Genomic DNA, 72,089 nt, shown 5'->3' on the forward strand with positions numbered 1-72,089 from the left:
TTATCCATTCATCTGTTGAAGGGCATCTCGGCTCTTTCCACAGTTTGGCTATTGCGGACTTTTCCATTCAGTAGATCACAAGCTCCATGAAGGCAAAAAGTGTTTGGTCTGCTTTGTTCATTGCTATATCCCACTGCCTGTAAGAGTGCCTGGAATACAAAAATTTCTGGAAAATGCTGAAATATTGGCCACATTTGCCTGTGAGATTTTGAGAAATTACTAATGGTGCAAAACCTTGAGTTTCTTCATCTGTAAAGTAACAATTATCATAGTAAACATTTCAAACAATTATTGTGAAGATTTAGTGATTTAAAGTCAACTAAAGCTTTTAGCAGAGTGCCTGGCACACAGTAAATGCCAGTAAATATTATTTAACATTTTATTTTAATTAGAACCTGCACATAGGAGTGCTAAGAAAGCAACAGCTTGGGATAGCAGAAAGAACTTGAGAATTTGAGTCCCAAAGGGGCATAACTACCTCTGGGGTTTTGAGGAACATCCTTTGATTTTCTGAGCCTCAGTTTAATGTATCTGCACAATGGGAATAATGAGAATAATGTTGCCATAAAGTTATGATGGGGATGAAATGAGATCTTAAAAAAAAAAAAAACCTGTGCAGTCCTAAAAATACCATTATTAGGACAGATATTTAGAGTAGGAGGACTTTCTCTGGGCCCCTCATAGGCAGGCAGAGTGCCTGCTACTACTTACACAGTATAGAGAGGACACTGAGTATCCTCAGTGAAATGCGCTATGGAAGCAAAGGGTATCATTGTTTTAACTGTAAACTCAAAACTGTTTTTACAGAATGACATCTATGATTAACACTTCTAATTTTGGAGATAAAAAGAAATCTGAAGATAATTATTTGAACTAATTTTACCAGACAGGAATTAAACTTTAATTTTGTTTTATTCCTAGCCAACTTTGCTCCTGGTATAATCCAAGGAGATCTTTTTTCCCTTCTCACCTACTTGTTTTTAAGGGGTGGGTAGAGAGCCTGTTTTCCTCTCTGGGAAGGACACATGCCAGTGCCAGAGGATGAATGAAGCCAGATTGACTAGAGGTTTCAGAGCCTTTGAAACGTGGCCAAGGCCAGATTTGAACTGGAATAGGAATTTCTCCAAGCTGTAATAAACAATAAAAATCCAAAATAGAAACTACCATTGTGATGCAAAGAGGAAAGCAAACACGATTAGCACAAAGCCTTTCTGGAGGGAGAAACCTGAAGTATTGAAATGATCTCAGTGGGTGCTACATTGATTCCATGGGTAGGCATCATGCTTAGTCATGTAGCAGCCAATAGTTATGACCAGACCCCATGAAGAGGAGCTGGCCTCAAATCCCAGCCAAAACCTTTCACTTTTGGTGATTGTGGTCTAGGGGTCATTGTGGTGGAGAAAAAAATCCTGTTATCACTGGTAAGGTATGACATCTCTGCCATTAGGACAAAACGCAAATTGTCTTCAGATAATAGGGGAAGAGAATCACAACATTTACTAGGAGATTTAGCATAACGATTATGGGCATGGGCTCTGGAGGTGAGCAATTTGGAATGAATCCTGGCACCACTCTGTAGGACCCATGTGATGTTGACCAAGTTATTTAACCTCCAAGCCTCCTTGTTTCTTCCGAAAGCATGAGGACAATAATTGCAATACCTCTCAGGGCTGTTGTGAAGATGAAATGAATTGATCATGGAAGGCGCTTAGAAACACAAGTCATTATGTAAGTTCTTTACCTGAACTACCTCCTTCAATCCTTGCAACAATTCTCTGAGGCCAGTTTTGCTATCCCCATCCTATGGATGAGGAAACTGAGGTTCCTAATTCAATTGCTAACAAGACAAGTCTTCAAGAGGTTGCCATAATGAGAGATATCTCTGTCATTTTAGAGTGGGGATGAGGACCCTCAAAAGGGAGAAAAGGGACATTCAAAGCAGAATCAGTTCTCTAAGACCACCTCACTGAACCATTGATTCTGGGTCTTCCCTTCTCTGAAGAAAATTTAGGAGTTCCTTCCCATTGGACTCCTATTTCCCACCTTCCCCTCACCCTCCACCAGCCCTCTATCACAACTGTGGCTCAAGACAGTTCTAGAACAACAAGAAACATTGTAAGAGTTCTTCCAAAAGGAAAGCTCACTCTATAAATGAAGCAAGCGGAACTAATGAATCTGATTATTGAACAATTGTGTTAAGAGCATCACTTGAGTTACTGGCTTATAGGCTTTCTGGTTTGTTTAGAGGCTAACTGTATTTCAGGAAGTTCTTTCATTGTTCCTAAGAGAATTCATAAGACTACAGGAGCTGGAAAGGAAGTGAGGGTTCATCTAAACAAGCCTCCATGGTTGACAGATGAAGATGCTGGGGCCCGGGTAAGGAAGGAAATTTCCTAAAGTTCACACAGTTACTTCAGTGGCAGAGTACAAGTCGAGTGCTCTCCACATTATTCACCACCTCCATCCCTTTCACCAGACTGAACTCTTTGCAAATCCCCAAATAAATTTTCTCAAGACTCTTTGCTTTGTCATATAACACATACTAATCCTGGAATCCCAAATATATTACTACTTTTTGTGTTTTTTGTTTTGTTCTGTTTGTCTTTGCTTATCACCTCCTGATCCGTAGTACTCAGATGAAACATCATCTCCTCCAGGGAAACTTAACATCTTATATGCTCCTACAGTAGTCTCTGTTTATCAAACCCATAATCTGATTTAATTATGTCTGTGTGTATGGCAGTCTTTACCGGAGGCAAAAGATCATGTCTACTTTGTTTATCACTCGATTACTTGTGTCAGGCGCCATGACTGGCATCTAGGTGGAGGGTCAAATACTGGATGGATGGATAGTTGGGTGGATGTGTGGATGGATAGATAGAAGCATGGATGCATGGACAAATATGGAGATTCTCTCTTGAAAATGTATGGAATTACCTGCAACCCTCTACAAGGCTCAGAAAACATGAATCCTTTCATCCTGTTATTGGCCCACCATATGGTTCTGTGCTATTTCTAAAAGCAGGGGAAAAAAGGCATGATCTGATCTAGTAGGAGGTAGAAATCAAATGCCTCTTCACTGTGAGCTTTGGCTGAAAGCTTTCACTCTCTATAAGTATTTCCTCTGAATACTTTTTCAGTATGTGTGTGTGTGTGTGTGTGTCTATACTCATTGATTTATCCCCTTCAACCAAGAAATAGAAAGAGAAATGTATATTCAGGAATCATAAACAGCCCCTTGGATAGTCAGAAAGGTAAAGTACCTTCATGTGAACCTGTCCTATTTTATGGGGAGTCAATGAGATCTGGACAAGCCCTAGTGGCTGCTTTGGTTAAATACCACCTTGATTTAAAATCTCTGCTATTGGGAATTCCATGTTATATATGCAGCATCTCAGCCTCGCCTACATTTCAATTCTGAGGGAAGAAAGAAAGAACGCTTCTGGGTTCTTTGAATGACAGAATAGTAATAGACCGTTGCATTTTGACTTTTAAATTTACCATAATTTTGATTTTCTTTATTCTGTGCATCTTCTATTTTTTAGTCTCATTAGCTCAGAAGGTCAAAGTTGAGATACCTGTCTTGACAGTCAAAATGTGGAACAATAAATCCATGACAAAAGCAAGGCATGATATTAATTGTATATTAAGTTTATAGGTCTTTGAGGCATTCATTCCTCTGACAGTGGTAATGGGAATCTTGAGTGCTATTATATTTCCTTCATGGCAAAGATTATAAAAGGCGAGAGGAATTACACATGCTTCTACCCCATCTTACCAGCACTCAGACAAGGTCTACAAATGTGCATAATCGCAATGAGTTTCAAAAGATGTCACCTTGGTATTTTTGCTAATTTAATTCAATGTAACACATTTCTTGAGCATCTATTAAGTACTAGGCACTGTGCCTGGTGCTGGGGATAGAGAAATGACTAAGTAGATGTGGTCGTTGCCAATAGAAATAGGAAGTAGAGACATGCAGTTGGTTTATGTATTAAGTGAAATTTGTGTTCTTTGTACCAAGTAGATTCAGATATAGTTGCAGTTCATATTTGGTACTAATTATTTATGTAACTTTTTTTTATTTATGTAAACAAGTCAGTTTACCCCCGGAGGCTTCAGTTTCCTCACCTATAAACAGAGCCCATTTGAGCCTTTCTGTTGGGAAAGTATCTGCTAAGGGTGACACTGGAACTGGAAGTCTGGGTTGAGAGTCTGAAGTAATAGTCATAAATCCCCAATCTTGAATCAGTGTGTATGTAGCAGGTTGTTTCTTTGGAGTATCGTGGGCAGCATCCTTCCAGTTATCACCATTTCATGGGAGACTCTAAAAAGATATTCTTACCATAAGTCTATGTCAAAGACTTTTACCCCATTCTTTGAAAACATTCAGTGGGGAGGAGAGAAAAATCAGTTGCAACACATGAGGAGCTCGTGAAACCATCTCTCCTCTCTCGAGGGATGCTTTCCACAGTAAATTAGGACAATGTGGTCAACTTTAGGGAAGTTAAAATACTAGATATTTCCTTAGTATGCACTAAGTGAATCATTATAATGAATGGGTCTATTTTTCAATTGTTTTAGACCATCGCACTGAATACTCCTAACTATTCATTAATGATAATGAGGGTCTATAAATGAGAGATTGCAGGATAGCACTTGCAGCTTACTTTTTTTTTTTGATATGACCTTTTCATTTTTTTAAATCTTTTTATTAACATATAATGTATTATTTGTTTCTGGGGTACAGGTCTGTGATTCGTCAGTCTTACACAATTCACAGTGCTCACCATAGTACCTACCCTCCCCAATGTCCATCACCCAGCCACCCCATCCCTCCCACCCTCCTCCACTACAGCAACATTCAATTTGTTTCCTATGAATAAGAGTCTCTTTTTTAAAAAAATTTTTTAAAGGTTTTATTTATTTATTTGAGAGAGAGAATGAGAGAGAGAGAGAGAGAGAGCACATGAGAGGGGGGAGGGGCAGAGGGAGAAGCAGACTCCCTGCTGAGCAGGGAGCCCGATGCGGGACTCTATCCTGGGACTCCAGGATCATGACCTGAGCCGAAGGCAGTCACTTAACCAACTGAGCCACCCAGGCGCCCCTGAATAAGAGTCTCTTATGGTTTGTCTCCCTCTCTGGTTTTGTTTCATTTTTCCCTCCCTTCCCCTATGATCCTCTGTCTTATTTCTCAAATTCCTCATATCAGTGAGATCATAGGATACCTGTCTTTCTCTGATTGACTTATTTCGCTTCACATAATACCCTCTAGTTCCATCCACGTCATTGCAAATGACAAGATTTCATTTTTGATGGCAGCATAATATTCCATTATATGTATACCACATATTCTTTATCCATTCATCTGTTGATGGACATCTAGGCTCTTTCCATAGTTTATCTATTGTGGACATTGCTGCTATAAACATTGGGGTGCACGTATCCCTTCGGATCCCTACATTTGTATCTTTGGGGTAAATACCCAGTAGTGCAATTGCTGGGTCATAGGGTAGCTCTATTTTCAACTTTTTGAGGAACCTCCATACTGTTTTCCAGAGTGGCTGCATCAGCTTGCATTCTCACCAACAGTATAGGAGGGTTCCCCTTTCTCCACATCCTCGCCAACATCTGTCCTTTCCTGACTTGTTAATTTTAGCCATTCTGACTGGTGTAAGGTGGTATCTCATTGAGGTTTTGATTTGGATTTCCCTGATGCCGAGCGATATTGAGCACTTTTTCATGTGTCTGTTGGCCACTTGGATGTCTTCTTTGGAAAAATGTCTGTTCATGTCTTCTGCCCATTTCTTGATTGGATTCTTTGTTCTTTGGGTGTTGAGTTTGATAAGTTCTTTATATATTTGGATGCTAGCCCTTTATCTGATATGTCATTTGCAAATATCTTCTCCCATTCTGTCAGTTGTCTTTTGGTTTTGTTGACTGTTTCTTTTGCTGTGCAAAAGCTTTTTATCTTGATGAAGTCCCAATAGTTCATTTTTGCCCTTGCTTCCCTTGCCTTTGGCGATGTTTCTAGGAAGAAGTTGCTGCAGCTGATGTCAGAGAGGTTGCTGCCTGTGTTCTCCTTTAGGATGTTGATGGATTCCTGTCTCGCATTGAGGTCTTTCATCCATTTTTAGTCTATTTTTGAGTGTGGTGTAAGGAAATGGTCCAGTTTCATTCTTCTGCATGTGGCTATCCAATTTCCCCAACACCATTTGTTGAAGAGACCGTCATTTTTCTATTGGACATTCTTTCCTGCTTTGTCAAAGATGAGTTGACCATAGAGTTGAGGGTCCATTTCTGGGCTCTCTATTCTGTTCCATTGATCTTTGTGTCTGTTTTTGTGCCAGTACCATACTGTCTTGATGATGACAGCTTTGTAATAGAGCTGGAAGTCCGGAATTGTGATGCCACCAGCTTTGCTTTGCTTTTTCAACATTCTTTCGCCTATTCAGGGTCTTTTCTGGTTCCATACAAATTTTAGGATTATTTGTTCCATTTCTTTGAAAAAAGTGGATGGTATTTTGATAGGGATTGCATTAAATGTGTAGATTGCTTTAGGTAGCATAGACATCTTCACAATATTTGTTCTTCCAATCCATGAGCGTGGAACGTTTTTCCATTTCTTTGTGTCTTCCTCAATTTCTTTCATGAGTATTCTATAGTTTTCTGAGTACAGATCCTTTGCCTCTTTGGTTAGATTTATTCCTAGGTATCTTATGGTTTTGGGTGCAATTGTAAATGGGATCGACTCCTTAATTTCTCTTTCTTCTGTCTTGTTGTTGGTGTATAGAAATGCAACTGATTTCTGTGCATTGATTTTTATATCTGCAGCTTACTTACTAAGAATCTACCTATGACACTAATATATCTGATTATATTCTATGGTGGTAAAAGTTATAAGATAAATACAGTGCCTATAATTCTTATCCCAGGGCTTTACAGGAAGATATTTTCTTCCGGCTTGTTGAAAAAAAAAAATCCCTATAGTTCCTTGTATACCTAGATTTCCTAAGTATTATAAGAGAAGATTAACTAGAGAAACAGTGGATCTGGTGGACAGAGAATGGGCTTCAGAGTCAGACCTGGCATGAATTCGAGTTCAACAGATTAGTAACTGAGTGACTGGGTAAGTCATTTAACATTTCTGAGCCAGTTTTCTCACCTGCAGAATAAGAACAATGCTAGTACCTACCTCACTGAGTTTTGGGGAGGATTAAATAAATGTTTTTGTGAAAGTGCCTTGAAGGGTAAAAACAGAATACAAACAATTTAGTAACAGTGGAAGGTTTACAAATGAGCTGGTAGTATTAAATTTATTAAAACTTCATAAATAGATATTAAATTTCTTTTCTTTATTTAAGAATATGGAACCAACATTGACTGTTGCACTTGCCCCACCAAGATTTGGGTTTAATGGGAAGTGATTTTGATCCCATTTTCTTCAGCTGGAGAATAAAGCATAAAGACAAAGTCCCTTGACTTTTCTTGGTCTTCCTTTTCAAAAACCAGAGAGAGGCTGAAGACATACATTTTTGGCCCCTAGTGGTTTTCTTCTTCATCTAATGCCTGAAATTTTCACCCAGGTGATACAACATAGCCCCTATTAGGCTTCTTGAATTTCTGTGTAAATGGTAAAGCAGATAGTGCTCTTCCAAGTGTGGTCCAAGGACGGTAACTCTAAATAGCCATTTGTTGCCAGTCCATGAGATAAGCACAGAAATTGAGAATATGTGTTCAGAATCTTTATAGCAGTTTGACAGAGTAGTTTTGTTTCTGTTGAATCTAATAATACAGATTTTGAATTTGTATTTTGATATCTTTTAAATTTAATTTTTCTAGTAATTCATTTTTTATACTTTACAAAAGCAATCAGACCATGACAGATTATAAAATAAGATGGAATCCTTCAGCCCAGACAAGAAGAGCCCTACTGTAAAACATCATAGACGTGTTGTTATTGAAACTTTGCACTATCTAACTTCTCAGGTTATTTCTTTTCCTGTTCAAAATATTGCTTATGGAACCCAAGTTTTAATTAGATAAAGATCTTATGATACTTCGGATTTCTATTTCAACACAAATAGACAGAGAGTATCAATAGTGTACTGCGGGGATGACACTGGTCTTGGTGTCCTGGGGAATACCAGACCTTGTGAGGAAGTGGAGGAAATTCATAGAGCTTACAAGGTTGTAGGAGAGATAAGATATGCCCACCATTAACCACCATAGGAAACAGAGGGTGGCAAGTGCCAAAAGCAAGATATGGATAAAGTTATGGGAGAAATCAGATATGAGAATTTACTTCCTGTTAGTAGAAGGAGAATGAAAAAAGAACAGTGAAAATGGGATAAATGTAGCCAGAGGCCATGGTCAGGAGGACTCCAGCCCCCTTAACAGTGAATGATGTCAACACTAAACCTAGTATGTATGAATATATGAAACATGTCACTGGACTGGCTACTTTCCATTTTAGAATATGAGGGTTGAGAGGAATCACTTAGTTTAAATTTCATCTTTCACAGAAGTAGAAAAAGTACAGACCAGGCAAGTGATTTGTCTAAAGTCCAATGAGAAATGCATGTGAAGCCATCCAGTGATAAAAATGTGCTATGTCTGCCTTACCAGTATTAAGTTCATGCCCACTGGACTGGAATAGGTTTTGTGAGGTTGATTGTAAGGTGACCATTTGTATTTAAAGGATGATGTTTAAAAACAAGTAAATATTGCAGGATATTTGCAAGGCAGCATGATATGGTAGAAGGAACATGAAACTGTTCAAAGTCTGATCCACCAAGCTGTGATTTTAGACACATTAGTCCACCACTCTCAGCCCATTTCCTCATGTATAGAATAGGTATTATAATTAGCATTGGCAAGAAAGATTAAAATACAAGATATATATTTAAGGAGATAGCATAGGACCCAGAGTGAAGTAAACCCTGAATGTACATTATTCCCTCTACTAAGCTCACCACCAAGATAGCAGAGCAGTCAGGCACAAAAAGCATCCAAGTCTCCACCTTCCCAATCGAACATTCTTTCCATGGTACTGTGCTGCTTCTCTTCTCTGCTGAATCCCCCACTTAGCTGTTTGTGTTTGTGGTAGCACTGGAGCAGCATATTCTGAAGTTGTGATAATAGCCATAGCCAGGCTAGGAGTTTAGGGAGCAGGACCACATACCTTCAGGAACTGGCTTATTTCTTACAAGCAAGATGTTTATGTGTCCAGTTTTTTATCACCAGAAAATGAGGGTAGGGCTTTGTTAGCATGAATTCAGTGTTTCACCTGGTTGACCATCTGCCAATGAGTCCAGTCACCCACGAGGCATAAAAGTAGGACTTTTCCTAAAGCAAGAGAGCTGAAATGTCAAACCACTGTTTGGAAGTATAAGGTGGGCTTTCAGCAGCCCCAAAAGCATTGCATTCATTGCATCCCTCATTTTGGTGCTAATTATAAAATTTGTCTGGGGAAGTTTTGTTCGCTACTTACCGTGTAGTTAACAACATGCGGACATTTTTCACAGGTTCTATGGCAGGAGTGACCTGATAGAAACCTGGAGGCCTTAAAATGCCCATGGGGGGAAACAGAACACAGCTCACAATACTGTGGAGAAAGCTTACACCCTCTTCACAGTCCCTATCCCAGGCAAGGGGTAGAGTAGGAAGAAGGAGGACCCAATGTTGTCACTGGCACATGATTTGCATTCCATGCATCAGAATTAACCTTTCACTCAGTGCTGACCCCAGGGCTCCTTGCCTTTCAGCGAGCCACCTTGCTTTTAGGAATGTGTGTTGATAAGTGCCACAGCTGGGAACAGTGTTGGGTTTTTCATGATGCTGTTTAATGTTCAAAGCCATCCTTTGAACCTTACATTGAACCCTTGAGGGTGAAACCTTGAGAAGGTTCGTTTATGTGACAGCTTCCTCTCATTCTCCTCACTATTGTTGGCAACACCATCTATTACCCTGGGAAGCCATTCCTACTCATGTAGGATATCCTGTTATGTGCCCAAATGCTGTCTTTATAATTTTGCACTGGCCGCAAATAGAAGGGGAAGGAAATGGATATTTATTAACAGCTTACTTAGCATCAGATCCTCAACATACATTATCTCATTTAGTCTTCACAACAATAGGTTGAAGCAGAGATTTTTATTCTCATTTTACTTATAAAGGAATTAAGATACAACACATTGATGCAATTTGCCTAAGGTCACACATCCAATAAATGACTGAGTCAGGAATAGAATCCATGTTTCAAACTCCAAAATTGATCTTTCTACTCCATCATGCTGTTCCCTAAGGATAATTCCTTTTGGGTAGTAGCAAACATGAACAAATTGGGCTTCTCCTCATTTGACATATATTACATAAATGTAAATAAGCATATACTTATATTATGTACTTATTACTGGTTAGGATCTGAAGATAAAGCAGTGAAATAAACAGATAGAGTTCCTGCCCATAAAGATTTGACAAATAAATATACATATATTCAGATATACAAATAGTTATACTCCAGGGTGAAAAGTAATATAATGGGGGAAATTTGAGGTCACAGGAGAGCACACAGAAGAGGCACTTAATTTAAGGTTAGGGAAAGCTTCAGGAAGAACTCCTGTCTTGGAAATTCTTAGGAATGTAGGAGATAAATGGAGATGGGTTTGCACCAAGGGATCAGTAAGTACAAAGATCTAAAGACAAGAGAGAATACTGTGGATTGGGAGAAGTGAAAGTTGTTCTACATAAATCGTATGGGAAGAATTGTTTACCAGGGGGCGCCTGGGTGGCTCAGTTGGTTAAGCGACTGCCTTCGGCTCAGGTCATGATCCTGGAGTCCCGGGATCGAGTCCCGCATCGGGCTCCCTGCTCGGCGGGGAGCCTGCTTCTCCCTCTGACCCTCCTCCCTCTCATACTCTCTGTCTCTTATCCTCTCTGTCTCAAATAAATAAATAAAATCTTTAAAAAAAAAAAAAAGAATTGTTTACCAGCACCTCATGCCTCAAGCCACTCCTGGCCCTTAACATACCAGGTGCTGGAGATACAAAAATGAATAAGCCATGGTGTTTCTCTGTGGGGAATGTACAGTTAGAAATATTCAAGAGGCAGGGGATGCTAGAGTGAAAAGAGAAGCTACTTTATAAAGTTGGTGGGAGCTGGAGATGAAATAAGAGAAGACTTCAGAAAGGCTCTGAAGACTGAACAGAGTTTTAAAGATCAGGGTCAAGTTCAAGCAGGGATCCAGTAGGTAGGGAAGGCAGAAAAGTGCATTCCAGAGGACATGACATTTTCAGTGGGGGGTTGGATAGGATGCTTTTCTTAGAGATTTACAAAGAGCTCATTAGTCATCTCCCTTTCTAGATTTATTTGAATACATTCTTCACCAAGCCACAGGAGGATACAAGATGATATCAGGGTATTCTTACTAGAAGTTATAACTCCAGTCCATTGAATGTTTCTTGTGGACTGGAAATGTGTGCAAGAAGAGGCTTGAGGAAAATAAGCTTTTAAAGGAACTAAGTTGTCTGGCTCACCAGCACTGGACTTGCAGTCAATTATCACAAGATTCTAGACTTTGTAAAAATCAAGGATTTTGTCTACTTATCTTTTTTTTCCTGTGTTCCCAAACCTAGCATGGCGTCTGGTTCATAGGACATGTTCAAAATACTGATTGAACAAGTGGAAGAGTAAGAGGTATTTTAACCATGCCGAGGTTGAGTTTTCTCATCTGGAAAACGTGGGCCAACACTGTATGGCTAAACACATATCTGAACTCAGCTGGAATTTGAATTATGTGCCACCACATACTCCGTGTTTCACTTTGGATACATGACCTCACTTCTAGTGAGCTTTGGGTGCTCATCTGGAAAGTGGAGTTGACATTAGCTCCTCACATGGATGGTGAAGGTGAAATGAAATAAGGCATATTAAGTGACTTAGAATAAGGTAAGGCACACAGAAATTTCTTAGTAAATATCAACTAACATGACAATTGTTAAAAGGTGATTTTCAAAAAATGTGTAAAATCATGAGTCTCATACATATATAAAAATAAATCAATTTTAGAGATTTCATTTAATTTGTTAATTAGGGAACTAGTGAGATGTTAAAACCCAGTTCAATGGAGATTCCAAACTGCAGACATGTTTCTCCATCAGGAATGTTAAAATGGATGTGCAAATGGAGGAAATATTAGTCTCCTCTGGAGTGGGGGAGGAAAATCAGTTGAACTTCCACAGGATATAACTGACAAAGTTTACATGTGTATGAACAAGAATCACTTTGCATTGCGATCAGTTATCTATAAGGTACAGAGTTGTAAAATACCTCCTATGGAAGCAGAATTAGGTAACTTGCAATAATGTGTTTTAGATATTGCATAATTTTCCACTGAGGTAGAAATTGTTTTTTAAAGATTTTACTTGTTTATTTAGAGAGGAAGAGAGCACGTTTGTGTACACGCACACAAGTGGGGGAAGGGACAGAGGGAAAGGGAGAGAGAGACTCTCAAGCAGACTCCATAATGAGCATGGAGCCTGATGCAGGGCTTGACCTCATGACACTAAGATCATGACCTGAGCTGAAATCAAGAGTCAGACACTTAACCAAGTGAGTCACCCAGCACCCTGAATTTTTTTAATATTATTACTACTTATCTGAGACTATTTTTTAAAAGATTTTACTTATTTATTTGTCAGAGAGAAAGAGAGAGCACAAGCAGGGGGAGAGGTAGAGGGAGAAGCAGGTTCCCCATTGAGCAAGGAGCCTGATGTGGGACCCTGGGATCATGACCTGAGTTGAAGGCAGACGCTTAACTGACTGAGCCACCCAGGCATCCCTTACCTGAGACTATTAACAGCAGTTATATGAAATCATATTACATATAATTTATGTAATGAGAAATGATTCTTCCTCATCTCTTCCTGCTTTTCAAACTGGTCCTTTTAGTATTTTTATACCATTATTCCTTTTTTCAGCATATTTTTAGAAGTTATTAATATATTTTATTTTCATAAAAACAAAATAAAATCATCAGTAATCTACCATGCTAAGATAACCAATGTTAATATAAAAACATCTAGATATAGACAGATAGATAGATAGATAGATGATATATGAAAAGCTGACAGATATAGGGTGCCACTTGATGTTATGGAAGCCAAGAAATATCTTAGTGCCTGATGTCCCTTCAACCAATCCCAACAGGCATTGCATCTCCTCTGAGAATCTGAGAGGAGATGTTAACTTAGAGGATGGGCTGGATAAACAGTAAGGGACAAACTGTGAGCACAATCATATTCAATCCAGTGAGAGTTGTCCCTAAAATTGGATTGGTCCCCTTTGCACTAAATGTCTGTCTCCTTCTTAGATATGTCCTTCTTCGGGTAGCTCAAAAGCTCATCGAGGAAGAGGACAACATCTGATCCATCAGTCTCCATAATGAGCCTGATCAAAAGCTCCATAACTGCCTAATTGAAGGATCTTTCCTTTCTGTACCTGCAGCTCTTGGAAGGATACCCACCACCAACTGAATCCCTCAGACTAGGGGAAAAAATTCAACTTGGACTTTCCTATCTTCTGTACCACCTCAATCTTCCACTTCCATTCATTGGTGAAGTTTGATGGATTTGACTACTCCACACCATCAATCCTTTCTCACCCTCCCACCCTCCTTCTTCCACTCCTGCTCCTCAGAGCAGTCTTATTTCTCTCTGATTATAGCAACAACCCCAGGGGTCTCCAGGTTTACAATCTTCAATTCATTCTTTACCAGTGGCAAGAGTGATCATTTGAAAACTCAAATGTGACCATGTTTTTCTGAATAATCCTTTGCCTATAGATATAGTTCTCAAAGTTACATCAGAATCTCCTGAATAACTTGTCAAAACATGGATTGCTGTGAGTCTCATAGTTTTTGATTCATTAGGTCTAGGGTAGGGTCCAATAATTTGCATTGCTAAGTTCCTAGGTGATGTTGATCCTGCTGGTCTCGGGATACACTTTGAGACCACTGGCTTGGGGTAATAAATCAAATTCCTCAATGAAAATTTTACTGAGGATATTCTAAGATTTATGCTATACTGAATATTATACTCTACTTTGCTAGATTCATCTTCTATTACTTCTGCACTCTTTGCTCTCACCTCAGGCACATAGAACTTTCCTTTCAGCCACATCAAACCGTATATCTCCATGTATGCCCTGTCCTTTACCAGTTCTGCTTGAAATGTAATGTTCTTCCTCATTCACTTTAATCTGTCAAAATTCTACTTATACTTAAAGGCCCAATATAAACAACCAAAACTTCCTCTTGAAAGAATCACAGCCCATTTCTGAATTACCCCTCTTCCTGAACACCCAGGTAGACTCAGAATCACAGGCAATTTTCCCTGTTTACATTTTATTCTGCCTCTTCCATAAAACCCTAAATTAGAGATATTTATTTGTGTGTCAGTGTACTTAGATTAATTACAAGTTTGTGGAAGCTTTCTTTTCTTTCCTTCCTCCCTCCCTCCCTCCCTCCCTCCCTCCCTCCCTTCCTTCCTTCTTCATTCCTTCCTTCCTTCTTTCATTCCCTCCCTCCATCTCTTTTCCCTTTCTTTCATTTTCTTTTAAAATCAGGAGAGCCTAGCAAATAACTGAATGAATGATTTCCATTAAATATTTATGGAATTTAGTTGAATTTATGGTTCACCTTAGTTTAAGGAATGAGCTATCAGATCAGCTCTTAATACTGTTCATTGCTGGACACATGTGCACTTGGGAAAAAATTAGGTAAATAGTTGGGTGATCATTCATCTGCAAAAATAGATTTACAAGGGAACATTTTTTATTCTGGGCAGGCAGTCATAACCAGTGCTGGTTTTATAGGAACAATACATATAAAAAAGAAATCTTGAGAGCAAATTGGCTCCTTCATATCTACATTTAGGTAGAGGGCAAAGGTAAATACAAGTACTACTACTAATAGTAATATGTTCATATATGAACACATTTCATTGTCCAGCTTTTGATATATGCCAAGCACTGTTATAAAAATAAAGTAGAAGCCATTTTATATAAAACAATCATGATTTTTCCAGCATAATCAAGAAAGAGTCATTTTTGCAAAAACATTCCACAGTCATCAATTTTCTTAAGGGTTTCTCTGAATTCCTTGAGATTAAAATCAATCACTTTTAAATTTCCTATGGTGTCATGATCATATTAATTTTTCTCTTCTTCAGTTGTTAACATATCTCATCCAGATCTTTGTTTGCAAATGTCTTTGGATTCAAGCAAGTCACTTTCCTGAACCTTTTGTAATATTCATAATTTCACTTGAAAATTGATTTGTACCATTCAGTTGAAGCCTTCTTAGACAATGCATAAAAATAAAAATGTATTTTTTCCCCTTTTGTAGCATTTTATTTTATTTTTTTAATAAATATTTTTATTTAAATGCAATTAATTAACATATAATGTAATATTGGTTTCAGAGGTACAGGTCTGTGATTCATCAGTTTTATATAATACACAGTGCTAATTACATCACCTGCCCTCCTTAATGTCCATCATCCAGTTACCCCATCCCTCCACCCCTCTCCCCTCGAGCAACCCTCAGTTTATTTCCTATGAATAAGAGTCTCTTATGGTTTGTCTCCCTCTCTGGTTTTGTCTTGTTTCATTCTTTCCTCTCTTCCCCTATGATCCTGTTTTGTTTCTTAAATTCCACATATCAGTGAGATCATATGATAATTGTCTTTCTCTGATTGAATTATTTCACTCAGCATAATACCCTCTAGTTCCATCCATGTCATTGCAAATGGCCAGATTTCATTTTTTGATGGCAGTGTAATATTCCATTGTGTGTGTGTGTGTGTGTGTCTCTGTGTGTGTGTGTGTGTATACACCACATCTTCTTTATCCATTCATCTGTCAATGGATATCTGGGCTCATTCCATAGTTTGGCTATTGTGGACATTGCTACTATAAACACTGGGGTGCAGGTGCCCCTTCGGATCCCTACATTTGCATCTTTGGGGTAAATACCCAGTAGTGCAATTGCTGGGTCATAGGGTAGCTCTATTTTCAACTTTTTGAGGAACCTCTATACTGTTTTCTGGAATGCCTGCACCAGCTTTTATTGTCACCAATAGTGTAGGAGGGTTCCCCTTTCTCCACATCCTCGCCAACTTCTGTCATTTCCTGACTTGTAATTTTAGCCATTCTGACTGGTGTGAGGTGGTATCTCATTGAGGTTTTGATTTGGATTTCCCTGATGCCGAGTGATGTGAAACATTTTCTTATGTGTCTGTTGGCCTTTTGGGTGTCTTCTTTAGAAAAATGTCTGTTCATGTCTTTGTCCCATTCCTTGATTGGATTATTTGTTCTTTGGGTGTTGAGTTTGATAAGTTCTTTATAGATTTTGGATACTAGCCCTTTATCAGATATGTCATTTGCAAATATCTTCTCCCATTCTGTTGGTTGTCTTTTGGTTTTGTTGACTGTTTCTTTTGCTGGGCAAAAGCTTTTTATCTTGATGAAGTCCCAGTAGTTCATTTTTGCCCTAGCTTCTCTTGCCTTTGGCGATGTTTCTAGGAAGAAGTTGCTGCAGCTGATGTCAAAGAGGTTGCTGCCTGTATTCTCCTCTATGATTTTGAGGGATTCCTCTCTCACATTTAGGCCTTTCATCCATTTGGAGTCTATTTTTGTGTGTGGTGTAAGGAAATGGTCCAGTTTCATTCTTTGGCATGTGACCGTCCAATTTTCAAAATAAAAATATATCTCAATAATTAACTTCAAACATATGGATTAACCTTTCTTTTCTAAGTTTTTTGATGAAGAGCTAAGGCCTTGCATTCAGATATGAGGAATATGAATTGCAATCTGAAGGTAAAACCCCCCTAGATTTTTGTTTTCCCCATTCTTTTACTCTGGTACTTATGGCACATACCACTTTGTTGAGGCTTGCCTTTGCCACTCTTCCAAAACATTAACTTAATTATAAAGACATAATACCCTTTTTCTTTACAAAATCATGTTTGATATGTTTATGTAACACTTTATGAATCATTAATTCCATTAAAATAAAAAGGTTTGGGAGTCAATACAGCTGATTCTTGGCACATATACAATTTAACTGCTAAGAAAGAAGCGTCCAGGATTACCTGAAATTGGCCTCCTAGAAGCTAACATCAGAGTATCATGGAACTCAATCAGAATCATTTGGAGAGAGAAGTGATACTGGAGGTCAATTAAGAAGTCAGTGGGGCCTCCTGGATGGCTCAGTTGATTTAAGTATCCAACTCTTTTTTTTTTTAATATTTTATTTTTTGACAGAGAGAGAGGGAACACAAACAGGGGGAGTGGGAGAGGGAGAAGCAGGCCCCTCCGCGGAGCAGGGAGCCCTATGTGGGGCTCGATCCCAGGACCCTACCCAAAGGCAGACGCCTAACAACTGAGACACCCAGGCGCCCCAGTATCCAACTCTTGATCTCAGCTCAGGTCTCAATTTCAGTGTCTTGAGTTCAAGCCCTGGGTTGGGCTCCATGCTGAGTGTGGAGCCTACTTTAATAATAATAATAATAATAATAATAATAATAATATGAAAATAACTGCTATTGTAATTTACACGTAAACCTCACAAGAATCCTAGGAAACTGGTACTACCCTTTGTAAGGGATTCCATTTTCTCTTTTCTAGTGTTTCTGAGCAGGCCCATTAAATAAGGACATCTCTCTTCTTGGAAATATTAGAAGCACTCTAAATCCTGGTATTTCTCTTCCCCACCCATGCTTCTCCAAGGGATATAGAATGCATAGTTGGATTGGCTTGCAGTGATTGGCAAAGGAGTCCTGAAAACATGGCACCCACCTTTCTTCTCCATTCTCTCCTAGATTCAGCCAGCTCCGAGGATGCACACATTCTCCTAGACTGGGCAGTGTGAGTTTCTTCCCAAGGTAAGAGAGGCCAGCTGTTGACTCATGGCTTTGCCAGTCTTGAGTTCATTCACATCTGAGTGAAGTAGATGGGGACCTCTTTGGCTTGGAGCCTAAGCAGGGGTATCTTCATCCTGGACTCGCAACAAGTCAATGTTTCATACAGTTGGTCTGGAGAACTTGGAGGGAAGAGAGTGTGTAAAATATCAAACTTGTTATTCTTATTTTACCCACCATTTTATCATAGCTTAGGTATATGACTTCATTCTGAAAAATCCCAAAGAGGTAGGTGTTGCTATTATCCTATTTTTATAGATGAATTTGAAAATGGCAGAGGTGAGAAGCCTAGTTGAGTTTCTTATAACTAGTAGGAGGGAGGGCTGATTTTTAATCTATTATTCATTTATTCAACACTGGTATTAGACATTATGCATGCAGGTGATATGTGAACAAAATAGTTATAGTGCCTACTTACATGGAGTTTATAGCTTAGAGAGTAAGATAAATGTTAAGTAATCACATATATGATTATATAATTACAAGCTGTAATAATGTCTTTAATGTCCATTCTCTTAACTATTATACTGTCTTGCTTTGACCTAGAGATTTGCTAGAGCTGGGATTCACATTATTCTTTTGTCTTTTATTCTTTTATTGAAGCATTCTGTCATTCCTTATTTGATTGCTTTATTTTGACCAACTAATACAGAAACTCCTAAAAACCACCAACTTGGCAAGATCATGAGGGTACTGGAAGCCTCTTTGCCACCACTAGTCCCTATTCTACTACCTGTACTGACCTTCAACAGGGACAGAATAGTTCTTAACATCTAGGTCAAGAAGACAACCCCCCAACGGAAAATGTTAATTGTAGAAAGAATTTAGAGACCATCTAGCTAAGCCCCTTTGTATTACAGAAGAGGAAGCCCTGAGGGCTCAAGTAGATTAAGACATCTATTGGAAGGTTACCGAGGTTATGTTTACAGGCTCCCATTCCAGAGAACTGCTTGCTGTACCTTTTAAAATGTTAGCTCAGGGTGCCTGGGTGGCTCAGTTGGTTAAGCGACTGCCTTCGGCTCAGGTCATGATCCTGGAGTCCCGGGATCGAGTCCCGGGATCGAGTCCCACATCGGGCTCCCTGCTCAGCAGGGGGTCTGCTTCTCCCTCTGCCCTCTTCCCTCTCGTGCTCTCTGTCTCTCATTCTCTCTCTCTCAAATAAATAAATAAAATCTTTAAAAAATAATAAATAAATAAATAAAAAAAAATAAAATGTTAGCTCAAGTTGTCTACATATTGAAATTAGCTGAAATCAGATCTATATTCAAGAAGAGGTCATGGTAAAGCAGACTTCTGTGCTCTTTCATTGACAGAAGAAGATAAGGTGTGGGATTAAGGAGGGGGGGGTGGACATTGGAATAATTTCCCTGGTATGGAACTCTCAGATGAAGACTATGATTATTTCACCATCTCCTCTCCAGTTTCTGAAATATACAGAGTGACTCTGTGTAACTGGGGTTGTTACTTGAATACACTTCTTCATGTGCTTAGCCTCTTCATTTGTGATACAGGGGTGAGGATAGCCCAGAGCCCACACTGTTATGAGATTTTAATTGTGTGATGTACATAAAGGATTTAGCATAGTGCCAGGCACATATAACACACTCAATAGATGTTAAATTTTGTGATTGTGTTGTTGTTGTTGCTCTTGTTCTCTTGTTACATTAGCATATAATGTTTCAAATAAATTATTTAAAATTTTAATGCTAGAATAGGAGGGTAATGAAGGAGGAAACGGGGCATATATTTAAGCAAAAAGCTTCTGACATAATTCAATTTTATTCTACTTCCAACCTGGTTGAAAACCAATGGTGTATAAGTTTGTTGTCTTTTCCTATTTTAGCACCTCACCTGTGCTTTACTCAGAGTACATGTTTAAGAGTCGCTTTACACAACAGTTTCCATAATTTGGCAAAGGAGTCAAGATTAATTAGTGGAAGAGTGTTGTCTAGACTTCAAGTCTCTTCAGCTCTAATCTGCTTCTTCTTGCTTGACAGTGGAACCAACCAAAACACTGTCTTCATTTCAGCCCCCAGCTAAAGCTTTTCAGTTTAGAGCAAACTTTCCTTCCAGCCCCATTCAGATGATCAGCCCACCCTCCCCAACCCTACCTCATTTCCATTTCCATGTTTCTGACTTCAGGCCCTGCTACTACATGAAGGCAAAATGTTTTCCCTTCCAATTACTTCGGTGGAAGTCTCACATGTTTGATATTGTAGCAGACAATGTTTCATTATGCTCTCGATTTGAACAGAGAAATCGCTGTTCCTGAAGGCGGCCAAGGCACACTCTGAGAGGTAGAGTTACTGAGTTAGAGCCCAGAAAGGGAGACCACGAGGGAGGCTAGATTCCATTGAGAAAATGCACAGGCAAGTGTGGCTACACAGGAATGCTTCAGAAAGGATTTTATGATCAGCATCAATAGATGTGTGTGTTTTATGAATAAGAATAAGTGTATTCATGTTCCTAAAATACTTCAAAATCTCTGGCTGAAAGGTACTCCTAATATTTACTCTCATGGCTCCCCCGACTTAATATGCCATTTTACACGCAGGAAAATGGTGCATCAGAGTTTCCCCAGGCTCTCAGACACCAGTGGGAAGTTGTATCTTAATTGTTTAAGGCTCTGAAACTGTTTTGTACTATTTCTGCAGCAACGAGCCTAAAACCAACGGTCAAAAAGTATTTCCAGATCCTCCCCGTCTAAAATATACAGACAGTTGTCAATTACAAAATAAATGAAATACACACCGTTTCTTTTGGTGGGTAGGGAGTTCAAAGAGATAAACAGGCAAAAGGGTAGAAGAACATTCCAGGTGGAGGGGTCCAATGATGGAATGGGCTAAGACAAAAGTTACAGTTGTTAGAACGTCAACTGCAGGCAGCAGATGGCTGAAAACAAAGTTGGAGACATAGGGATTTATTCAAAGTGCCTTTCTTATATGTTGGGTTAAATCCCAGTGGATCCAAGAGTGGCTTGATGTACATTTTGCACTTGTATTATGTACATTTACAATTTAAATTTTCTTCCAGGTTTTTCTTTTATGAAACTGGGACATCTATTTCTATCTTCATCCTTCCAGTACTCTACAAATAGTTCCAGTATATCTCAGAGCTTGAATTCGTTATTGTTACCATTAAAAATGGCACAAATGAACAGCATGACCCTAACTGCATTATGTCATTTAATCCTCATGATAGCACTGGCAACAAGGCATTATTGGCTTTATTATTTCTACTGTATGGATGGAGACCCTGAGGCATGTGGATTTTAAATGACACAGGTAGTGGTATGATAGCATTTTTTCTTGTGATATTCCTAATTATGACCATTACATTTCTTTATCCCCTAGTATCTCTTTCCAGAGCACGCCCTCCTCTACTCTTGTCTGTGTTTACTAATTTATATTACATTCTAGTCTCAGCTTCAACTTACACTTATAATACCCACCTTACTTTGCCTCCTTCTAGATTTTTTAAAACATAAATGGCAAACCAACCCGATCTTCTACAATGAGTTCAAATTATGAATTTTTTAAGTCAAAATTGTGGGGCATTATCATTCATTTCATGTGATATGTTTCAACCTGGCTTGTCCAGGTAATTTTGTTAGCCTGATGCTGTCCTCTAGCATGCTAATGATTTCCTCCAGCTTTGTGATCCTCTTGAATTTAAAACCATGAGTTAGCAAGGGCCTAAAGGAATGAGAAGCAGAGTTTTTCCAGGAGACAGTGAGGTAATGTACTTCCTAGTCCCTGAGCTGTAGGAGGATATTATGCCAAAGCTAGGTACTTGGGGGCATAGTTGTTCTAGAAAATGTAGGCAAAAGGAACACCACATCTCACACTTTCGCCAAAGTTCAGTTTTGCCAACTTCTGGAAAACCCTGCCTGCCTTCATTCTGGAGAGAGCCAGACTGCATTTCTGAGCAAAAAGCAGAATCCTTTGACTTCATACTCAGTGCTACCCACTTACCCTGTACACCAACCATTTTGCTTTTGGAGTAAGTAATTACCTCTTCGTGGTCTCCAGCAGGTATGAATTTAAGACTTCCTTTATTCACATGCAGGGCATTGTACTGGGTGCTGGGAATATAGCAAGGACAAGGACAGACCTTTTGCCTGCCTTCAAAGAAGTTACTATCTGATGGAAATGTAACAGAAAACCAGAATAATAGAAGTTCTAAGAGGAATTGTTTGGTCAATGTTGTTAGAAGTTCTTCTCTTACCCCTTTCTCTGACTGCTTCTATTTATCTCTTTTTAAGTTATCTTGGCAAATAGATTTTCTGAGTTGTCTTTGCATGCAAAAGTATACTGTGAGCCTAAAAGGTAATTTTATTATCTTGTTTTAGATTCTGTTTATACTAAAGTAAATGATGAGCTTGCTATATTTGAAGTTTGGAAAGTTTAGGGGTGAGAGGTAATTAACTAATTCTTTCAACCCTTGTCTCCCCTTAAATAGGGCAGATTTACCCATCTCGAAAGCAATTTCAGTTGTCAAAACATTGGCCTTCTTCATGGTTTTTGGATCTTGACAACCATCAAAATTTGGCAAGCAGCCCCTACCTGCCTGGCAGGAAGTTATATTTAGTACTGTGTGAAACTTTATTTTCCAGTTTCAGACATACTCAACCCCTGCTGAGTTCCAACACTCACACTTCCAAATAAAGAGAGTTTCTGGAATTCTTCTATGGCTGGTAGATGCTTTGACCAAGGTTCTCACCAAATCCAGAATAACCTGACACCAGCTAGGCCCTCACTGTAGTCTATTGTTGCATGGCCAAATTAAACAGGGCAGTTCTTTGTCATTACTTTGCTTGTTTGTCAGCCTAGCTGATGTGCAAAGGGAGCCTTCTGGCATTGCAAATTGTACAATCAAATAAAAAAAAAAGACTTTAATTTTGAAATGAGACTCAGCCTGTGTTTACTCACTTGTATCCCTATAACATGCAAAATGGTGCCTCAAAATTATATTTGAAAATCTGAGGTGATCCTGGCATTCAGTCACATTCAATTCAATCATATTGCTAGATTTGGATAAGAATCCATAATTTGTCCCCAGTCTTTCTTTCCTTGTAGATGTGCTTTGTTGCTAAACATTCTTGAGTAGCAGTATGATGTAGTCTGGGATACAGCAGTGCACTAGCTAAGCCCCAGTTCCTTTTTCTCCTCTCCCAATCCATCCCCTTCTCTTAACAGCTGTGTAACCTTGGAAAAAGTAATCAATGTTTTTGATCCTTCGATTCCTCATTTGCAGTTTTAGGATAACAAATTATCAGCCACATCTGTCTCTAAAGGATGATGTGAGGAATGAATAAGATTGTGGATAATTTTTCTAATAGATGCACTTAATGCATACCTGGAGTAGAGAAGGTATTCAATAGTTGAGTCGTTGCATGGATAAATAAATGAACGAATGATAGGGACATATAAAGGGAAACTTTTTATACACGATAAAGTAGGCCACAGCAGTAGTGTTCACTTAAAGAAAGCTAAAGGCCTTGGCAAAGTTTTTTTATATTCATAGTGATTTTACATGAAGAGGATTCTGTGAGCCTAAGAGGTAATTTTATTATCTTGGCTTAGATTTTATTTATACTAAAGTAAATGGCTTTACTGAGTGAAGCATTTCCTGGGATTGAACTTCTTGTTAGAATACACTTCATCTAACCATGATCAAGCCAGCCAATGATAGTATAACCCACTATTGAGTGGGATTTTGCCTGTTGCTCCAAAATTATGATTAGAATGCAAAGCTGTAAAAAAACCATTAGGTGCCCAAAATATCTATATATAGGCACAAATAATCACAGAAAGAAAACTTCCTTGGGGGCTCATTAAGAGGCACTTGTGCAGTTCTGCTTTTTCCCACTACCACCCCAGGCCCCCATGTACCTGCCAATATCAATTTTTACACTAATATCAATTAAAGTAAAAAAGCCACTTAGAGTGAGGGGTAGATAGAGGAGAAATTTATCAGTCATGAGTTGTTGGACTAGTAGAATGTAGGGTAAAGCCTTCTTATACTTTTCTAAAGCCAAGAGAAGGGAGTAACTCCATGAGAACCCCTCACAGATGTTCAATTTCTGCTTAGGCAGCTTGTTCTGCACTGGAGTCTACCATACATACAGGTTAGAAGTGGGAGAGGGACAAGGGGATAGAGAAAGCATCCTCTGCCCTCACCAGTTAGTGAGGATGTATGAATTCCCACAGGTCAAATAGGAACCAAGGAGAGAGTCCTCTGAGAACAAAGAAGCAGCTAGGATGGTGGGCTGGGGCCAGAGGCCCACAGCATCAGAAGCTGTGAGATGTATAGCCATTGGGGGAACCTGAGAGATTTAAGGGATCAACTGGTGTATCTCACTTTAGGCAACTGTCAAAGGCCTCACAAGGCCTACAGAAGAGCTCACATAGGCCTGCAGAAAAGCCAGCTTTGGATCTTGCAAAGAGGCAGAGGCACCAACAGTTAAGGAATATTTACATCCTTCTCCCTGTCCTCCAAGACCCAGTAAGGGCCCTCCAGGCCAAACTGAAAAAAGGAAAGAGATAAAGCTGAAGATAGCTTTTAATCCTTTCAAATGAGAATTTAAATCTGTTGGAACTTCCCAATAAAAGGTAAATTCTTTGGTATTTATTTATTTATTTATTTTATTTTTTTTTTTTTAAAGATTTTATTTATTTGACAGAGACACAGCGAGAGAGGGAACATAAGCAGGGGGAATGGGAGAGGGAGAAGCAGGCTTCCCGCTGAGCAGGGAGCCTGATGCGGGGCTCGAACCCAGGACCCTGGGATCATGACCCGAGCCGAAGGCAGTCGCTTAACCGACTGAGCCACCCAGGTGCCCCTCTTTGGTATTTATAAACAAGGGGAAGCTATAGCAAGGGACTGCCTCAGAAAGAATTCCTAGTCCCTGGGAGCCTGTAAATCGATGATGCAGAATCAGGTTGTGGGGTGTTGCAAATGTAAATGACTCAGGTATCCCAGATGGTCAGTGATGGATCCTTCTCTCCCCCAGTGCCATGTTTTCAGTCACTCTGCCTAGACTATAAGGTGGTAGGAGCTTAGTCCTTACCCAGTCCACTGCCCATTTCTCCACAATACACTCGCTATATGTTCATCCAGTTTCAGATTTAATATAATTCAAGGAGAATCAGGATACCTGAGCAAGACCATCCCATACTGGGATAATTAAAGTTCTAGGAATCATCCTTATCTTTCCACGAAAACTGTCTCCCTTGTTGTTCGCACTCTTACACACTTCTTTTGAATTCTCCATATTGCCGGGCTAAACTGACTAAAAACAACTATTGTCAGAGGCCTGTCTTAAATGGAGAAATCTAGAGGTATCCATGTAGAAGTTATAAATTGGAAAAGAGTGTCAATAACCTTAAAATCATCAGACATTGGACTGACACTTTCTACAGGAATTTTTTTTTTTTTTAAGATTTTATTTATCTATTTGCCAGAGAGAGAGAGAGAGGGAGAGTACAAGCAGGGGGAGCTGCAGGCAGAGGGAGAAGCAGGCTCCCTGCTAAGCAAGGAGCCCGATGCGGGACTCGATCCCAGGACCCTGAGATCGTGACCTGAGCCGAAGGCAGACTCTTAACCATCTGAACCACCCAGGCACCCCTCTACAGGAATGTTAAAGTGTTGTTTCTCCAGGTTGGAGGATAGTGACTTTGAAGCTGTTGAGCTATGTCAAATCTTCTGGGTGCAATTTTTTAAAATCAGAAGTTGGCACGTTTTCTCTGTAAAGAGTCAGATTATAAATAGTTTGGGCTTTGTGGGCCATAGAGTTTCTATTACAACTACTCAACTCTGCCATGTTAGTGAAAAAGTAGCCATAAATAGTATGTAAATGAATTAGTAGAGCTGTGTTCTAATAAAACTTTATTTGCAAAAGCAGGTGGGAGGTTGGGTTTGACCCATAGGCTATAGTTTGCTGACCCTCATACTAGAGAATCTTGCTGCTGGAATGATTAAAGGAAATGTCTTTGGATTTTATCACTTTATAAAAAAATCATGCTTGTTCTAGGAAAACATTGCAATACAGAAAAACATAAAGAAAAATTACTAGCATCCTCAGATAATCACTACTAAATCAGTATGATTTCTTTCAGCCTTTAATAAGTTGTTTTATATACTGTGAACCTACTATTTAAATAATTTTTTACCCTGCTTCTTTTTTTAATTTAATTTAATTTTATTATGTTATGTTAGTCACCATACAATAAATCATTAGTTTTTGATGCAGTGATCCACAATTTCGTATAACTGCTTCTATCCTTAACATGCCATTGTAAGCTTTTAATATGTTATTTTATACTCTTTATTGGCATCATTTTTAATAGCTATATAATATTTCATTGAGTAAATGTGCCAATGTAGAAGCTCCATAAGCAACCATTCTTTCTCTGTTAACTCTTTAAGTTGTTTCTCATTGCTCGCTGTTTGGAAAAAAATTCTACAGGGAAGCATATTTATATATATTTCCCTTTGTATTTTAAGTTATTTCCATAGGTTAGACTTTAAGAAATGGAATTACTGGATGGAGTTTTTGAATGCTTCAAGGCTCCTATTACACACTGCTAAATGACTTTCTAAGGGGTCATTGCCATCTACATTCCCAGAAGTAATGTATGACCACTTATTTTAATGAATCCTTAGCATGCTAGGGCTTAGCATTAAAAAGAAAAAGAAATCTATGTTGTCTTATATAAAAAGTGGTACCATTGTTTTAATTTATATTTTTTGTTGAGCATTTTTCTATGTTTATTATCCATTTATTATTTTCCTTTTTGTGACTTGTATATTCATGGCAAGACCATTTTCTAGCACGATGATTAATCTTAGGTACAAACCTAATGCGCGAGAAGTTTTCTTAATAAGAGCCATGAATTACTGAATGCTTACCATGTGCCAGACAATTATATATAATTGTGTGTGTAAGTGTAATATTATTTAAGCCACACAGTGACATTATACAGCTGCTATTTGAGCCTTTTAACATAGGCTGATAGCCCATATGAGTGGACCATAAAACACACTTCAGAGAATGGATTTAGTTTGTATTCGTCTTGCACACATCTCTGTTCACTCCTTAATAACTGCATTTACTAAGCATTTAGATCTTGGAATTTAAGCACTCAGATCCTGCAAAATATTTTACATGTATTATCTCAATTTCATCTTATAATAACTCCATACTGTGGGTATTATTCTTCCATTTACTAATAAGGAGCCAAGGTTCCGGGAAATGGAATACTTTTTCTCTGTCAATGTGACTTGTAAGTTGTATAGGTAGGAACCCAGGTGTGCCTATCTGCAAAGCCCATTATTAAATTATGTGCTGCTGTGAGCGCCCTTCCTTTTCCCCCAGTTCCTTGGGTTTTCATTACCCTTCCTAATCTATTTCTCATAACTTTGGGGATTCTGGTGGATCCCTCTATGGGCTTCTTGGGCTTCTGCTTCTTAATGGTTCCTTTTTGCTCTCCCCTCTAGTTTTGCCACAAATATGCATCTCACACACACACACACACACACACACAAGTTCAGATGACAGACACTTTGTTCCAGAACGCATTCCAGGATAGGAGAACCAGGATCTCAAATGACAAGTCCTTTCTATGTGGAATTTAGTTTTTAATGTTCTAATGTTTGAGTTTGTTCACAGAGGGAGTTCTAGATGTTTTTAAACTTCTTCATTAAACACCACCTTCCTATAGGTATGCAATATTCTTTCTTCCAATTTACATAAGTAAAGTGGACCTAGATTTTAACTTAAGCATCACAAGGGCTTTTTGTTAAAAGAAAAAAAAATCTGTGTTGAATTATGTTAAAAAATGGTATCATTGTTTTAATTCATAGATCACATTACACAATTTTAATAAGGTTGGCTTTCTATTTTACATGTGTGAGGAACTTCATAGTCAAATCTCTTTTTTCTCTATGCAAATTAGCTTCAAACAAATGCATTGCAAATCCCCACCCTTCTTATCCCCTTTCACGCTTTTATTTCCCTTTTGGCCCCAGAAAGGAACCACATATTTGAATATGACTTATTATGTAGTTTTTAAATTTGACTGTGGTTTGTACTTAGAAAAACTGCCTGATACTGGAAAGGTACCCTTGTGCAGTTTGTGTCTACCTACAAGTTCAAAGAGGCTATTTCTTGCTTCAACCTAGTCTCCTTTCAGAGTCTGGGTAATGTTGGACTCGTGCCTATTTTCCATCTTAAATGGGGTGTTATGAAGGTAAATAATTTGGGTAACCCAGATGGTCAGTTATAGGTCCTGAATCTGATTCTCATCTCTCTCCAGATGCCACATTTTCAATCACTTTGCCTAGACAACAGGTTGAAAAAAGCTCAGTACTTACCAAGCCCATTGCCCAGTTTCTCCACAATATGCCCTCTATATGTTCATCCAGTCTCAGGTTTTGTACTATCCATGGGGAATGGAGATTCCTGAGCAAGACCATTGCATACCTGGATAATTCGAGTTCTAAGGATCATCCTTATATTTCAATGAAAGTTGTCTTCCTTGTAGTTTTTACTCTTAACTGCTTCTTTTGAACTCTACATACTGCTGGGCTAAATTGACTAATGGCAACGATTGTCAATGGCTTGTCTTAAATGGAGAAATCTAGAGCAATCTGGGTAGAGGTAGTAAGATTGGAATAGAATAACAAACACCTTAAAAATCACTATTTCATCATGTGACAAACACTCTCTAGTGGAGTGTTGAAATGTTTCTCCCTGTTGAATGCCATCAATTGTCAAACTGTTAGGTTACCTCATGGCCCCATTCAAATAGAATGAGGACACCATAAGCTTTTGCACGGGTAGATCTGTGACCCCATATCCACCTTCTCAGGCCAATCCTGGGCTTTCTAAGAAGCCCTGTACTGAGGGATGTTTTCTAGGATCAGGAATACTATCCCCAAGGCGTCTGCAACATAATTGCTTTTGCCAACAATAGAGAGAGCCTCTCAGGCAGTGAGATTAACAGATACAAAGGCAGGGAGATTATCTAGTGCTCCCTCATTTTTGTAACAGCACTGTAAAAGGTACCCAGGATTTACCTCCAGTTCAGCGAGCCAGGAACAAGGACGATAGACCATATCATGATTGTAAATACTAGAATCAGTTGAACCTTTGAGGCAGTCGTTGTCTCACCCATATGACTTTGCTTCTTGATTACAAATCATTTACTATCCCTCCATATAGACACACTTTTCCTGAGAAGCTTTGGAAAAGAGTAGAAATTTCACTGGACTTGGAATTGAACACCTCTGGGTGTGGTTCCTGCCTGTGACTCTTACAAACCTTGTCTACTTGGGTAAGTTTTATAATCTGTGTAAGCCTCGCTTTTCTCATGAGGATAATAACACATGTCTCACAGAACATCTGTGAGATGTCAACAATGCCTGCACATTCAAAGCATAGAACATGGAACATAATACTCATAAAGTGAAGTCCTGCCTGCCTCCCTCTCCTCTTCTTCTTTTTCTCCTTTCCTCTCTCCTTCTTTCTCCCTTTTCTTCCCTTTCAGTCCTCCTGTCTTTTCAAAGTCTAGTTATTAGTGAGATCCACCCTGTACTTCCAAGCACAGCCTTGTTTTGGAAGGATAGTCTAAATCCTGGGAGATGTGAAGTTGTCATGTGCATTCTGGGCTTGGGATGGGTCAAATGCAGAAGGGGAGGTAAATAGAAATGTCCTTTGAGACTATGAATCTGCAGTGACATCTCCATAGACCAAGGACAAGAGGCCAGTCTTGAGTTTGGGTCCCGAACTCTCAGCAAGGCACTCAGTGACATCCACCCCCTACCATATCTTACTTATTCTTACGACTCTGGCTTCTTCTAAACTATTAGTTCTCAACACGTGGTCCCTGAATCAGCAACATCAGCATCACCTAGGAAACTTTGAGAGATACAGATTCTTGGGCCCCACTCCAGACCTACTAAATCAGAAACTCTGGGGGTGAGGTCCAACTATCTGTATTTTGAAATGTCCTCTGACTGATTTTGATGAACACCCACGTGTGAGCACCACTGTCCTTCACCAATCTCAGCTCAGGATGTCCCTTGTGCACAAGGATGGGAAAGGTAGCTGGAAACTTGACACCAGATTGCCAAAGCTTCTCAAATAGGTCTCATACCATCTGAGCCACAAGTTAGTTAACTAAATTCACTCCCCCAGGCTATGACTCTGATAAGGGTAAAGGATGTTGATTCATCTGACATGAATCTGCAAATATTTCTCCAATAAATGCTTTTGAAGTGTCTGAGTTAAATAAACATTTGCAATGGACCCAAGCTTTTCTACTTGGCCTCTTTCATCGAGTTCCTATCAAAATCTCCTCTTGGATCATGCTCAAAGGAGATGAAGAAGACAAGACAGGCTTATAACTCCTGCTTCCTAGGTCATAGGATTCATGTACTACAAGAACCATGCTGCTGCATTTTTTCATATCTATCACCCTTTCCCCAAAGCATTTGGGGCAAACATTTCTTCTTAATAAAAATGGATATAGAAAATTTTAATGCTCACAACTCTCCTGTAATATATAAGGCATTTTTATTTATAAACCAGGAAGTCAAAACTGGGATTGGTTATTGTAACAGATGCTGTTGATTTCCTACTCCACATCCCCAGAGCCCACCACTGAGTTCACCTGAAGCTGACAACTTCCCACTTCAAGCACTTTTCCATTCATGGGCACAGCAGCTCTGAAGTGCCAGGGGGAACTCTCAAACAGTGAGAGAAAAGTATCAGTGAATAACTATCCCAGCTGTGCTGTCCCTTGGCCAGATAATTCTGAGGTATACTTTACAGTATTACTGAGATGATCTCCAGAAGGATTGGATGACAGAGGCCCAGAGTGGTAATGGCTCATTCAGACACTGTAGAGCTTTGTCTCTCCTTTCTGTGTCACTTTTCCCATATTTGGGATAAAATTCCAACTACACTCTCTGCACCCAAGTTTTTGTTTCAAGATCTATTTCAGGAACTCCTAGGAAGAGAGTTGGGTAATGTGATCAAGGTCATACGCATAGGTAAGGCAGATGAGGATTCATCCTTTTTTCTACCGTCTTGCAAGAAGTTGCATGATCCTGGTGTTGAGTTTAGTACCTAATTCTATTCTTGTCAACATGCCCCTAGAGGTGAATATGGCACAAATACAGATGAGGTGATTGAGACTTATTTCGTAAATCAATAGCTGTTGAATTCTCACACTCCCCAAACCCATCAGATTTTATATAGCAAGTTACCTTTCATGGTGTGCTTTCCAGAAATCCTATTACTGTTGATTTTCTCAATAACTATGTACCTATATAACATGGGCAGAAGCATAATGCCTGACATGTAACAATTCTTAATTTGTTGAATGAATGAGTAAATCATGGAGTACATTTCAGATTAGGAAATAGGGGCCTAAAATTTTGAATCCCATCAAAGGTCACATCTGTTTAATAGCCCAGGCAGGACTAAAAGTCCAGCCCCTTCAGGTTTTACCTAGTACATTTCCTATTCCATCTCTTAATGCCCTTTAAGGTCAAATATTTTTCCAATATTTTTTAATCAGTAGAAGAAAAATTATATCGTTTAGAGCTACCTATTATTGTGGTACTATTCAAAGAAAGTAATTGTCTGGAACAAATTTATACTGAAAAAGTCTAGTTTGGGGTTTTGGACAAATGAGGTCTTTTGGCAGCTGAATATGAAAAGTGTAATGATTGGTACTGCAAATACTCTGGGTGGATTGTGACCAGAGAACAACTCCCAAGCAAGAATCTTCTGGAGGCTATAATAATCTCCAGGCTACACCACTCTGAAATAATGGGATTGTCTTATGACACTTTTTTTTTTTTTAATCTGTCAGTCAATAAGTATGTTTTGGACATGTTATGTGCAGAATCCTACACTAGGTGCTTCTCAAAAAATGTGTGTGGTGGGTCTCTGCCATTAAGGAGATGATAAATTCTCCTATATCTGATTCCCTCCATCTTCCGCCCCCTCCCCCAAATATAGGCTATTATCCTAATGTAAGACACCATTGTCTTTCATGGGTATAATTGAAACAACTTCTAACCTGATGCTTGCATTAGGTTTTTGGTAAATACCCTTCATCAAGTTATGGAATTTCTCTTTTGTAGTTTATTAAGTTTGTCATGAATATATATTGAAATGTATCAAATGTATGAAATGATTATTCTGTATCCATTGAGATAATCATTAGATTTTCTTCCTTTACTCTATTAATGTGATAAACCATTTTAATTAATTTTATAATGGTAAGCCAACCTTAATTTCCTTGGTGGGGGGAAACAAGTTGGTCATAAAATATTCTCATTTTTATATACTACTGGATTAGGTTGGCTGATATTTTGTTTAGGTTTTGCATCCATGTTCATGAGTCATTTGGCTTATAATTTTCCTTTATTCCTTTAGTTTTGTCAGGTTTTATAATTGAGATTATTCTAGCCTCATAAAATGAGTTTGGAAGTATTCCCTTTCTTTTTATATTTGAAAGAGTTTATTTAAGATTGGAATTATTTTTTCCTTGAATATTTGGTAAAACTTATCCAGATAACCATCTGACCTAGGGTTTTCTTTGTAATGAGAATTTAAACTACTGGTTTGATTTTTTTTTTTTAAAGATTTTATTTATTTATTTGACAGAGAGAGACACAGCGAGATAGGGAACATAAGCAGGGGGAGTGGGAGAGAGAGTAGCAGGCCTCCCGCGGAGCAGGAAGCCCGATGCGGGGCTCGATCCCAGGACCCTGGGACCATGACCTGAGCCGAAGGCAGACGCTTAACGACTGAGCCACCCAGGCGCCCCTGGTTTGATTTTTTAAATGTTTATAGGAATGATCAAGTTTTCTGCTTCTTGTTGAGTCAGATTTTATAAGCTTTGTAGGGATGTGTTTTTTATCATGCATTTATAGGGATGCATGTATGGGGATTTTATCTATGCATATTTATAGGGATGTTATTTTATCTATGTTTTAATATTCATTGATAGAAAGGTGCTCTTAAGACCCCTGTTATCTTTTTAATCTCTTCCATAACTATTATGTCCTCCATTCCATTAGGGCTGCTATAACAAAATACCACAGACTGAGCAGCTTATTATCAACAAAAGTTGCTTCTCACAAGTCTGGAAGCTGGAAGTCTGAGATCAGGGTGCTAGCAAAGTCAGATGAGTGCTTTCTTCTGGATTAAAGACTTCTCACTGTGTCTTCACATGCTAAAAGGGACGAGGGAGCTCTATAGGGTCTATAAGAGATTTATAAAAACAGTAATCCTATTCATGAGGGCTCCATCCTCATGACTTAAGCACCTCCCAAATACCCCATCTCCCAAGACCATTGCCTTGGGGGGTTAAGATTTCAACATATGTATTTTGAGGGGACACATACATCTAGATCATAGCAACCCCTTTGCATTTTTGACCAATTATGGCAGCAATGGAAATCTAACACAAGTGCATACATAAAAGGAGTGTTGTGTGTTTTAAATGAGTTCATTTGTGTAAACCAGTAAGAATAATACCTAGCAGGTATTAAGTGATAAATTCTTACTGTTATGATTAGGCTACTCCCTATATTATTTCATTCACTTGAACAAGATCTTATTTATTATTATAATTATTATAATGTTACAGTGCATGTAAAATATATTGTCATATTGTTCTTTTTAAATACGTTCTTGGATATTCTCATTTGTTTATCTGTCCTCATTCTGTGGAACAGAAATCACCACTGCAATTTTTATTAGAAACACTTCAAAATGTATACATTCAATTATTTCTGTTGATAAAAATCATAGCTTTTGTAATAAAGAAAAATGTGGATGTTGTTTTGGAATTGGCCAATGGGAAGAGGCTGGAAAATTTTTGAGAAACACGATAAAAAAGCTAGATTTTCTTGAACATATTAGTAGTAGAAACGTGGATGTTAATGATTCTGCTAGAGAGGACTGAGAAGGACATAAAGAACCTGAGAGAAAAAAATATATATATGCATTATCTTGGAGAATACCTAAATTGTCTTAAACAGACTGTTGGTAGAAATGTGGATATTGAAAGTGTTGTTGATGAGGGCTCTGATGGAAATGTTATCGGAAATGGAGGCAAGGGGAGATAAGCAGAATGCTGAGCAGAATTGTGCCCTGAAGTAATGTGGAAAACAAAGCTTGTAAATAATTAATTTGGAAATTTAGCTGATGAAATTTCCAAGCAAAACATTGAAGTTCAGCTTGGTTTCATCTTGCTGCTCATAATAACATGCAAAAGGAAAGAGATTTGTGGGAAGACTGTTAAGCAAAATGTCTCCAGGACTTGATGATTTAGGAAATTCTCAGCATATCTACATTCTTAAGAGACCTCATGGAATTATCCAGTAGGTAGAGGAGTAACATAAAGAATATTAAATTGTTCTGTAAAATTAACATAAGAATATTTTTCTGTGAGGAGTCCAAGTAGATGAATTAGTTGAAGAGGCCCAGAAATATGAGAAATGTAGAAATTAAGAGCAAATAGAAAAAAAAAAGAGGGATTTAACAAGATGGTGGGAAGATGTGGGCTGAGGAGAAGTGGGAGCCAGCAACACATTCTGAAGAGCTGGAAAAGCCCAGCGTCAGAGGAATTAAGGTGTCTAATAGCCAACATTAAGCTACTTGTTGTGATGCCCTGTGAAATGTTTCCTATCCCTATGTCTATTGCCCTCACACTTAGTCAAATCTACTGGAACGGAGGAACATTTAAATTCTACAGGACCCAAAAGGGAGACCACTAGAAAGAGATGAGACACAGGACAAAAGAAAAAGAAATTGGAAAAAAATGGGGCAAAGGTGATTAGAAGTGTAATTCGTTACAATCTAATCATCCTCTGATGATCCAAGAAATAGCTGGAGAGGGTTAGGATGGGGGAATACTTTGTGTTTCCATCTCTGAGGGATACGCAATCTTGGTCAATTTTATTTAAAACACTAAAAGAATGATCTCAGTAACCTAAAATATTGGAAGTACTCAGGCACCTGATACCTGGATCCACTAAGAAAATCACATCAGATATGAACATTTGTATTATTTGTTTCATCATCAAGAAAATGAAAATAACAATGGTATTCATTTGGGATACTCCACCCCCTTTCTTTTTTAAAAGAAAAAAATTTCTTTTTTTTCCTCATTTTTTTCTGTATTGGAAATTAACCTCATTTTCTCATTTCCAAATACAGTCTTCAATAATATCTTTCTGATGCTTTCAGCAAACCACATTTCTGCTTTACCAACTTTTTTTTTACATCATTAGTTTCAGATGTAGTGTTCAATAATTCATCATTTGCATATAACAAACAGTTCACATCACATCACGTGCCTTCCTTAATGCCCCATCATCCGATTACCCCATCCCACCACCCATCTCCCCTCCAGCAACCCTCAGTTTGTTTCCTATAGTTAAGAGTCTCTCATGGTTTTAGTCCCTCTCTGGTGACTTCCCATTCAGTTTTCCCTCCCTTCCCCTATGATCCTCTGTGCTGTTTCTTATGTTCCACATGTAAGTGGAACCATATGATAATTGTCTTTCTCTGATTGACTTATTTTGCTCAGCATAATACCCTCCAGTTCCATCCATGTCAATGTAAATTGTGAATATTCATCCTTTCTGATGGCTGAGTAATATCCCATTGTATTTATGGACCACATCTTCTTTATCTATTCATCTGTCAATAGAAATCTCACCTCTTTCAAAACGGATGAATGATCTAAATGTGAGACAGAAATCCATCAAAATCCTAGAGGAGAGCACAGGCAGCAAGCTCTTTAACCTCAACTGCAGCAACTTCTTGCTAGACACGTCTCCAAAGGCAAGGGAAAAAAAGGCAAAAATGGACTATTAGGACTTCATCAAGATAAAAAAACTACACAGCGAAGGAAAAATTGACAAAATTAAAAGACAACCTACAGAATGGGAGAAGATATTTGCAAATGACATATCAGATAAAGGCCTAGTATCCAAGATCTATAAAGAACATATCAAGCTCAACACCCAAAAAACAACAACAAAAATCCAATCAAGAGATGAGCAGAAGACATGAACAGACAGTTCTGCAAAGAAGACATCCAAATGGCCAACAGACACATCAGAAAAAATTGTTCCACATCACCTGGCATCAGGGAAATACAAATCAAAACCACAGTGAGATACCACCTTATACCAGTTAGAATGGCAAAAATTAACAAGGCAGGAAACAGCAAATGTTGGCCAGGATGTGGAGAAAGGGCAACCTTCTTACGCTGTTGGTAGGAATGCAAGCTGGTACAGCCATGCTGGAAAACACCATGGAGGTTCCTCAAGAAGTTAAAAATAGAGCTACCCTATGACCCAGCAATTGCACTGTTAGGTATTTACCCCAAAGATACAAATGTGGTGATCCGCAGGGGCACCCACACCCCAGTGTTCATAGCAGCAATGTCCACAATAGCCAAACTGTGGAAAGAGCCAAGATGTCCATCCACTCCCATTTCTCACTATTCTTTGATGTAGGAGCATAATTGCATGATTCTCTCCAGGTGGCAGCAATTTAGAGAGGATACAACATGGCATAAATAAATGAGTCTCACAGGGACTCTGGCCTTTACATTTGCTGTAATGTGTTTGCTCTCCTCCAAGTTTACTGGAGGCTTGGCCTAGGATGGCCCATTCACAACCTTGTGGCTAGAGAACCATCCATACTAAGTGTTCTACTTTCTGGGACAGCCAGATGAGTGCTTTTCCCACCCCCAAACAGAGCTAATTGTGCCAGAATTGAACATCATTAGCAATTATGTGACTTTTACATCGGTCATCCAATATTTTCCTTAGTGCTGAAAAATTTATTTTGCTCTATGTAGTGAATTTTAGAGAGTGATAAAAATTAAATTCCTCCTCCAAGATTTTGTTTCAGTAAGTTTCTGTCTCTGAAATATGAAACATTAAATAGGAAATAACATTAGAGGAGATATTTATGTAAAGAAGCCAACCATCATCTTGCCATCTTAATGCTACCATCCTTGTTTATTTGTATCTTAACTTTTGCATTTATAGGCATACCTCATTTTATTGCACTTTGCTTTATTGTGCTTTGCAGGTAGTGCATTTTTCATAAATTGAAGGTTTGTGGCAACCCTGCATCGAGCAAGTCTGTTGGTGCAATTTTTCCAACAGCATTTGCTCACTTTGTGTCTCTGTGTCACATTTTGGTAATTCTCACAATATTTCAAACTTTTTCATTATTATTATATTTGTTATGATGATCTGTGATCAGTGATCTTTGATGTTACCATTGTAATTGTTGTGGGAGACCACAAACTGCACCCATACAAGATGGCAACTTTAATTGATAAATGTGTGTGTTCTGACTGCTCCACGGACTGGCCGTTCCCCATCTGTCTCCTTCTCCTCATGCCTCACCATTCCCTGAGACACAACAATACAGAAATTAGGCCAATTAATAACCTATAAGGGCCTCTATGTGTTGAAGTGAAAGGAAGAGTCGCATGTCTCTCACTTTAAATCAAAAGCTAGAAATTATTAAGCTTAGTGAGGAAGGCATGTCAAAAGCCAAGATAGGCCAAAAGCTAGGCCTCTTGTTGCAAACAGTTAGCCAAGTTGTGAATGAAAAGGAAAAGATCTTGAAGGAAATTAAAAGTTCTACTCCAGTGAACACACAAATGATAAGAAAGCAAAATAGCCTATTGCTGATATGGAGAAAGTTTTAGTGGTCTGGAGAGAAGATCAAACCAGCAACAGGATTTCCTTAACTCAAAGACTAATCCAGAGCAAGGCCTTGACTCTGCAGTTCCATGAAGGCTGAAAGAGGTGGGGAAGCTGCAGAAGAAAAGTCTGAAGCTAGCAGAGGTTGGTTCATGAGATTTAAGGAAAGAAGCCATCTCCATAACATAAAAATGCAAGGGGAAGCAGCAAGTGCTGATGTAGAAAATGTACCAAGTTATCCGATGACCTAGCTAAAATAATTAATGAAGGTGACTACACTAGACAATAGATTTCCAATGTAGACGAAACACCCTTATACTGGAAGAAAATGTCTTCTAAGACTTTCATAGCTGGAGAGAAGTCAGTGCCTGGCTTCAAAGCTTCAAAGGAAAGGTTGACTCTTGTTAGGAGCTAATGCAGCTGATGATTTTCAGTGGAAGCCAAAGCTCATACACCATTCCACAAATCCTAAGGCCCCTAAGAATTATGCTAAATCTACTCTGCCTGTGCTCTATAAATGGAACAACAAAGCCTGGTAACAGCACATCTGTTTACAACATGGTTTACTGAATATTTTAAGCCCATTATTGAGACCCACTGCTCAAAAAAAAAAAATATTCCTTTCAAACTATTACTGCTCATGATGATGCACGTAGTAACCCAAGAGCTCTGATGGAGATGTACAGTGGCATTAATGTTGTTTTTATGCCTGCTTATACAACATCCATTCTGTAGCCCATGGATCAGGGAGTCATTCCAACTTTCAAGCCTTATTATTGAAGAAGTACATTTTGTAAGGGTATAGCCACCATATATAGTGCTTCCTCTTATGTATCTGGGCAAAGTAAATTGAAAACTTTCTGCAAAGAATTCACTATTCTCGATACCATTAAGAACATACATGATTCATGGGAAGAAGCCAAAATTTTAACATTAATATGAGCTTGAAGGAAGTTAATCCCAACCTTGAGGGATGAATTTAAAGGGTTCATGACTTCAGTGGAGGAGGTAACTGCAGATGGGGTGGAAATAGCAAGGGAACTAGAATTAAAAGTGGAGCCTGAAGATGGGACAAATTGCTGCAACCTCATGATAAACCTTTAATGGATGAGGAATTGCTTCTTATGGATGAACAAAGACAGTAGTTTCTTAAGATGGAATCTACTCTTGCTGAAGATGCTGTGAAGATTTTTGAAATAGCAACAAAGAATTTAGAATAGTACATCAACCTAGTTGATAAGGCGGCAGCAGCGTTTGAGAAGATTGACTCCAATTTTGAAAGAAGTTCTCCTATGGGTAAAATGCTATCAAACAGCATCATCACATGCTACAGAGAAATCATTCATGAAAGGAAGAGTCATTTGATGCAGCAAACTTCATTGCTGTCTTATTTTAAAAAATTGCCACAGCCACCCGATAGGTAAGCGGCTATCAACATCCAGGCAAGATCCTCCACCAGCAAAAAGATTACAACTCGATGAAAGTTCAGATGATGGTTAGCTTTCATTAGCAATAAAGTACTTTTAATTAAGGTATGTACATTGTTTTTTAGGCATAATGCTATTTCTCACTTAGTAGACTACAGTACAGTGTAAACATAAGTTTTATATGCACTGGGAAAACAGAAAATTCATTTGATTCCCTTTATTGCTGTATTCGCTTTATTGCAGTGGTCTGGAACCCTGCAATATCTCTGTGGTATTTCCTGTATCCCAAGTGAAAGAAGCCAATCTGAAAAGGCTACATATTGTATGATTCCAGCTGTATAAAATTCTGGAAAAGGCAAAACTATGGAGACAGCAAAAAGACCAGTAGTTGCCAAGAGTTAGGGGGAGGCAGGGATGAACGGGCTCAACACAGAGGGTTTTTAGAGTAGTGAAAGTATGCTATACAATCCTGCAGTGGTGGATACATTTCATTATATATTTGTCAAAACTCATAGAATATGCAACACCAAGAGTGAACTCTAATGTAAACTATGGACTTCAGGTGGCAATAATATGTCAGTGTAGGTTCATGGATTTTAACAAATGCACTGCTGCAGTATGAGATGTTGATAGTTGAGGAGGCTGTGCACATGTGGGAACAGTGGGCATATGGGACTCTCTATACTTTCTGCTTAATTTTGTTGTGAACCAAATACTTCTCTAAATAGGAAAGCTTATTAATTTAAAAAAATCTTATGGTTTGTAATAAAAAAGCTTTGGGTCTTGCCTTTTACAAAAAGATAAAATATACAAAGAAAGCAGGGATGTGTAAGTTTGAAAACAGAGTGATTGTGAGTTCTGGCCATTGAACTCTGAACTTACATATTTACTGATGGCTTTAGAGGAGCTGATGTGATGGAAGGCATAGTCACACCTTTGAATTGCTTCTAAGGCAGTGGTTCTCAAAGTGTGGCCCTGGACCATCAGAGTCAGCATCACCCAGGAACGTCTTAGAAATGCAAACTCTCAGGCCTTATTTCAGGTCTACTAATCAGAAATGGGGATTGGGTCCAGCTATCAGTGTGATGAAGCCCTCTAGGTGATTCTAATGCTTGCCGTGAGTAAGCTAAGAGTAAGAGGAAGAACTCCTATGTTAAGATGTGGTGAATGTGCTGCATTCAACCAATTTGTTATCTGAATGCTCCACAGTGTATCCATCCATTAGGATCTGTGGTTACATGGAACAGAGACTATCTGAGCCTGACTTAAGTTGAAAAAAAAAAAAAAAGATTATACTAGAAGTTTTTCTATGAGTAACTTCCAGAATTAAATAAGAGAGACACAACCAGACATCAGAAAGAATAACCAAGGAAACAGATTTTTATAGGGATTATTTTAAAATTGATGTTCTTTCAACTGCTTTCTGTACAAGTCTGACTTCATTGAAATCCAGAGTGCTAGAATGAAGTCTACGAGTGGCAGAGAGAGGAGTGGGTGGCACTATGACCAACAGTCTCAGTAGGTCCCTTCCCAGTGGCTACTCTAGCAAGATGGGTGATGAAGCAGCAAAATATCCAATGTTGACTGTAGGGAGGCGGTATGACACAGTACAAGGTACATCGGCTCTGGCACTGGATGTATCTGAATTTGAGTCCCAACTTCACTGCTTATTAACCTCACCACCTTGGAGAAACTACATAACCTGCCTGAGCATCAGTTACAAAATGAGCAGGGTTGACATGTGGATTAGAGAAAATGTAGACAAAGCACCCAGCACATAGTAGGTAGTAACTTTCATTGGGGCACTATCGCCAATCTTTGAATCACCAACTATTATTTATTTCACCTCCCACAGGTTTTGGGAGGGTTCCTTGGATGCCATGTACATACTCCCTAAATGTTACCCAATGGTGCCCTAGGTGTCAGAACAGGTTAATACTATTCCTAACATGCCCCACACTTCCAGAGATTAAATTCAGCTGTAGAGGATTTATCTGAAGGTGGGGGGAAAGTAGTCTTTGAAATAAAGTCATTAGGAGCTGGCCTACTCATTGTATTCCAGCAAAGGGAATGAGTCACCATTTCCCTGCCAACATGTATGTGTAAATACAGACCAAGGTTAAGCAACTAGCTGCTCTTGCCTTATTCTCTGTGGCCCTAACCGGCTGTCATAGCAGCAGCTTTTGAAATGGAGAAAAATGCAGTGATTGCATGACCTAATTCAGGCCTGGTGCTTTAAGCGGGAAACATGTGGGCCTCTCTCTTTCATACACACACTCAGAGCCTAGAGCAATCAGCAGGGATTTTGAAACAGGTCCTTGTGGAAATAAATTCAGTGCCCTACACCTACCTATTACATAACTAGAGGTTAAGGAAACAAAGCCCTGTGGCTGGGTGTGCCTGAGTATGCAAGCCAGAGAGATACATGCCAGATACCAGAGCCCTACCCTGTCCTTACTAAGCAGAAAAGGGAAGCCAGAAAAGACCTCTTTATGAGGGATGGTTAGAATGCTATCTTCTGAAGAGGGTCAAGAGGGAGAAGGGAAGGAGAAGATAACATCTGTGAGCACCTATTGGGTATTAGAAAGCAGGCTTGATTGTTTTGCTCAGTATATCTCGATCTTCACAACACTTCCCAGTTTTTGAGCTTAGCATGATAAGGTCACAATTATCACATCATGGATGAAGAAACTGAAACCAGAAAAGTGAACTCAGCTTGCTAGTGAATGGCAGTGGCAGGCTCACAAGGGATATATGTGTGGCCACCACATTCTAGCTCAGCATCCTGCTGGAGTGGGAAGGAGACAGGGCCAGGCCCTCAGTCCTACTTGCCCCCATCCCAGTGAGGTGGGCTATACCAGTGACATGCGAGTCAGATTGCCATTCACCTTTACTTGAGGCAGCCTCAGCCCAGTAGGGACGTCGTTACATCTTCTGGAACAGAAGAAGGTATGCACTATCCCTCCCTAGTAGCCAAAAGATGAAAGGGGCTATGTGCTCTGATACAGAGGTAAACTCTAGGGCTTCCCAATCTCACCTTCATCTTTGCACAGGATTCTCAGAGAGAAAAAAGACAACGGATTCACAAGGTAAAGGCCTTCAGTGCATTGTCCAAGACACAATAAGCTTTTTCTTTTCATTTATTTTTCCATCTTGAAACATGATGGCCGTGAAAAGATAATTTTGCCAATGTCTTCTGAAGTCCAATCAGTGTCAATGTCTAATCAAGCCAAAGAATGGACCACCCACATTTTAAAATAATTCCCTCCTTCTTGCCTATATGCATTGCTTTATTCACTTAAATACAATACATATTTATGGATGACTATCCTGTGTCAGGCATTATGCTCATTGCAGACATGGCAGAGCTAATTAAGACAGAGACCTGCCCTTAAGGGACTCCTAGTCAAGGGGTGAAAACAACAAGACCTGGGCAATGATACAGGTACATACAGGTGAAAGGCAGGCGTGACACCTGCTAGAGACAGGGAGAAGTAGAGAAGGACAGTAGAAGGACAGTGTCTCAAGCAGAAGGATGACCATGAGCACAAGCAGAGAGGCATGAGAGTTTTATGCTTTTGGGAAATAGAGAGTAATCCAAAAAGTTGGACTGTGAAGCTTGAGAAAGATATAAAAGGAGATAAAATTGGAGAAATAAATAGCTAGATCAGGAAGGAGGTTAAGGTTTCGCTTAAGATCACAAGGTTTGTCAGGTGGTAGGCATGGGACTCAAGTCTTTTGCTTCAAATTATAGAGCTCTGTCAACTCTACAAAGCTAATATGTTTATAAATATGCTCCCTGGCCTTCAGTGACTATTGAAACCTGCTTTAAAAATGGAAGGATTTATTGTATATCCTTGTGATAAGTCCATCTTAAATCATACTTTTTGAAGTTGGTATCTTTTATAATGATTCTTCTATGTGCTATACAATCCATATTGCTGATCAGTAATATGGATTACTGGATAACTGGATGAAGTACTAGATAACCCCTTGGTGTTTGGCTAAAGTTAAAATAAGCACTTCTGAAGGTCCTAGGCCCTTTGTCCATCTACTATTTTCATCTTTTCATCTGCATGTATTTTGAATTTTACATGTGTATCACTATTTAGCTCTTCCGTCCCTCTTTCTCTCTTCCCACAAAGGCACTTTCTTAGAACACATGCTTTTGGAGTCCCAGATCACCTTACAAGAAGCCCAATTATCTGAATTCAGCATGCTATGGTGACCATATAAACTGACAACATAGGTAGAGAAAGAGGCCCAGCTTTTCCAACTTACAGCCTTTTGAGTCTTTCCAACCCAGGTATCAGACTGAAGAATCCTTTGAGAAAAAACTCAGCTCCAGTCACCATCTGAAAACAACCTCCTAAGACACCTCAATTCAAGAAAGCGCAGTCATGCTGCTCCTGAATTCTTAACCCTCAGAAATGGAAAGATTACATATGATGTCTGTTACTTAAGATATTATGTTTTGGGGTGACATTATGCAGCAGTAAGTGACACAATTTCTAAAGGGTGTTTATGGAAGGATTGTAATATAGAGGCCAAATGATACGGAATACCGTTTTTTACAGTGTCTGTCCCTCCGTGTCTTTGACTGGATGTTCTTTCTCTTCTCTTCATCTACCCAAACTTGCCTATGTTTGAAGGCTCAGTTGAGATCCTACCTTCTCAATCTTTCTCTTATCACCCTCATCCATAATGATCTCTGTCTTCTTTGAGGCCAAGACCAAGGGTTCACAGACCTGTCTGAAAAGCAGAATCCTTGCTGAGTTTGTTAAAGAAATGCATGCCTAGGTCCTACCCTGGACCTACTGAATCATAATCAACAGGGTGGGGATCAAGCATCTTTACTGGTCTGACATCAGTTGGTAGGTTGGTGTGCAGCAGCTTTTGGAAACCATTCATCTGGACCATGAATCTGAGCACAGGATTACTCACTGCCTTGTAATACCCCCTCACTGCAATATTGTCTTTAAATATTTTAAGAGAAGAACCCTGTTTCTTTGTTCATTCACTTAATGGAAATTAACTGGGTACTTGCTATTTGCTGGGCATTGTACTAGGTGATGGCAATATAGAGATGAGTAAGCACTAGGACCTATCTCAAAGAGATCTCAGGCATTACTGCAGGCAATAGACTGGGCAATGACTCAGGGAGGGAGGCAGCCAGAGGTGGAATGCAGTGGCATGTCAGCTGGTACTAATGATCCCTGAAGCTCTTGTAGGCACAGTCAACCAGGCAAACAGGTAGGACCAAGATGAGAAGGCTGCATATCATTTGTTCTTCTTCCTTCTACCCATTCCTGTTCATGCACAAATCCTCTCCCCACTTCAGGCTTTCTTTGATATTCAATATAATCCAATTTTACCTATAGAGAATTGTCTTTAGGGAGGACCAAACAATGTATTCCCTAAGGTCTGTACCCTCCAAGGGATCACTTTGCCCGCTGGAAAGTCAACACTGTAACAAACCATTTTTAAACCATATATTAAATACTTATTATATTCCAGGTTACTGTGCGAAGCATTTTCCCCATTCTCTGCTCAGGCATCTCTTTGAGGTAATTATTTCTATTTTACCCCTTATCTACCCCATCATCTCTCTTACTGTTGCACCTACCTCTGTGTCTAACCTACTTGGTACTTCCAGTGATAGGCTCACTGTCATCTATGTGTAGTCTGGCTCCAGTTAATATAGACATCTGCTACCTCAGAATATGTTTCCAACATTTCACTCAAACCCAATGTATTATTTTCCTACTGCTGCTGCTGTAAAAATATTACCACAGTTTAGTGGCTTAAATGAACATAAATTTATTATCTTAAAGTTCTGGAGGTCAGAAGTCCAAAATGAGTCTTTCTGAGCTAAAATCAAAATAAAATTCCTTCTGGAGGCTCATGGGAAGAATCCATTTCCTTGCTTCTTAGAGCTCCTTGAAGCTGTCTGCATTCCTAAGCTTATGGGCTCTTCTTCCAGCTTCAAAGCCACTCTGACATCCTGCTTCCCTCTTGTAAGGATTGTTGATGAGTAATCCAGGATAATCTCTCCAGCTCAACAGCCTTAATTTAATCTACTGTGCAAAGTCCCTTTTTCCATGTAAGGTAAAATATTTACAGCTTTGGTGGGAGTTAGGATGTGAACATTTTTGAGGTGGAGGGAATTATTCTGCCTGTCACACCCACATCTCCTGAGCAGCGGACTACACCACTGTTTCTAAGTTATCTTCCTGTCTACCTTCCACTGGACACATCTGATCCAAGGATTGGAGGAAAGGAAGCTGAAGTAAATGCCAGAACTGCTAGGTCTCCCTTCCAGAGCTGAACTGAATCTAAGGGTATATAATATTCATCCATCTATAATTGAGTCTCAATATCTTTATCAATCATCTGATCCCACAAAGTCTACTCTGCCCTAAATTGAAGTTTTCCTTGGTCACTGACCAAGTAAGGCCCTCCTTCAGGTAATACTTCCTCCTCACTGTAACTTTGTGAGTTTCCTCTCCTGTCATCTACCCCTTATTCCTACTGCATCTTACGGAATGTACCTTTTTAGACCATATGGAGCATCTACATTCTCAGGTTTTTGTCTCTCCAGTTCATCTTTAGCCATACCACATTCACTATAATCCTCTAATTGCAAGATATTTACTGACCCACAACCCATCTCCTTTATATTTTCTCCATCTTAGATTCTATACTTCACCTTTTCAGTGACACTTCTGCCTATCCTTTTCTTTGAACTTCAGTGTCATACACCCTATCCATGGATGAATCCCTACTGCCTTTTTCGGGCTTGTTTCCTACATTCTGGGAGTCAGAGAATAAATTACATAACTGAGTAGATGGGCATTATTATAATCTTAAGGTCACCAACAACAATTCGTACCCTAGCTCTGCTCCCTGACCTAACAATTTTTCACCCATTGCCTTCTCTCCTTTACAATTTCAGGATCTTTCTCTTTTTACTATACTTGAAGGCCCTGCCAGTTGCCTTCTCCTCACCGAAGCAGTGCCTGAACCTATCCACCCAGCCATAACCAATGCTTCTCTCTTGCCAATTCTCAGAGCATTTTGTCTATACTTTTCTTGGGGCATCTGAATATTCTCCCTGGGAACATATTGTACAAAGTTCTTACCTTCTTCACAACTTTGTGAGTCTTAAAAGTAGGTTTCACTATTTTTGGTCTTTATTCTCTTTATCTCCTAGGCACTGGTCTTGCTACACAGAAGGCCCCAAGTGCAAATTTGCTAAATGCATGAATGAATGCATGAACATAAAACATCGATGCTTTCTTCAGTGACACCAACATGATAAGTTGGAAATTCACTCAGCTGGATCTATGAAAGCGAGTACTGCCCTTCAACAATATAATTTTTGCCAACAGGGGACTTAGAAAAATCTCCAGTCACTTACAGTGACAAGATTTCTTTCTCAAGCTTGCAAATTCCTGTTCTAAAAACAAGCAAAGAGAAACAACTAAAAAATAATAATAATAATGAGGTGTACATGAGATGTGTGTATATGTTGATAGAAATCTTTCAAAAACAAGCTCTTGACAAAATATTGAAATTTCATGTTTTTGCTAACACAGTGTAATGATAGAGTCCCTAAATTATTTTCAGTCTCCACATTCCTGGTATTTTAACCTATCCTGGCAGAGCCAAAAGAGGAGTGGAAATAAAGCAGGTGGAGGGAACAGGGGAAAGATTTAAGGAGATGCTTCCAAGATAAATAACAGAAAATGGAACACCCCTTCCAGAAATGAAGCTCCATGCAGCTTTTGACAACGGTTCAAAGCTGTCATGCTTCTTTAATTCGTAGATGCGTCAGCTGAGAAAGGTTTCAGTATTCCCACCGAAACCAGAACTACTTCAGATTTATGTGATCCACACCCTTGGAATCAAGGCACTAACATGTTCTGCTCCAGGCACTGAAAAGCTTAGCAGCTCCCTTTCAAAAAGAAGGTTTCCTGTAAAACAAATGGAGCCAGTCACAGGTGGAGCAGATCCAGGCTGTTACGGGAGCTCACGTGGCTCAGGTGAGATTGGGCTAGAAAAGGCTTATGTCTCTGTTTCACCTCACTCCTCTTTTCCACTGAGCTACTCGCCATGGGCTTTATGAGCTTCAATAGCTGGGCAGACCATGCTGTTTGTTTGTGAGGTTTTTGCAAAGCACTCTGCCCTTGCCTAATTATCCCCACTCAGGGTCAGGTATATGACTCAGCTTCATCAAGTGCCCTGGGAATCCAGTTATGATGGGTAATTGTCCTTTAATGCCAAACTGATGAGCTCTTGAAGCACTTAACTATGGTTAACTAATTAAGCTACATATAAACAATCACCTGCCATGGCTAAAGACCAAGTGGAGGCTAAGGTTACCAGCAGAGAGGCAGAATCATTTGCTAACATTCAGCTTCAACATTTATTGTCGAAGTTCATCGGGCTCTCTTTTTTTTTTTTTTGGCATAAGAAGTTTTTATTTCGTTAAACTCACCAAGAGCAAAGGAGAATTTAAGTAAATTTCTCTATAAGAACAATTACTAACCAGGGCATATACCCTTTTGAGAGACCTTTATAGATCTGTTTTGGGAGTCAGGGGCATAGGGTTCAAACTAGTCTGATAAGTCCTCCTAAAATGGCTTGCTTCCCAATCTCCATTTGAGATAGTGAGCTCACTATTACTATTGGGATTCCATAGTTATATTGTCAAGTTTTAGGGGGAAGAAAATAAGTGGCTAATCACTGATGTTGAAATGCTTGAATTTTAATTTTTGCACCTTACTGTGGGAACATAGACCTATATATTTAAGCTTTATGTCAGCCAGGTTCTCAACCATAGCTGTACATGTGAATCATTGTTGGCTACTTAAAAAGTTCTGGACCCAAAGTGTCATCCCTGAGTATTATACGTCATTAAGTCTTGCGGGAGCTTTTGTGTGTATGTGTGTGAGTGTGTGTGTTTGTGCATGTGTACACATATGCATATGTACACAAACATATATGCCTATGTATGTATATGTATGTTTAAAGTTAATGTGGATTAATTGATGCATCAGTGTTTACTTGATCAAAATAAAATTAGTGAGCTGAAATCACTTTTTCATTCAGTAGATATTCACTGAGTGCCCACTCAATACAAAACACAGTGATGAGTAAAACAGGGCCCTGCCCTAGAAGAATTTATGATAACTTTCAACCACAGGACAAGAAACATATTCATCTTTGCAGCATTCCCTACATCTGGTACAGACATTGGCTCATGGTAGAATTGCATAATGGAAACATCTTGATTGACAGGCTGGAAAAGCAACCTCACAGCATGCTTAGGAGAGCAGGCTCAGGAAACTGCCTTGGTTAAACTCCTAGCTTTACCTCGAATTAGTGGGAAAATAGGAAAAGATCTTCGCTATTCTGTGCCTCAGTTTCCTCATTTATGAAATGGGAAAACTCAGAGAAACAGCATCCTAGGATTGTGCAGAGAATTAAATAATCTAAAGTAAATTAGGGGCCTCACCCATATCTCAGCATACCTTAAATTCTCACTATTTTGCTAGTGCTCAATTATTCTTAGCTGGATTGAGAATGAAAAGGGAAATTCAGGAACTAGCCTTTGTAGAAAACCTACTATGTGTCATGAATTGCCAAAAGTATTTTGGATCAGGTTAATTCTCACTACAGCTCCAAGAGGTGGTTAAAACTTAATGAGAAGGAGGTTATATACCTTGCCAATCTCTACAAAGAGGCCTTCTGACATCTAGTTCTCCTGCTGTGGGAATGTTGACTCTTTAAGGAACAGAAATAGATTATATCTTGCTGGGACTATTTCTCAGAGAATTTATGGTTAAAGGAAATTCCTTACAATCCATTAAGACAATATTTGTACCCACAGCAAGGCTCTCCACTTTGAAGGCAATAGTCATTCAGAGTTCCCCATGCACAACCTCAAAGAATATTGAACTTAAATCATTCACATAGAGAGAAGTGTAAGACTTGAAATCACGAAGTCCTGGTGGCTTTGAGGCCTTAAACTAGTTCCCTAACTTCTCTGAACTTCAATTTCTTCTTTCTCCTCTTCCTTCTCCTCTTCCTCCTCTTTCTTCTTTTTTCTTACTTCTTCTTTTTAATGAGAATGGAAAATGGGGGTTATAACACCAGCCTTACCTGCCTCCTTGTGTTGTACTGAGAATTAAATCAGTACCACTCAAAACATCGTCTGTCCATGAACTACAATCTAACCTACAACCAGCAGTTTCAGCCCAGACCCACTAAATCAAAATTTCTGGGGGTGGGGGTCCAGGAATCTCTTCTAACAATATTCTTCAAGGTGATTCCTCTACATGTTAAAGCATTTTGTAAAGTGTAAAACATTTATGTTTCCATAAATGTGTTCTTTTCCTGTCCAACTCTCCTTAACCCACATTCTATCTCTTCTCCCTGCTCCTACTTTCCTCAATCCTTCTTCTCTATTTTTCATTGTCTTCCATCTACTTCACTTCCTCCTTTTGCCACCAAGCTGAAAATATTTTGTCTGTGGAGAGCCAGTACCTTTCCAGTCTTCTGGGTTCTGTAAACACTAAGTGTTGAAATCATGTTTGATGAATGGATGCATGGACAAATGAACAAATGCATAGGGTATCCAACCATATTAGTATTTTTTTCTTTTTACAAACTAAATCTTATTCATCTACATAATGGTTTTCCTCCAACAAATCTCAAGTGCTTTCACGTGCACAAACCTCATGCATCTTCACCTGCACATGATCTTACTGAAGCAGGCAGAGGCAGATGCCATCTCCCCACCCCACCCTGCCCCATCCCCAACCTGGCCAGATGCTGATATAAAAACTGAGAGTGTTTGGGTGCTTGCTCATAATATACAGGAATGAGGAAGAGTCAGAATTAGAGACTGGTACTTAGATGTCCCAACCCCTGACCCATTGCCCTCCATTCCCAGGGTCCTTGGATTTAGAAAGAATGTAAGAGGAACTCCAGTTCGCCCTCTTCAGCAGTAGGGTCCAGGAAAAGATACATAACCTCTTTCTACCTGTATGCTTTGAGGCTTAGATTAGAGAGCGTTTGTAAAATGCCTGGAGCATAGTAAGTGCTTGGTAAATACTACATCTCTTTCCCCATATTCTTTTGGGGTGGCTCCTGCAAATGTTATCAGCAAAATGTACTTGGCTTTATTTAAAGTATCTTGATTGAGGGCAACAGAGTGTAGTCCTGCCCTTTGATCTGCATTTCTTCAACAGCTGAGGTAAAGAACTTATATAAGCTGAAAATGAAAAATACAGCCAGTGCAGTTTTCTCAATATGCATTCCTTGGACTACCTGAATCATAATCCCTGGGTGTTTGCTAAAAACACAGATTCCCATGTCCTACCCAAAACCCCAGGGGGTGGATCCTAGAAATCTCTATTTTTTGCAAGCATGCCAGACAAACCTTAAATCCACTCAAGTTTGAAAACCATTGCTTTAGTTAATCAAGTATCAGCCTTGACTGTACATTAGGAAGAACTGGTGAACTTTTAAAAATTAGTGAAGCCCAGATTCCTACCCAGAACAATTGAATAAGGGTATCAGGGTGGGAGGGGGTATTGGGTGAGGGGTAGGGTAGATAGTGGAAATGAAGGGGAGAACCGCAGCCAACCAGACTTCTTTTGCCCTCTAACTAATCCATTAGTATTTAAATGTGTCTGCTGTTGGGGGAGAAAGAAGATGAAGGCAAGAGATTATATAAATATACTTTTGGATTTCTTTTTCCTAAATCAAGAGTATAAGCTGGGCTGTCGAAGGCATTTTGAAAAGAAGCCCTTTCCTCTCTTTCTCTGTAGGAGTCACTGAATGTATAAGCCAAAAGGAGCTGAAGGTAAGGTTGTTTCTTCCCTAAGCTGCCTTCTAACAAAGAAGCTGTCCTCATTTGACCAATGTGCGCTGCCACACGAGGAACATACCTAGCATTTAAACAGTCTGCACTTTTAATTATTATATTAACATTTAGCAACTGTCAAATGCTCAGAAATAATTTTATATCCTCCCATTTCTATGCAACACATTTATTGATATTCATGAAGTGAGTTCCTCCAGCAGTGTCTAGACTGAATGTCAATAGGGTCTGCTGAGGGAGATACTTTTCACAGAAGGAGGATATTAATAATAGAATTCAAAAATTATTTTTAATTTTGGTTTAATAAAGGATTAGATGGTACAAGACCACTGTGCCCCCTTAATAGTCTGACACATAAATAAATGTAACCTGGCCAAGTTATTTTGAATATCAAAGATGAGAAATGATCAACTTAGCCTAATTCGCTTTTAGCTCATATCAGCTTCATATTTTTACAGGCCAGAGTCTAGTCTTCTATGTTATATCAGAGAGTTTTTTGCTTGTGTCCTTTGCAAAAAGAAGGGTGAATTTGGGAAGGTAGACTCCACTTTTGTAAATCTGAATTGTGGAAAAGGTAGAAAAATGGATTTTGCAGATATTCTTGGCAATAACCTGCTTCTCAAAAAAAAGTACCTGGGGATGTCCCTCAGAAAACCATCCAAGCTTCCTAGTGGGAAAATAGGAGGGAGTGTTGCTACACAATTAGGGATCTTAATAAAACCATTACCATCATGGGGCAGGTGGCAGATAATCCACTAAAACCTTCCCAAGCTTTTCCACACTTAATCCCCCACCAACCCCAGGAGATACCCCCCCAACTATTACCCCTAATTTTACTGTTGGTTTGTGAAAGACCTCTGTTTTAGAGCTCTGAGTTAATTGCACTACTTAGTATGTATATGGCACTGCTTTTATTACTTATCTATACAAGGATCCTTTTTCATTTAATTAATTGATTTATCCCTTTTTATTCTCAAATCCCATTCCAATTTCTCCCCATCCCACAGGTAACCATTCCATTGTATTTATATGTGTGTTTTGTGTGAATGTGTTCTTATATAATGTGTAATGTATGAATGTAATGTTATAGCTGTTTCTTACTTTTTCAACTAGAGCTGTTTTTAAGCTCCACTGGTGTTGCTCTGTGTACCTCCAACACAAGGTATATATATCAGCCCAATTTTCCAAGATGAGGGAACTGAGGCTTAGGAAGTAAACTACATTACCCGGCACAGTATCACACGGATATTCAATTGTGGAGCTGGTCTCCAGTCAATTTTACTCCAAAGACTGTGTTCTTGACCACTCTACTTCCCTTTGCTTCCCTTCAAAAACTTATGTTTGTTTTTCACAGTGACCCTGTGAAGTTCAGAGACGTTAAGTAGCTTGTCCAAGGTCACTCAACTAGTTAGTAGCCGAGTTTAGATGACAACTCAGATGTGTCTGACTCCTGAACCTGTGTACTTTTCATTTTTTTATCTAATAGCCTATATTAGTGCTAGAGCCTTCTGAGTTAGCTCACTCTTCAAGCTCCTTGCTCTGCGTTTGATTCTTGTTTAGTGGGCTGGAGGAGGTGCATACCTTTCCGTATCAAACAGCACAATGGAGGGGATGAGGCATCTTGTGGAGAGAGGACTACTGGGTTGTCAGTTACAACCTTACAATAGCTGGTACTACGGTGATTAGTCCCATCTGAACCTATGGGGCCAAGGAAGGCTATGTGGACAATCTCTCCTCTCTGGCTGGATTTCTGCCCAAGTCTCATGCTGGAATGATGAGAGAACTATTGAGTTCTTTCTCCAAGGCTGACATGATGCAATAGGTCTGGTGACAGGAGGTTTTCCTTTTTCTAGTTGCCCTTGGACTCTATGGCTTTGTCTACTGGGATTATGTAAAGTTCCTTGTATGCCTTGGCCAGTGGCCCTCAGCTGTATTATCCTTGCTGGTAAGCACCCAAGCAGACTGAAAGGAAGTGTAGGTTCTCCTGAATATTTCTGAAGATCACAGGTCTAGATTACTAGTCCTAGAGTCTGGCCTTGTGGAGCAAGGTTCTTATACCTAAATTAAACTGTAGGTATAAAACATGTATCTGTACACTTTTACAACATTTGTCTTCAGCCGCTTCATAGCCAGCTGACCATTTGGATGGGGCACTTTTCTTGCCATCAAACAAAGGGGAGAGAAGAACATTGACATTTTCAAAGTATTGAGTGGAGTTTTCTTATTCTGATACAAATCTGAAGGGTCATTTTGTGTGGGAAAAATGTGATGAATTTTATAGTAAAACAAAATAAATATCTCAGACTCACTTCTTTCCAGTGTGACCTTGGGCAATTTACTTAACCTCTGGCTTATTTCCTCAAATATGAACTGGAGACAATGACATCCATCTCACAATGCTATTATAATATAATAGGAGAAAATGTATATAAAATACCTGGCACATTATCAGGCATTCATTGAATGTTAGGTCACCATCAGAAAGAAGAGATTGCAAATATTTTAGTACCTCAGCTCATTTTAAAGATTTTTCTAGCTGAAGTTAAATTATAGATTTTTTTCCCTTTGCCCTTTCAGTTCATTTTGGTAGAGGACAGCTTAGCTGGGCCTTGCAGCATTTGGAAGGTCATTCTGTGCATGAATTTGTTTTGGCATTTATTTCTGCCTTCTTTATTTTATTTTATCCACTGCCAAGGGGGCATTTTGATTGGCACGGGGAGCCAAGTGAAACAAAACACTCCCTCGGAGGGACATACATGCAGGAGCTCTGTGAGAATTGCCTCCTTTCTGTCTGATGAGGGCTGACTTTCTCCCCCTTCACTGTGTTTCTGAGGGATTTTTGATGTTTTCCTGGACCTGTCAGTTTCATTCCTTGCCTGCCTCATTCACCAACACCACAAGGCACTATCAGCTCAGACCCAGAAACATGATGCCAACATTGTAGAATCCATTTAGACATGGTAATGTCTAGTCTGAGGCTTGCAGGGGACTACAACTGAATTTATTTTAAAGCCTAAAGGGAGAGAAAGGTTTCTCTGCCTGTCTGGTACTTGGTTTCATTACTCAGCCTCTTTCCTAGTGATAGGGATTTTGTCCCTTGAAAGATATCAATCACCTGAGCTTACCTGTTCACATTAGCTGTACTTTTTGATCAGTGGCTCTAAAATGAATCATCTGAAAGTTTCTACTGCCTTGAGCAGAGCCCCTTTTAAGTAGTCCAGGGATGAAATGAATTATTCAGTAAGCTCTGTCCTCTCCCATACTCAAAGAAATTCAGGAGAGGCAGTGACTCTGCTTTAGAAGAGAATCTGAGAGGATCATGTGTTCATAAGAAGCATGTGTTATACTTTGCACTGAAGAATCCTCAGGAAGGAAACACATGTAATAAGCAGCAAGACAATTTAGAATAAGTTGGTGAGGGTTTGAAACCTTAGACCTAGAGCAGTGTTCTTTCAACATATGGTTCCCCGCTAACAACCCATATACTTGGGAGCTTATTCCAAATACAAGCTCCGTCCCCTCCCCCTAGAAGATTCTAATTTTGGATGTGGAGTCCTAGAATTTGCAAGTGATCCTGATGGACACTGACACTTGAGAATCACTGGAGCAGAGATTCCATATTCCTTCCTCAAGGACCATATATTAGGTTTCTTTGTAAAATGTAATTTAATCTCAAAGGGAGAAAAAAATTAAAATGGTTGCTGTGCTAGAAAGGGGGATAAACTTAGAAATTAGCCAGATGTGATTTTAATTTTTAGTTTCATACCTGGAATGGTCATTAGTATTGTTTCCTAAATGATTCTTGCTTTCCTCCTTCTGGGAAAAATGTTAGCATAATACTTCTTCGGCCTCTTGGAGTTAGGTGTGGCCAGGTGGGGCTTCGGCCAATGAAATGTGAACAGTGGTATCTTTTTTTTTTTTTTAAGATTTTTTTATTTGTGAGAGAGAGAGAGAGCGGTAGAGCACAAGCAGGGGGAGGGGCAGGCAGAGGGAGAAGCAGGCTCCCTGCTGAGCAAGGAGCCCAATGCAGGGCTTGATCCCAGAACCCTGTGATCATGACCTGAGCCGAAGGTAGATGCTTAACCAACTGAGCTACCCAGGTACCCCTGAACAGTGGTATCTGACAACATTTGAGACAGGCCTGGTCTGTCAGCCTAGATTCCAGGGTGATGGTGATAAGCAGAGAATTGCTAAATCAGCATGGGTTGTAAAGAACGAGTTAAGAAGAAATGTTCATTGTTTTAAGACACCAATATTTGGGGTTTGCTTTTTACTGCAGCAGAACCTAAACTAACCTGACTTATAAACAGTAACTCACTCTGTGACCTGAGCCAAGATAGTTAAGAGTCCTGAGTCTCATTATCACCACCATTTAACAAAAAATGTAATATCCACAATTAAGGGTTGTTGAGAGGATTAAATAAAATTGTGTAGAAGAGCTTTGCCCAGTTCCTTCCACATAGACACTCAATATGTGTTGGTTTCTTTCCTTGTCCCCACAATCTTTTTCACCAATGTGTGCATACTTTTGTTTATAAAGAATAAACCTTCATGATATTTTTAAGTGTGGTCCTAGTAATACCATAAATAGCATAACTACTTTCTATAAATAGGTTAGTTAAGGTTTTTGAAAGAACACTTTAGAAGATATAAACATTTATTCTGTGTCATCAATCAACTCTGTGAATTGGAGTTACAGAATCTTGAACTTGGGATATATGTTTAAAACGGAAGGTAATCATGCCATACATCCAGATTAGCACACATTATGATGAATAAGACAAATAAGACAATCTGTCTGTCTTCAAGGAGCTAATGGTCTAGCTGATAGGGAGGCAGAAAACCATCAGAATTGAGTAAACTTGTACAATGATGCAAATATGCACAGAGAGCAATGGGAACCAGGAGGGTGAATGATGAATGTATATAGGTAGCCAGTGATTATATTTATTCTGAGCTTTAAATGACAAGAAGATGTTATGCAGATATAGGAGGAAGGAAAAGACCCTCCAAGAAGAGGCATGAGGTATGAGGGTCCATAAAGGTAGAGGGTCCATACTTTGAAGAATGGAAGATCATGGGGTCTAGGAGTTAGAGAAATAAATAGCTATCAAATCATAGGAGATGGGGTGTGCAGGTAACTCAGGTCAGACTGTGAGATTTGGAAAGCTGGCTAAGATTCCAACTAGAAAAATGATAATCAAATCTGTGTTTGGGGGGCAAGACCTCAGGTAAATTACAGGAGACAAGGAGCACATTTGATGGGTTCCTAAACTTGAGTATGACAGTTATCCTGGGAATAGAGACAAAGAGTTAGATTTGATGCTTAAGTCTGTGTAAAATCAAATTGAGGATGGGACATGATAACATGTTTTATAACTGAATGTGACAGAAAAAAAAGAAATTTTAAAATGTGGTTAAATTTTCTAACTGGAGCAAATAGGTGAATGATGTTGACATAAACTAAGACAGGAAACAGAAGAAAGAAGAAAGAAAGAAAGAAAGAGAAAGAAAGAGAAAGAAAGAGAAAGAAAGAAAGAAAGAGGAAGGAAGGAAGGAAAAAGAGGAAAGAAAGAGAGGAAAGGAGGAAAGAAAGAAAGAAAAAGAAAGAAAGAAAGAAAGGAAAGAAAGAAAAAGAAAGAGAAAGCCTCTTACATTGGGGATAATATAAATCTGGTTTTGGCTTTATTATAGAATTGTTATGTAAAAAATAAAAAGAATATATAAAATATATAAGCAAGTTATGAATCATAAGGAAATGAATATTTGTGAGCTCACTACACAGAGAATGTTACTTCTAACATTGATGCCACCTGCATGCTTCTTTGCAAACCCATCTCACTATCCAGAATCATTCCCTTCCCTTCCCTTCACAGTTCTACCACTTGTGGATATATTCTCGTATAATAAAATGCTTAATTTTTTTTTAAGATTTTATTTATTTATTTGAGAGAGAGAGAATGAGAGACAGAGAGCATGAGAGGGAGGAGGGTCAGAGGGAGAAGCAGACTCCCTGCCGAGCAGGGAGCCCGATGCGGGACTCGATCCCGGGACTCCAGGATCACGACCCGAGCCGAAGGCAGTCGCCTAACCAACTGAGCCACCCAGGCACCCCAAAATGCTTAATTTTTATACAGCATATAGCATTCTTGATAATTCTTTCACTCTACCTTGTTATTATTTGAGATTCATCCAAATTTATTTGTGTAGCTATTGTTTATTCCTCTTTCCTGATGTATAACAGTATATTGACTGACCATACTACAATTTATCCCCACTTCTGTTCATGCCCCTAGATTATTTCCATTTTTTTTAATTGCAAACAATGCCGTTATATGTCCTTGTTTTGATCATTTTGATTTTGAGGAGCATATTCAGGCATTCTAAAGCTAAGGGAAACATCTGAGCTAGAGATATGAACTGGAAATCTTTGAGGAGTAGGTGGTATTAAAGGCCATTGGCTTGATCACTATAATTCAGTGTAGGCGTAGAGAAGAGGGCCACACTTGGCAATCAAAATCCTCACAAACACTAACAACTAAGATCTGAAGATATGTGCATTAAATTAGTTATCTCAGCGTAAGAGAAGAATCAGGAGTCATATCAGGGAAATCACTGGAGGAGATACTGAGGGAAAGTATTCTCTATACTCACAAAAGCAGAGAACACTCGGTGGATTTGTGTGTTATAGCATCAGGGCCATAGTGAAAGACAGCTCATCCAAGAATTGAAGAGAAAGATGTAGAATGCAAGATGAGGAAGCATTACCAGGAGAGTACATTAGTGCTGAAATAAGTTTGTTTGTTAAAAGGAGCCAGAGTTGGATAAGGAGGCTGAGGAGGGATGCACATTCAAGGAAATGTTTTTGGAAACATGAATATATTTATGGATGCAGGGGAGAAATTTGCTATTTAAGATTCATGGGAGAAATGGAAAACTTGGTGTAACTATGTCCTATAACAACAACATTAGAGAAGATTTATGGCTTGCCCTCTGCAGACACTCTCCTAATTTCTTTATATTTAGTCTCTACAACAATCTTAAAAGAAGATATTTTATTAATTCTCTTTTTTTATTAATACTCAAGCTGCTTTCTTAAGAATAGATGGTAAGGGATCCAACGTAGAAGAGAGAGACTTAGAGGGCTTTGCATAAGTACAGTTTCAAGATGGTGGTGAATTGAATGAGGGGCAAGTGGTGAGAAGAGATTAAATTTGGCATTACTTTTGAAGTAGAGCCGATCAGATCATTAATAGATCAAACTGGTCTGTAAAGGAGTGAAATAAAAGAGCTCCAAGCTTTTTGGACTGAATAACTGGGTGGATGGAGTTGTTACTGAGATGGAGACTATGGTAAAGGAGTTTGGGGAGGAGGAAGAGAAGTGAGGTTTCTAATATGCTAACTTTGAAATGCCTAGTAAATATCTGAATGGAGACAGTGAGTGAGCAGCTGGATATACAAACCCAGAGTTCCTATGAGTAGGCTAGGCTGGAGATATAAATGTGGGAGTTATCAGTGTATAGATAATATTTATAGTCATGAGACCAGACAAGACCACCAAAGGTCTCAGCCTTAGAGAAGAGGTGACGTCTAAAAATTAAGCCCTGGGTTAGAAAAGATGAGGAGGAACCAGGAAAAAAATAGATTGAATTGGAGGAATCATCCAGGTAGGAACTGAACAAAAGGAGTGGTTCCTGGGAACAAAGTGAAGAAAATAGTTCAAGGAGGAGGAGAAAATTGACTGTTTCAAGAGCTTAAGTTCAAATACGAAGAAGACTAAGAAATGAACACTGGATTTAGCAGTGGTGAATTACAAAGTTGAATGAGAGTCTCAGTTTCTCCATTCTGATGACTGATTATACTTCCAAAATAGAAAAACAGACTACATTCAGCTCCATGGAAGCACTTTTTTTCTCACGTGAGTCAGAACCTTTAGTTAGTTCATTAATCAGAAGAGTTGTTGTTTGCTAATCTTTTGATGTAGATCCAGAGTTTTCTTTGTATAGAAATAACTTGCCTAAAAGCAAATATTTGAGTTTCTGTTTCCTTAAATTATGAGAGAACTTGAAGACCACCTAAAGCAATCTGAATGCAGAATATATCTAGATCTCTACAACCCTCTCCAAATCTTCTACGATAGTATTGCCCACACCTATTTCAACAGAAAAAAAAAAAAGGCAAATCACCTTTATCCAGTCTTTCCAAAAGGCTCCACTTAGTTTTCATCAAAATAATTCTTTTTTTTCTACGCATATTTTATCAATTTATAAAACAATAAATACAACATGAATATACAGGCTTGGGGACAAATGCAATTCTGTCTTGAAGAGACTGGAAGAGGTAAAGGAGAACTTAAAACTAGCTGTTTGCAGCAGGAGTGTTGAGTATGCCTTGGGTATCCGCCAGCATGATCAATAGCCAGAGCAAAACATTGTTAATTTCAGGAGAAGGAAAATGGAGTTTATTTAGAAGATACCCTAAATTGTATTTACTGATAATTTATGCACTAACATTCTGATTTATAAAAGTAAGAAGGAAAAATCAACAACAATAATTTCATTGTCATTGCCCTCCCATTATCCCATGAAACTAAACCCAATCTTTTTACAGACTCCAACACTTCCCATGTCTTCCCTCCCATAGGAAACCTCTCACATGCCAGACATAAACCCTCAGGAACTTTGGCTAATATGTTTTTCAGTTATCATTTCCAGATCATTAGATAGTTTCAAGTCTCCCTATCTCTTACGGTACACTGTAGGTGGAAGCTTCTGGAAAGCAGGATCTATGCCAGTCTTTTTTCGTAGTGGCCACAAAGACATGGTCTAACTTATGAATATATATTTTATTATGTATGTTTGTTATTTTAAAAAAACTAACAAATGTCCACATGCATTTTATGCTTTATAGTATACAAAATGTTCCCACTCCCCTTTATTCATTCATCTAACAAATAATAAGTGAGCAATTTCTGTGTGCCTAGCATGATTCTCCACTGAGTTAGAGAAGTCAGAGAAGGCCTCTCTGAGATGGGGACATTTATTTTTTAAGATTTTATTTTTATTTATTTAGCAGAAAGAGAGCACAAGTGGGGGGGGGGCAGAAAGAGAGGGAGAAGCATACTCCCCACTGAGCAGGGAGCCCAACACGACATGGGGCTCGATCCCAGGACCCCAGGATCATGACCTGAGCCGAAGGCAGATGCTTAACCAACTGAGCCACCCAGGTGCCCTGAGATGGGGACATTTAAGCTGAGGTCTAAATGTAAGAAACAAGCATACTTGTGATAGAAAGGAAAAGCATTCTTCAGGTTCCATAGTAGGAATGAATGGAGCATTTTGGAGACAAAGAAACAAAGTATATTGAGTGATGGGAGAGGGGCAAGAAGTGAGGATGGGTGGGGGAAGGGGAAGCAGGTCCAGGTAGGGTCTGATAAAATTTTCTATTTTGTTCTAAGGGAAGAGGGGAGCCCTTGAAGAATTTTAAGGAAGGGAATGATGTATTCTGATTTACATTTAAAAGTTCATCCTGGCTGCCAAGAGGAGAATGACGGAAGTTGGAAGATTAGTTGGCAGGCTAATGTAGATTAATCTCACAGACATTGTGTTGAACAAAAGCCACGCATGAAAGTGTACATGCTGCACTGCACACTGAAATTATACAATACTCTACACATTGATTTGTGTGAGGTTCAGGCAGGAGAGGATGATTGCTGGACTGGAGTGGTAATAGTGGTGAGGGAAGGACCTTTAGTGTGTGTAATCCTCGCTGTAAACTGTTAAACAGAGAGGGAGAGGTGAGATTATTCTCCATGTTATACAGATAAGGAAAACAAGTCAGTAGAGTCAAATACCTGCCCGAAATCACAGAGCTAGTTGCAGTGGATCTAGGTCTCAAATTCAGATTACTCCTTTTATTAATTAAGAATGGTTCATATACATCCATTTATACAAGGACGTTGGCTCAGCAATAAAGGGGGGAATTGGCTGGTCATGCAATAACATGGATCAATCTCACAGGTATTACATTGAGTGGGGGAAGCCAGACGCAAAGAGTGCATGTTATATGTAGTTCTACAATAAGAAAACCAACTCTGTGGTCTGTGGTGACAGAGGTGAGAAAAGTGACAATCCCTTTATGGATTCAGGGGGATTGACAGGAAAGAGCCAGGAGAGGACAATCTGGGGTAATGGAAACGTTCTACACTACTACATGTGTAGGGTTACATGGGCATATATATTTGCCAAAACTCACTGAACTAAATTCTCAGGGGGGGAAAGTTCAGAGTACATAAATAATCTCCGAACTATATAGTGTCAAAACAATGACAATGCTGGGATGAGAATCCAAGTTTCCTGAAGTTAGGTCATATACTGTTTCCCTAAAACCACAGACCATGGGTCCGAAGCTACTCGAGAATCCTGGCTTCTGAGCTTAAGTCAAGTGTCATGACATGCTAGTAACTAGACTAACCCTCTTTTGTTTGGAGCTATAGCTAATAAACCCTAAAACTCATAGATATGCCCATGTCCATCTAGAACAAGAGAACCTATGCTGAATATTGGAGAATTTTATAGTACAATGGAGTGATTTTTAGGTCCTGAACCATGTGAAAAACTGTTCTTCTAAGAAAAGCTCTCAAGATCCAGAATGAAACAAAAAGCCAAGACAGCTTAAAATAAGCTTCATAACAGAACTGGGTTAGCTTATCAGAACTTAGAGTCCCTCTAATGACACCTTTGACAATGGTGTCCACATGATTGATGCCACTGAGCTGATAATGGGACACGATGCCCTTACAGGAATGGCATTTTGGCAAAACGCAGTATCTTCTGACTAACAGTTCATTTTTTATAAGATTCTATTCATGGATTGCATAGTTATACAATCTCATTAGTCTGCCATTAATCATTTCCAAGTCTGTCTGTATTCTATAATTTCAAGGCCTGGATTTGCATACATGAAAACACTATGTTAACATTTGTATAGCATTTTAGTTTACAAAGCATTTGGGGCCTGAATTATGAAATAACTAGGAGAATATGAGAGGCAGTTGGCTCCTTTACCTTATGTATACTTCCTTGGGTGAACTGGAGCCATGGTGGAGGTCCTGAGACGTCTCAGCTCCAGTGATATCTGAACAACCTATGAGGGTCATGTTTGAGGGGTAGTGTGATTTTGTTATTCCTTGTGAACTAACTTGCACGTGATAATGTCACATCTCACTTTAGAATACGTTAGAGTATCCTCAGCACAGGTATAAGCATCCTGGAAGCAGAAAGCATACTCTCACCTTGCGCTAAGGTATTTGCCTTATGCACAACATTCCAGACCAGGAAGCTCCTGCTAACTTCAAAAATGGATAGTTAGGAGGTGGAAGCAGAGGAGGGTTAATGAATTGTTAGACAGAAAGCATCTAAGTTACCAGAAAAAGCACACAGGATAGAACCAGAAAAGTAGGTTTCATCTTGGTTCTTGGTGTATTCAGTATGACAATTCATTTTACTACTCTGTATTAGTTTACTAAGTTTGTCACAGCAAAGCACCATGAAGTGGGTGGCTTAAACAACAGAAATGTATTGTCTCAAATTCTGGAGGCCAGAAGTTCAAAATCAAGGTGTCAGCAGAGTTGGTTTTTCTTTTTTTCAAAACTGTAATTTTATTTTTTTCCAGCTTTATTGAGACATGATTGACAAATAACAATTGTGTATATTTAAGGTATACAATGCAATATTTTGATATATGTATACATTGTGAAATGATTACCACAATCAAATTAATTAACATTTCCATCACCTCATCTAGTTACCATTTGTGTATGTGTGTGGTGAGAACACTTAATATCTACTCTCTTTGCAAATTTCAAGTGCACAATACAGTATAATTAGCTACAGTCACCGTGTTGTAAGTTAGATCTCCAGAACTTGTTCATACTGCATAACTAAGCATCACTCTCGAAGCCAGGCTTTTTTACAAACATCTCTACATTTCCCCATCCCCCAGCCCCTAGAAACCATTCCACTCTCTGCTTTTATGAGTTTGATTTGTTTAGATTCCACATATAAGTGAGATCATGCAGCATTTGTTTTTTCTGGATCTGTATCTGGGTTATTTCACTTAGCATAATGTCCTCTAGGATCATCCAGGTTGTCGCAAGTGACAGAATTCCCTTGTTTTTTAAGGCTCTAATATTCATTCCATTGTATACATATACCACGTTTTCTTTTTCCATTCATATGTCAATGGATATTTAGGTTGTTTCTATATCTTGACAACTGTGAATAATGCTATAACAAGTGGAGTGCAGATATCTCTTTGAGATACTAATTTGATTTCTTTCGAAATGGGATGGCTGGATCATATTGTAGTTGTATTTTAAAATTTTTGAGGAACCTCCAAACTGTTTTACATAATGGCTATACCAATTTGTATTCCCACCAATGGTGTACAGATGTTTGTGATCTCTTGTCTTCTTAATAACAGCCATCCTAACAGGTGTGAGGAGATATCTCATTGTGACATGAGACGAACTAGTTCCCATTTTCATTTCCTTGATGATTAGTGATGTTGAGGACTTTTTCATATACCTGTTAGCCATTTGCATGCCTTCTTTTGAGAAATCTGGATTCAGGGTCTTTGCTCATTTTTAAAATCTGTTTATTTTCCTCTTACTGAGTCGAGTTCCTTACATGTTTTGGATATTAATTCTTATCATACATATGGCTTTCAAATATTTTCTCCCATTCTTAGGTTGTCTCTTCAGTCTTTTAATTGTTTCCTTCACTGTGTAGAAGCTTTTTAGTTTGATGCAATCCCACTTGTTTATTTTTGCTTTTGGAGCCTGTGCTTTTGGGGGCAAATCCAAAAAATTCTTGCCCAGACCAATGTCAGGAAGATATTTCCCTATATTTTCTTCTAGTAGTTTCATAGTTTCAGCTCTTATGTTTAATTCTTTGGTACATTTTGAGTTTATTTCTGTATAGGATGTGAGGTAAGGATCCAATTTCATTCTTCTGCACTTAGATATCCAGTTTTCTCAACAGTATTCATTGAAGAGACTCTCCTTTCCCTGTTAAGTGTTTGCGGCACCCTTGTTAGGGATGAGTTGACTGCAAATGCATAGATTTATTTCGGATTTCTATTCTGTTCTATTGGTCTATGTATCTGTTTTTATTCCAGTAATATACTATATTGATTACTGTAGCTTTGAACTATAGTTTGAAATCAGGAAGTGTGGTGCCTACAGCTATGTTTGCCTTGCTGAAGATCACTTTTTCTGTTCAATATCTTTTGTGTTCGCATGAATTTTAGGATAGTTTTTTTTTTTTTCTATTTCTGTGAAGATGCCACTGGAATTTTGATGAGTTGCATTGAATCTGTGGGTAATTTTGGACATTTTAACAACATAATTCTTCCAGTTCATGAACATGGGATATATTTCAATTTATTCATATCTTTTTAAATTTTTCATCAATGTTTTGTAGTCTTCAGTGTACACTTCTTTTACTTCCTTGTTCCAATTTATTCCTAAGTATTTTATTCTTTCTGGTGCCATTGTAAATGGGATTGTTTTCTTAATTTCTTTTTCAGATAGTTTGTTGTTAGTGTATAGAAGCACAACTAATTTTTGTATGTTAATTTTGTATTCTGCAACTTTACTGAATTCATTTATCAGTTTTAACAGTTTTTAGTGGAGTCTTTAGAGTTTTCTATATATAGGATCATGTCATCTGCAAATAAAGAGTTTACTTCTTGCTTTCTAACTTGGATGCCTCTTATTTATTTGTCTTGCCTAATTGCTCTGGCTGTGACTTCCAGTACTATGTTGAACAGTGGCAGGAGTGGGTATCCTTATCTTGTTCCTGATCACAGAGGAAAATCTTTCAGTCTTTTACCATTGAGTATAATGTTAGCTGTGGGATTGTCATATATGGCCTCTCATGTTGAGGTAAATTTCTTCCTTCTATACCTAATTTGTTGAGAGTTTTATCATGAAGAGGTGTTGAATTTTGTCAAATGATTTTTTCTTTATCTGTTGAGATGATTATATATAATTTTTACCTTTCATTCTGTTAATGTGGTATATCACATTTATTGATTTGCATATGTCAAACCATTCTTGCATCCCAGGGATAAGTGCCAGTTGATGGTGTATTGTCTACTATCTACATTATTTAATGTACTGTTGAATTTGATTTGCTAGTATTTTGTTGAGTATTTTTACATGTATATTCATTAGGGATATTGGCCCATAATTTTCTTTATTTGTGGTGTCCTTATCTGGTTTTGGGATCCAGGAAATGCTGGCCTCATAAAATGAGTTTGGAAATGTCTCCTCTTTGACATTTTGGAAGGAACTGAGAAAGATTGACATTAATTCTTCTTTAAAAGTTTGGTATAAATTCAGGGTGCCTGGGTGGCTCAGTTGGTTGAGTGTCCAACTCTTGATTTTGGCTTAGGTCATGATCTCAGGGTCATGAGATCAGGTCTCGTGTTGGGCTCCACACTCAGCAGGGAGTCTGCTTGGGATTCTCTCCTTCACCCTCCTCTTCTTCATCTGCCCCTTCCCCTTACTTACACACTCTCTCTCTAAAATAAATAAACAAATCTTTAAAAAAAATAAATGTTTAGTATGATTTGCCAGTGAAGCCATCTGGTCTTGGTCTTTTCTTTATTGGGAGGTTTTTAATTAGTGATTCAACCTCATTACTCATTATTGGTCTTTTAAGATTTTCTATTTCTTCATGATTCAGTCTTGACAGGTTATATGTTACTAGAAATTAATCCATTTCTTCTAGGTTATCCACCTAGATTCCAAAGCTCCCACTAAGGCAGTTTTATTTATGGATACTATCAAATGTTTGTTTCTGTGGGGGGGGGTATGGGCTGGGAACCTCCTAGTCTGCCATCGTGCTGACATTAACAGGTTAGTTCCTTCTGTGGGCTGTTCAGGAAGGACTTGTTTCAGGCCTTTCTCCTTGACTTAGAAATGGCCATCTTCCCCATGTGTTTCCTCTCTATGTCTTTTCTCTACATATATTTTCCCAAATTTCCCCTTTTTATAAGGATACCAGTGATATGGATTAAGTCTCACCTTAATGACCTCATTTTAACTTGATTACCTCTATAAAGACCCTATGTCCAAATAAAGTTCCATTCTTAGATAGTGGGGCTTAGGACCAACATATCAATTTCAGGGGACAGAATTCAACCCATAGTATATTTTGATAACTTGTTCTGAAAAACAGGTATATTTACCTTACATTTTTACTTAAAAGTTGAAAATCATTCAACATATGTAAAAAAACTTAGTAAGCTGAATATTTCTGTATAAAAATAAGGCAGTAAAATTAATGAGAGATAATAACATAGATATACCTAATAATAAAGAGCTCTTCTTTTTTACTGACAATGACCATGTGCCTGGCACAGTTCTAAATGCTTTAAGCCATTAATCTTTAAAATCTTCTGTTGCTATAGATGGTAGCATTATCCTTATTTTCAAGATGCGGAAACTGAAGTACAACAAGTTTGGGAAGCTTTCTAAGAACACATAGCTCATAGGTAACATGGCCAGAGGTCAGAGTCTGTAGGCTTAATCCCACCTACTCAATACAGTTGCTAGTCATAGAATCAACTTAAAATTTCCTGAGTGGAGGTTGTTACAATAATAAAAATAGATACTAAAAAAGAAAAATAGAAATGATTTCTATGGACAGGTAAATCGAAAATTAGTTGAATATATGGACATATGGTAGATAGCTAAATTATAGGAGAGAAGTAGATGAATATTTATGAGTGGAAAAAACTCTTAAGTTTTCCTGTAGTGAAATTCTAATTAAAGCAGCGAAGTGTTTGAGAACAAAGTTTCCCTCCTGAATTCAAATTCTGACACACCACTTACTAACTTCATGACTTTGGTCACATTCCTTTTGTACTACAGCTTCCTCATTTTAAAAAAATGAGCCTAGTAAAAATACTACTTTCTAAAGCTGCTATGGGAATCAAACATATTAATATTTTTTAAGTACTTGGGGAAAAAAAACCCAACTTGGTACAAAGTAAGCTAAAGACCCAAGGAGAGTAATCTAGAGCAGAAATGAAAAATTTGTACTTTAGGGGCATCTGGGTGGCTCAGTCAGCTAAGCATTTGCCTTCAGCTTAGGTCATGATCTCAGGGTCCTGGGATCGAGCCCCATGTCAGGCTCCCTGCTCAGCAGGAAGTCTGCTTCTCCCTCTCCATCTCCCTCTGTGCATGTTCTCTCTCTCACTCTCTCTCAAATAAATAAATAAAATCTTAAAAAAAAAAGAGAAAAATTTGAACTTCAAAAGAATTATTCCCTAAACATAAGATTCCACTCCATAGCTTTATTAAAGGATAACTGGGAGATAATAGTTACATGGTAGACTCATGGCAGCACCTTCAACCCACTGTTAAGTTTGGACCTTCCAAAGAGAAGAGAAACTAAAATTATTTCAGGGTCTACCATGTGCAGGGCTTTTTATATGCTAGATACATATGTATATGCTATGTCTATTCCTCAGTGGCTCAGAGGGCATAACCTATTAATAAACTTTTTAGGGATAATTAAATTGAGACTTGCCTAGGTTTATACAGTTTTTTACTCGGAAGTTACTTTCAGGTTTATTTTACCCCCAAACCTATGTTACTTTCCACTAAAGCAAGTAAACTGTACTATAAGTCACATTTCCCTTTCTTTGTATCTCTTCTTCAAATATCTGATAGTGGATACTATTTCCCCCCAAAGTACTTGAATTGAACCTACACATTTCCAAGAAATTAGATTCTAAGTTAATGAGTTGAAAAAAGTAAGTTCTTTATCCAGAGAGATGACATCTTAGAGTTTCTCTGACAGATTTTTTTTCTCCTCTCCTATGAACTATCAATGTGCACTGCCTGGAGAAGCCTATAACTGCAGGTTTCTGATTAATCTATTTTCTTTAGATACTGCTTGATGGTGACAGAATGGTCCATGGGGACAGTTTTGCAGTGAATATTTTTGACAATGATAGGAACACAGAGCTAAACAGAGTATTAAGAGGCCTTTAGTGCAGTAGAGACATCTGCTCTGTTTTTGCAGCAAAATTAGCATAAAATTATCGTCTCATTATTATTACCATCTCAGAAATTATTAGAACCCATAAAGATATCTCTGATGACAGAGGTGGAGAGGGGACTCTGGTAGAGGGAGAGAAGATTTCAGCCTCACCGTTGAATTTTGGAGAAAAAGTGTTCATGCTGATCTAATCTTGATGAACTCCATCTATTCCAAGACACAGGAGCATTGAGGGAAAGGGTGGAGGGAGGCAGAAAGGACTTGAAGCACCTTGGACTGAATCAGAGAAACCAGAGGTAAAGGTTCCAGAGTCCGTGACTCTAAGGAAGACACATAGTTTCATGTGAGGGGCCATTCTATAGGAGTACCACATAGGCCCATGAATGAGCAAAGGGAATCCCAAACAAAAATGTACGTAAAGGAGGAAAAGGCCTCCCAGAAGTCTGGGAAAATGCCAGATGACACTGGGTTTTAGTTCCAACTTCATCCCTGCCAAATCCGGGGTGAGGCCCATCTCCTCTCTGCTGGAGCTTCTGGGTCTCATTTGGAAAGCATGCGGCTTGGTCAAGAGAGGCTCCCAGGCCTCAGCCACTTCTAACATTCCTGCTGTTGTGGTTTGGCAAGGAGAGCTTCTAGGATCCAAATGAGCTTTTTGGTTTGGCTCTTCTTAACTGAATTTCCTCAAAAATAGGCAATCCTTATTTTTCTAGGGTCTTTCAACATTTAAATCTAGTTCCATATATGTGGATACATCCTAGCATTTATTTGACTGAACAGAAAAACAAAAAGGACATAGTCTAAAAAATTCTAACTTGTCAGCCCAGATGTAAGTACTATGAGTACATTACTCAATCTTTTCCAGTCTCAGTTTACGCATCTGTAAAAGGGAACAATGACATCTGTCTGCCTATAAAATAGTAGGGAAAGGGAAAATCATTATTACCTTTCGAGTGGCACACTATTATGTGCCACAGGTGTAATACTCATCGTCTCATTTGATTTTTACAACAACCCAGTGAAGTAAGCATTACCTCTCCAGATTTTCAGGTAAAGAAATCAAGAACTAGGAACAGCTTGCTAACACACAGGGAGTGTGGAGCTAGGACTCCCAGCCACAGGTGGGTGAATCCAATGTTCAGGATCCACTCCAACATAACAGTCTTCACCAGGGATGCGCAGCAGAGTGAAAAGAGCTAATAAGGGTTGGCAGCATTCTGTACGTCATGAATGTACTCCTGATGTACCATCTAGTGAGCATAGGAGCCTGATCTCTGGGGTCCCACAGGCCTGGGTGCCTCTGCCATTTGCAAAAGCCATCCTTGGTGAAGGACTTAAGTTCTCAGTTAGCCTGTTTTATTTGTGTTTAAATTGGAGCACTTAATATTTTTTACCTCTTGGTTTTATTTAAAGGATTTTGATTGGAGAGATTTCTATTCTCTTGGCCTCCTCGTTTCCATATAGAGGGAGTTCTGCTAAAGTTTTACTCCTGGCTTCCATCTGACTGTCTCCATGCTTTCACTCTCAGTAAGGGGTGGCTTCTCTGATTGAGTAAATATGGAAGAAGAAACTAGACAGCTCATCCCCCAACCCTGTCTTTCTCCAAGGAGACCAGTCCTTCTCCTAAGCCACACAGTATACGAGTGCCCAGGTGCAACCCCTGTGGGGAAGGCTCAATTGACCAGCTGAGCCAGTGCCGGAAGGAACAAGTCTAGTGAGTACAGGGGTGAGGTAGTGAGGAATCCCATCATGGCTAGAGGGCTAAAGCCATGTCCTCAAGTCATCCTTATAGGTAATAAAACTGACATTAAAGCAAACAAAAAAATATAAGGCTCCTTCTTGAGTTTTATTTCTCATTTGGTTCTGAACTGGGAGACAAGGATGTATTTATTGCACCCTTCCTGCAACCTCAACAGACTGAATGAGCTAATATATAAAAAGCATCAGCCATAGTGTCTGGAGCATTATCAGTATCAATAAATGTTAACTATTACTATCAGCTTGCCCGCATGTCTCCTTGGATTACAGGCACCAGAGGAATTCTGGGAAGAGCGTCGGGGTGGGGGTGGGGAGGTTGGAGGATGGGTCACTCTGTGGCAACATGCTTTGCAAACTGTGCTGACTCTATGTTATTTTCTCAGAATAATGCTGGTGATTTGGTTACACATCAGAATCCAAAGGCATTCTATCCACTCTGATTTTATTCTTAAATTTAACTGTACTTTGTATCTACATGAGGTACAGTAACAGGTCTCTTCCTAATTTGATTGGATTATCTATGGCTGTAATAATTTTAAACCTAGCACAGTTACCTTAGAAGATAGACCCTAGGCTAGAATCAATTTGGAGCTATATGAAATAGATGTGAGTACTTCCTGGGGTAGGGTCTTACTTTGATGCTTCTAAATGTGATGATATAGAAGATTTAGGACCCCCTGTGAGTTTTATTCTGTCTCATTATTCCCTGTTGTAAAGATGGTGCTTCACAACATTCATAGCTGTCCTATCTTAAGTGCTGACACAGGCTTATTTTGATTGTCTCAGAAGTCCTGGACCACAAGCTGGCAGGTCTCACTAGGGTGAAGAGACAGGCAAAGGGGAATTTGCCATAACCTCTAGTCAGGGGTGGACCCAAGTTTTAGGGGGGTATGAAGCTTATACATTTGCAGGACCCTCTTAAGAAAAGAATGCAAAATTGTGAATACAATATGAGAGGCCCTGAAACTTATGCCTCATTAGCCCCACAAGGAACCCACTTCTGCCCACAGCCAAGGACTTTGTGCATAACCTGGTGACTGCATCCAATCAACCCTTTTATTACCTCCCCTGTGGCAGAAATGCTGGCCATGAAGCAACTTCCAATCAGAACGATCTTCTTTCATTTGACACACAAAGGGGGAGCTCCTTCCCCAATCTCTTACAAAAGCATTAAACAGCAGGTAAGCACAATTTCTATCTAAAGAGAGGTTTCATAGGACCTTTGCAAATGCTTCTTGTTCCCTTTCCTTGTTGCAAGATGCATAATGTATCTTTTTGGAATATAAAGTGCATGTCTTAGAATATGTGACTCAGGATCAGCGTTCTCAGTTACCAATTGCCAAATTAAAAAGCAAAGCAAATCCAGTATATTACTAAGTGAAAGAAACCCATCTGAAATGGCTGCATACTGTATGATTCCAACAATATGATGTTCTGGAAGGAAGAGCAAAACTATGGAGACAGTAAAATAACCAGTAGTTGCCAGGAGTTAGGGAGGAGGGAGGGATAAATAGGTAGAGCCCAAAGGATTTTTAGGACAGTGAAACTACTCCGGATGATACTACAGTGATGGATATATGTGATTACGCATTTGTCAAAACCCATAGAATGTATAACACCAAGAGCGAACCCTGATGTAAACTGTGGACTTTGGATAATAATAATGTGTCTGTGTCAGTTCACTGATGGTAATAAATGTGCCACTCAGGTGGGGGATGTTGATAATGGGGAGGTTGTGCATGTATGGGAAGAGGGGGCACCAGGGAACTCCATACTTTCTGCTGAATTTTGCCGTGATCCTAAAACTTCTCTAAAAAAATAAAATCTATTTAAAACAAAAACAAATCCAGACTTAGGTATGTAGAGACTTTTATTAGAAAGGATTGTCACAAGAAGGAGAAAAGGACTATTGCGAAATGGAGAACCGTGTAACAGTAGATTTCAGGCACTTCACACCCTCAGGCAGAAAAGGACTTTTCTTTTATACAGAGTAGGGAACATGACCAGAAAGAACCCCATGTAGAAGTGAGATGGACAGGTTGAGGTGGTCTGACTAGAGTAGATTAGGGAACATTTTGCTCTGAGGGGAGCCTATTGCTAGGAAGAGCTACGGAGGCGGGGCTGTCTGCTGGCTCAGACTGAGAATACATCAAACTTCAGGAGTCTAAGGGGACCAAAACTTGATCAT

The sequence above is a fragment of the Neomonachus schauinslandi genome, chromosome 4 (genome assembly GCF_002201575.2).
Source record: "Neomonachus schauinslandi chromosome 4, ASM220157v2, whole genome shotgun sequence".
In the NCBI taxonomy this organism is placed as follows: domain Eukaryota; kingdom Metazoa; phylum Chordata; class Mammalia; order Carnivora; family Phocidae; genus Neomonachus; species Neomonachus schauinslandi.